Here is a 72,089-nt window from a genome sequence, read left to right as displayed (position 1 = left end):
ATTTGCTATGGAATGAGGGTTCCCTTGGGCACCAGAGACATATGTAAATGGGAAGGGGTACACAGGAGTATGAGTCAGAAAAAAGGAACCAGACTCATATATATGAGATTCAGTAAAGGGGATAGACGGCTGCAGATATTTACATTTTGGACAGTGACAAAGCATGACATGAATATGAATTATTAAGTGGACTGTAGTAGGTAGCAAGTCTTTATATATCCATATATATTCATATCCACATATCCATATATATATGTAATTTATGAACTTACATCTTCTTTTTCACATTTTTCTTTCTTTACCTCTTAATATTCATTTTGATTCTATTTTTCCCAGTGCTTTGGGAGTGTTCTAAACTATGCTATGCACTTTTCAGTCAAACACATCATTGTCATAGGAGTAACCTGCCTTTTTGTTACTCCTTTTAGGTTACACCTAGAAGGTAGGAGTAACCTATCTTTTCCTAGTCTTTTGTGGCCCACGGAATCTAAAATCTTAGGATTAATGCCGGTAAAAAGAACTAGTGATGCCCATTTCAAAGGTAGGCTCGGAAGATGGTATTAAAACCCATAATCTCAGAAGAATTAGGAACTGGGGAAATCTTTTGTTCAGATTACCTATAGAATCAAAGTGTTGTGTTAAATTTGATTTAATCTACTCAGAAGACCTTTGATTAGTAAATCAAAGAAAGAGATTTACCACAACTATCACTATTTTATAAGCTAAAATACTACTTTAGGAAAACACTGTGCAAACACTACTGGATAATTTGAAAAAGATGGCAGATAATTAAAATACAGTGTGGGACAAAAATATATTTATAGTTGTATGTGAAACACAGAATATATTCTTTTATTATTATCTATTAGTTATTGTATTTTTCCATATGAACCACTATAAACCTACTGTTGTCCCACCCTGTACATTTTATTTTATTTTTTGAAAGGTTTTATATATTTATTTTTAGAGAGCAGGGAAGAGAGGGAAAAAGAGAGGGAGAGAAACATCAGCGTGTGGTTGCATCTCGTGTACCCTTACTGGCGACCTGGCCCCCAACCCAGGCGCGTGCTCTGCCTGGGAAGTGAACCAGCGACCCTTCAGTTTACAGGCCAGCGCTCAATCCACTGAGCTAAACCAGCCAGCGCCACCCAGTATATTTTGTCAACCAAGTAGATGTTTTATCTGCATCTGTTCAAACTTTTAAAAATTTAATTCTGTGTGAAATAGTTTTTAAGTTTGATTAATCAGCTCATTTATTTTTACAGGCTTTTAAATAAAACCTCTGGCAGTGTCATCAGTTAACTGTTTCAGTTCTATAGAACAAACAAAAATATTACTCTAAACATTCTGTATTAATTGTGGGTTTGGTAGCCAGGATCTTAAGGAAATACCTTTTTATTGATTAAGTAAATTGCCTTTTCAGTCTGTAATTTATTCTTTCATGTGTGGTCTTAACTTTCAGGAATTAGCACATTTTTTGAGGAGCTGCTCACCAGCTTGATTCATTTTGTTACAATTTGCAGAAATACTGTGACAACCTGGGAAAGAGGGCTTTGGTGGAGGCAAACCCTGGGGTGTGTTTCATTTAGTGTCTATAGCTAGAGACACAGAAGTGCCGTGGGACCTGGAAGCGATCATTTAAAGCCGGGCGCAGGCCACAGGGCGGCACACAGAGGGCGCATCAACGGGAAAAGCCCTGAACCAATGTGACTGAAGGCCTGTGCTCGCGGCCAAACAAGTACTTTCCAAGACACACAAAAAATTCTCCTCTATCGATTTCCCTAAAAGAAATGGTTTTATAAAATGGAATAAAAAGTCCATTAATCTTTACTTGCCTTTTAAAATTAAATAAGCAGTTTAGGAATGTGCATATCTAGAATGACACTAATTGTATTAAAGTCTAATTTGAAGATTGCTGCAGAATTGCCGGTTAAGTGATTTTCTTACACAGTATGAAAAATCTGAAGGTGAGGTGGGCCATATTTGAGCCTTAATGTGCATCATGCTGTTTTAATGATGCCTTGAAAGCACTGCATAATACTGATGTAAGTAAGGATAATTTTTCTTTAAATTCATTACTATAAAGCATATTCTTTTCTCATCTAGACAATTGTGGATAATATCACATATAGCAACCCCAAGTAGTTATTCAAATCTAAATTGCCAATTAATTTATAAAGTTGATTTAAAATATTCCACCAAACAAAATTCAAAATTCCAATTTTTATAAGAAGTTCTACTTCCAAATATATTTTCTTGCCAAGAAAACCAAGTGAAATTGAACCCTTCCTTTCTGAAAGATTTGTAATTCATCTGAAACATCAAATTTTATGAAATTTTTAAATGAGAATTGCAAGAGGGGGGAGAGAGAGGAGAGAGAGAGAGAGAGGGAGAGGTACAGATGTTATTGTGAAGAAAAAATTAAAAAAATTTTTCTGACTGTTGTTTTTTTTACTTGACTTGGTTTTATGAGTATTGGAAGTATTGGCTAATTTGTCTTTTAATGTTTAACCACCATGCTATATGTATCCAGAAGCTCTTCTTAAAGACTTGCTTGTTAACTATATAAAGATCAAGCAAAACCAATCTAAATTTCTGGGCTATTTCCACAGTGCTTTATGTAGCGCCTTAGTAATACAATTCGGTAGTCAGTCACGCTATATTATGTACTGAATTGCCTCATGAGGCCTGAGATTTAAAAACATGAAACATTAATGACGTTAAAGTGATGGCATTGATAAAGTAATGTTTTCTTCATCTTAAGTCAAACAAGAAATGACAGGTAGCAAATTAAATATTAAAGATTTAAAACTTTTTGGTTAAATTTGATTGTTTCATTCTTCGATTTTGTTTTGAAGGACCACTTTATAATCTTGGACTATCATCAAAGTTACAAAATCCTATTCATTGCACTTTGTTATATTTTCCTGTCCATGTTAATTTTCACCAACTTGGAACAACTTATTGGTAATTAGATGTGCCACTGTGTGGTCCTTCACATTTAAGAAACTCATTGACCAAAAAAAAAATTACCTTCGTCAAAGACTAGTATAAACTCCAAAGTGCCATGCCCCCTTAGTGATTTCTCCAGTGATGTGTTGTAGTCATACATCATTTCTGAGAGCTGTCCCTTTCATGATGTATTAATATAATACATCATCAGGCTGAGGCAGAATAAAGATGAATTGCCTAAAATATGGTGTCTTTGATGGAATAAAAGACTTTTGGAGAAGATTAATTTTAATTATAAAAGAAAGGGAATCGAATTCTAAGTAAATATGTAAACTTTTCAGTTGGTATCTTCATGTTTTTAAATTTAAAGATGCTGTTTAATATGCTTCTTTTATTTTAAAACAAAAAAATGACATACTGCTTCTTCTCATTGACACTAAGATTTGAAATAAAGGGTTTGGTCACTTTTTAATTATAATATCTATGTACACTCTTCTCAACTAAAGTATTTTAAAAGATTTTTACTAGATAGTATTTAAAATTGCATGCTATGTTTAAAGACTCTTCTTCCTGTAAGATAAATTATAAAACTCCATGCTATGTGAAACTTACCTACACAACAATGTTCTATGTATGGTTGATTATCATGATAGAAAGCCCATTGATTTTGGAACAAAATGCTTGCCCATGGATGTTTAATTTTGTCCTGGGATTCTGGCATAATTTTGTCATCCCTGTGAACTCATTTCATCCCTTGAAACCTCAGTTTCTTCATCTATAAAAGAAATTCTTAATACTAGGTAATTTCTAGGTTCATTTAGAGTTCACATAATCTGTATATATCCTTGATTGTATGCCTGCATAAGCTACTGCTATAGAATAAATGTTTGTGCCCCCCCAATTTTATATGTCAAAACCAAACCCTCAATGTACTGTTTGAAGGTGGGGACATTGGGAAGTGATTAGCTTCTGAGAGCAGAGCTCTCGTGAATGAAATTTGTGTCCTTATAAATGAGATGCCAGAGAACTCTACCCCCTTCTGCTATGTGAGGACACAATGAAAAGACAACTACGTTTTGGATTGGCCGAAAAGTCTGTATGGTTATTTCCATAAAATAAAATATTTTTCATTTTCACTAATAACTCTATTGATTTGGATATTTTGAATATTACAGCTATCTCCTGCATGGTATAACACTGATTGTTCTCAATTAATGTATCAGTTTGATCACTATCAGTTTCAACTAGATCTACCCGACCATGGGGCGTGGTGCAGTGAGAAATCTCTTGGATGAATCTTCACGAACCAGTTTTGACATGTTTGATCAGTCTCAGCACCTTCTCCATACACTGCATGCATCTTTTTTTTTTCATTTCAGTTTCATTTTACCTTTCTTGAAATAATAAAAGATAATATAGCAAAAATGTTGTGTAGTTTCTTCCACTTTCAATATTAAAATAGTTACACAAACATTCACCAATTTTGATACTTTTTTTAAATGCACACTGAAATGACAGCAGTCACAATACAATCTAACAAAATTGTTTCAAATACAGTTAGACAACTAAGTGCTACCAGAGCCATTTTATGGAAAAAACTAAATGAACTTTTTGGCCAACTCAATACCTGGAAGCAAGACTTACCAGATATCATACTTGCTGGCACCTTGATCTTGGATTTTGTAGCTTCCAGAATTATGAAAAACAAATTTCTGTTGTTTGTCAACTACCTAGTCCATGGTCTCCTATTATTGCAATCTGAGCAGACTATAATAGCTACTATGCTAATATTTTAGTTAAAACTTTTTTTTAAGTTTTGATCCATCTGGAGTCCCTTCTCTACCATACTCCATCTAATTTTGTTACCTTCATATTTCTTGGTTCTTCTTTCATTCCTTGGAACAATTTTTGTCCTTTACATCTTCTTAACTCAGTCATTCAGAAACCTTGATGATTCTACCTCTGGCCTCTTTTATTCATTCTTTCCTTAACAGGTAATATTTCATTTCTGACTTTAATATCCTTTCTTTCAAGTCTCCAAAATACTTTTCAAGTGAGACTCATTCCAAGTAAACAAGCAATCAGGTGAACTGAGATCAGATTCTTACTTTACCAATCTGTAACTTTTGAGACTTTATAAGTCACTGGTCATTGCATAACCATGTTTGAAAGTTGTTTAGAACACTGACTGATACTAACCACACACATACCTTATGGAGAACTAAGAATGTATCGTTCTGCCAAATGCATACTGCCAAAAACTGCCCAAAATCATTATTTTAAATCTAATTCACTAGTAAGATCAAACTTATTATCTCAATAGAATGTTTCTAAAATTAACTATTAAACTAAGAATCAATTTTCTCTGAAAATGTCACCATTTCTCTCAACATTAAGTATATATTTTCTTTTCCCTAATTGTTTAATTTTATAAACTATAAACTTCTTAAATAGTACTCAAATTTAAATAATTTCAGTTCTAACCTGAATTTCTATACATTATCAAATTGTGTGCCCTGTAAAGTATATAAATGACAGGATTCTTTAACTTAAAAAAACCCCAGAAAGTGAAATAGTGCATTGCTGGGTTCACAGCACTGTAAAGTTTTTAAAGATAATTTGAAAGGTGAGAAAATTAAACAACTCTACTTTTTATAAAATAGTACATAGGAAAGCAAACACAATTATAGTGATTTCATCATAACAGACTACATAGAAGTCAGAATTTGAAAATATTGATGTACTGTTTAATATATTATGAAGACTACTTATGAATTCAGTAGCATTTTGAAGGATATGAAAGTCAAAGCTTTACCCACATGAAGGATTAACATTAGACACAAAAATAAACTAAAAAGTAATTGGAGATGCTACTAATGAATTAAAGTTGCTGAAAAAGGTTATGAAACGTTATTTGCTGAAAATAGGAGGATGTGCTATCTGAGGTGAACTGGTTGATGTTCTGCCAAAACCAACAGTGGGTAAGGATAAAGCATGCTTCCCCTTCAAATGTCTTTGGATACTAACTGCAATGATTTTAATTTCTACATATTAAAATGTATTAGTAAAAGAGATGGATATAGTGAACAAATATTCTGACATATGAAACTTAGAAGTTTTCACTTCCATCCTTATAAAAAAAGAAGCTAAACTAATTATAATCTGTACCTTTTTATAAATGCATCAGAGAACTGAGGTCTCAGGACAAACCAACATCTCAAAATGTAGAGAACCAAGTAAACGTAGAGAATCACAGTCCAGATTATCTTACCTGGCAAAAACTAGTATTGGTAGAAACATTTCATTAGTTTTGATAAGTTATTGATGTCTGAGTGGAGACCGGTGATGAATCCAAAACCCCTGGGAGCCCACATTTTTCTACTTAATTTGCATTTTTTACATTCAGTATTACTTTGTATTAGTTTCAGGTATACAGCACAGTGGTTAGACAATCATATATGATACAAAGTGCTCCCCCTGACATTTATGATACCCATCTGGTACCACATAGAGTTATTACAATATTTTTTACTATATTGCCTATTTTAGTTTAGGTCCCTGTGACTATTTTGTAACTACCAATTTGTGTCTCTTAATCTCTTCACCTTTTTTATCCCGCCTGCCACCCACATCTGCTCTGACAAGCATCATTCCCTTTCCTGTTTCTGGTTTGCTTATTTGTTTATATTGTTCATTAGATACCACATATAAGGGGAATAATGTGATATTTATCATTCTCTGATATTTTATTTACTGTAATATCCTCTAGGTCCATTCACGATGTTGCAAATGGGAAGATTTTCTTTTTTTGTGACTAACATTCCCTTGCATTGTGCCCCACAACTTTTTTAGCCACTTGTTCGAAGGGCACTTGGGTTGTTTCCAGATCTTGGCTGCTGTAAACACTGCTGCAACGAGCATAGGGGTGTGTGTATTCTTTTGAATTAGTTTTTTTGGATTTCAGAAAGTCTGAGCCACTAAATACAACCAACAAAATTGAAACAGCAATAAAAAAAAACTTTCAACAGACAAAAGTTCTGGAACAGATTGCTTCACAAGTGAATTTTACCATTCAAAAAATAAAAACCTATAAAACTAAAACCAATCCTTCTCAAACTACTCCAAAACATTCAAGAGGAAGGAAGCCTTTCCAGCTCATTTTATGAAGCCAGCATTATCCTGATTTCAAAACCAGATAAAGGCCCTGAAAATAAAGAAAATTATAGGTCAATATCCCCGATAAACATCGACGCCAAAATCTTCAGCCAAAAATTAGCAAACCAAATTCAGGAATACATTTAAAAGATTATACACCATGATCAAGGGGGACTTATTCCTGGGATGCGAGGGTGCTTTGAATGAATGAATGTGATTTGCCACATAAATATATTAAGGATAAAAATCATAGATCATATCAATAGGTACAGAAAGAGCAGCTGACAAAACCCACCACCCATTTATGATAAAATCTAGCAATGTGTGGATAGAGGGAACATGCTTCCACATAATAAAGTCCATATATGAGAAACCCACAGCCGACATCATACTCAACAGGAAAAACTGAACATGTTTCCCTTAAGATCAGGAACAATATAGGGATATCTACTTTTACCACTCTTATTCAGCATATCACTGGAAGTCCTAGCCACAAGAATAAGACAAAAAGAAGGAATAAAAGGCATACAATTTGGAAAAGAAGAAGTAAACCTGTTATTATTTGCCTATGACATGATACTGTATACAAAGAACCCTAAAGATTCCATCAAAAAAACTACTAGAACTGATAAATGAAATCAGTAAAGTAGCAGGGAACAAAATAAATATTCAGAAATCAGTTGAATTTTTGTATTTTCAGAAATCCAGTTGCATTATGGAATGCACTATCAGAAAGAAAAATAAAACTACTTACAATTGCATAAAAATACCTAGTAATAAATTTAACCAAGGAGGTAAAAGACCTCTACTCAAAAAATTATAATACATTAAACTAAGAAATTGAAGAAGATACAAATAAGTGGAAGCATATACTGTGCTCATAGGTAGGAAGAATTTACATCATTAAAATGTCTGTACTACACGAAGCAATCTATAGATACAACACAATTACTATCAAGATATCAACGGCATAATTCAGAGAACTAAAACAAATATTCCAAAAATTTATATGGACTCACAAAAGGCCCCAAATAGCCACAGTGACTTTGAGAACAAAGAACGGAGTTGGAGGAATCATGCTACCTGGGAGCCCGGGCTTGAAAGGACATTCGCGCTTTTGTAAATTTTGCCTCCAGAAACTCTGTCAGATTTTCACAAATATCAGAAACAAATCCCATATGAATTCTGGCCATGGAAAGAAAAGTAACTTCTTTGAAATATACTCAGAATGCTCTCCATAATAAATCCTGCCCTCTAAGGAAAACCACTTTAACGAAGTACTCTGACTTCTGGGGAGGGCAATTAGCCAACTCAAGCCCTTTCTAGACTTTCTGGCTCAGGTAAAGGTAAGGAAAATAACTGGCTAAGAAATGACTGAAGATCACAGACCTGGTATTCAACATCACTTAAAAAGCTAAAATTTAAACATTAGATTAGAGAACACTTTCTCTCCCCCAAACCCACCACCACAGTAGATTAGAATAAAGCAACCTGCAAGGCACTGGCTCTATTTAAGAAAGAGATTTTAGGATAACCTGAGAAAACAGAGGAGAAAAAAAATTAGAAGAAACCAAAGCCTTCAACATCTTCAGCGCTGTAAACATTAAACTCAATTCAACTGATGGAAAGATTAACATAAATTTCTGTAAGACAGAGCTACTTGTGTCACTTTCTATCACCCGATGCTTAATGTATAGCTTTCAAGAAATAAAAACACAGGCTAAAAGGCAAGAAAAAAATGAACTGAAAAGATAAAGCAAATATTAGGACCAGATTCAGATGACAAAATATTTGGAATTATCAGAAAAAGGATTTAAAATAAATCTGATTAATGTTCTAAAAACGTTAATGGGGGGAGCATAAAACATAAAAGAACAGAGAGGTAATGTGAGCATATAGATAGAAACTCTAAGAAAGATTCAAATATATTGTGCAAAGTAAGGAAAGCTTTAGCATCCATCAACACTACACTGGGTATGACTGAGAAAGTCAGTGAGCTTAAAGATATGTTAGTAGAAACTTCCCAAACTTAAAAGCAAAGAAAAACAACAAATGATAAAGCAAGGAAAATTTAGTAGTTTGTGATAATGGTAAAAGATGTAACATATTCATAAAACTGCAACAGTAGAAACAGAAGAAAGGAATAGAAAAAAATTATAAATAATGGATAAGAATTTTCTAAAATTTATGACAGGCATCAATCCACAACCCAAGAGCATAGTAAACACCCAAGAAGAAAAAATACCAATAAATTTACACCTAGGCATATTAAATTCAAACTAAAGAAAACCAAAGACAAAGAGAACATCTTTAGAGAAGGGGAAAGGTCCAACTTAACTCGAGAGCTGTAAGTATATGGAATTCATTAGACTTCCTGTCAGAAAAAAAGTAAAAAAGGAGAGAATTGAGTAAATATTTAAATATCTGAAAAGAAAACGTACAATGTGGAATTATTGTCAACTAGCAGTTGATAACAGAAAGCTATATGGAAAAAGCCAAAACAATTGGAGATTAAGTAACACATTTCTAAATAACCTATTGCTTAAAGAGGAATTGTCAAATAAAAATGTGTTTTGACTACATGCAATTAAAAATATGACTTATCAACATGTGTGGGATGTGGAAAAAGCAGTACTGACATAGAATTTTACCATGGAATGCATATATTAGAAAATGAGAAAGATGTAAAATCGATAATCTAAGCTTCCACTTTTGAAAAGTAGGAAACATAGTACAACATAAGCCTAAAGTAAAGAAAATAAAAGAAGTAATTAAAATTAGAACAAAAATCAATATAATTATAACTAAAAAAATAGAGAAAATCAACAAAATGAAAGTTTGTTTCTTACATAAGAACAATAAAACTGTTAAAGTTCTAGCTAGACTAACCAGGTAAAAAGATAAAACACAAATTACTAGTATCAGAAATATCATATTAGGAGGATTGGTCATTACTGTAATTCCCATGGACATTATAAAGATAATAAAAGAATATTATAAGTAACCCTAAGCCCACAAAATTGATATAAGGTGAAAATGACAAATTCCTTGAAAAATACAAACTACAAAAATCACAGAAGCTAAAATAGTTAATTTGAATAGCTTTATATCTATTAAAGAACTTAAATCAATAATTAATTATCTTCCAAAAAATGAGCCAAGATCAAATTATTTCACTGGTTATTTCTACCAAGTATCTAAGAAAGATATGATACCAGTTTTCTACAATTTTTACAGAAAAAGAGAAGCATAGGGAATGCTTTTTCACTTATGTTGCTAGAATTACCCTAATATCAAAATCAAACATTATAAGAAAAAAATACAGAATGTTATTTTTCATGAACATAGAGGCACATTATTCAATTAAACACTAAGCAAATTAATTCAAACAATGTATAAAAGAGTACATGCTATTACCAAGTAGAATTTATTTCAGGTATGCAAGGCTGATTCAATATTTGAAAATCAGTTAATATAATCCATCAACAAAAAAAGTAAAATTATATAAATTTTATATGTTATACATTTTATATAACTTATATAAAAGAAGTATAATTATAACAATAGATGTAGAAAAAGCATTTAACAAAATCCAAAATCCACTCATTATAAAAATGTCCAGCAAGGTAGGAACAGACTGTAACTATGTCAACTTGATAAAGAACATTTATAAAAAATGTATAGCTAATACCATATGTAATGGCGAGATTTCAGATTATTTTCTCCTAAGATCAGTAGCAAAGAAAAGATGTTTCCTATACCACTTTTCTTCAGTATCATACTGGATATCATTCATAATGTAATAAACAAAAAGTGAAATAAATTTATACATAATTAAGGAAAAAATAAAACTGTGTTTGCTCACTGATGATATGGTTATCTGTATAAAGAACTCCAAAGCAACAGGGAAACAAACATAGAGAACAATAATAAAAGACTCCTGGAAGTAAAAAAAAAAAAAAAAAGTTATTGCTTTTCTAAATATCAGCAGTGAACAATTAAAATTTGAAATTAAAAATACAATACCATTGACATTAACACACTCACCCCCTAAAAAACCTTAGCTGTAGGTCTAATACAATATGTAAATAAAATATATATAAAGAAAAACTAAAAGCAAACAAAAAAAACTCTAATGAAAGAATCCAAAATACAAAGAAGCAAAGTAATATTCTATGTTCATGGACAGGAAAACTCAATACTGTCAATTCTTGAATCTATAGATTAAAACAACTCCAATTGTAGTCTCAGAAAGTCATTTAATGAATATTGGCAAACTGATTCTAATGTTTATAAGGAAAAGCAAAGGTTCTGAAGAGCCAACAAAATACTGCAGAGGAAGAACAGTGTCTCAGGACTGACACTATCCAACGTCAAAATTTATACCGTAGTATTAAAGACAATGTGGTATTAGTGAAAGACGGACAAATAGATGAATGCAACTGAGAGCCAAGAAGTATACCCTTATAAATATAGTCAACTTGTTACAGAACAGCCAGTGCTGCTGCCAAACAGACAGTGGAGTTCTACTGCTCAATTTTATCAGCTCCTCAGTGCCTTTGACCCTTTTTTGGCCACCGTTTTACAGAAGGGGCAGAAGTTTCCCAGCCACACACAGGCACACGAAGGTATCAACCCAAGGTGGGACCTCCCACCCTGACAGCTCACACAGGCTCTGTATAAGCTCCTTCTGGCTGGGTCATTAGCTCGCCAGTTGTTCACCCTCCCTGGAAGAAGGAAGCCTATTTCCCAGGCTGCAGCTTCTGTGATCTCTTTCAGGAAAACTACATGCACACTGTGCCTCTGTCTGTACCTACGCATGGGCACGGCATGGGCACATCACCAGACTGATGTCAGCATATGGGTCCCCACAAATGAGATAGTTCTTAAAGGAGTTAATTATCCTAAAATGATATTCTCATGCTTGATTGCAATTATCTCAATTTTTTAAGTCATGTATACAAATGACTTTAACTACAAATATAATTGTCATGTTGAAAGCAAGCTGTAGGAGGGGAGATAATAAAAATAATAAAGGAACTATTGGATGATTTGTTTTCTAGGACAAGGTACTGCATCAACACAAAATAATGAAGTGGTGTATGAACAAGTAAAACAGCTTTTTAATTTAATTTTAAATACTGTTTCCCCTCTGGATTATAAATATTTCTCCATTAGTTACTAACATATATGAATTAAAATTTATATCAACAGTCTTAGTCACAAAAGAAAAAAATAAGTAGAAAACTATGTAATTGTGTCTGAGAAATAAAATACTCAGAAATGTTGATTAGTGTGGGAGGGATAAATTATTAAATCTACCCACCATATCCATTTTTTTAATATCTACCATTCAATTTTGTATCCTTAAGTGTTCTCATACAATCGTTAGTAAAGCACTAATTAGTATTTAAGAACGGATTCATTTATGTTTGACCTTTAGGTAATTTCTGTTTTTAAATTCTATTTCTAGCAAAACTAATTTATTTTAGTTCTGAAAATCCAACATTTAATTAAAATAGTCTTGTCATTTTTTCCTGTGCTTAGTAAAGCCATACTTCTCATAACATTGAGTGTCATCATTAATTATTTTTGGAGGAAGAAGAATTGCTTTTTAACAATTATTTATTTAAAAATTATTGATTGATTTTTGTGTGTGAGAGAGAGAGAGGAAGAAAGAGTGAGAAAGAGAGATAGAAATATCAAGCTGTTGTTCCACTTATTTATGCATTCATCAGTTGATTATTTTATGTGCCCTGACCAAGGATCAAACCCACAACCTTGGCATATTGGGACAATTTTCTAACCAACTGAGCTATCCCGCCAGGCACCAATGACTTAGTTTTATTATTATTTCCTCTGAAAAGTTTCTTGCAGAATTGACAAAAATTTTAAAGTTGTAATTATGTCTATTTTTTCATCATAATCAGGAAGTAGAGAGTATTATGATTATACAGATGAGGAAATTAAGACAGATAATTAAAATAATTTTTACAATTAATTAAAAATGAAAATGGAAAAAAGGTTAATATATCATGTACCTCACTTACCTTTATTCAATAAGCTATAGCACAGGAATCATTTACTATCTTCCTAAGAGTGTTACAAAAATGTAAAGTTCACATTTGTCCTTACTTTCTACTCATGTCTTAACTTTAAGCAAGCAGTATCTATCTGCTTTATATGTAGGTTCCATTCAGGCTATGCATTTGGTTTGAGTTCATTCCTTGAGAGAGTGTAGAACAAACTATCTCAATGTGAAAAACATCTGTTTAAAACTTGAAGACTACACAGCAGAAAGAAAGAAGGAGCTCCTATCCTTTATGACAGCATGGATGGAACCAGAGAGCATTATGCTAAGTGAAATAAGCCAGGCCACAACAACTAAAAGGACACATGGACAAAACCAAGAGGGCGTGGAATCAGGGGAAGGAGGTGGGGAGGGCTGGGGTAGGGGTGGGGGTATATTTCTTGGGGTATAGTTGTTTGCAATGTTTTTTTTTCTTCTCTTTCATTTCTGATTTTATTTGGGTCCTCTTTCTTTTTTTCTTGATGAGTCTGGTTAAAGGTTTATTGTTCTTGATTATCTATTGAGAGAACTGGCTCCTGGTTTAATTGACATTTTGTATATTTTTAAGACTATTTTGTTTATTTCTGCTCTGATATTTATTATCTCCTCCCTTTCACTTTCTTTGGCTTCATTTGTTGATGTTTTCTCATTCCGTTAGGTCTAAGGTAAAATCATTTATTTGAGATTTTTCTTGATTCTCGAGGTAGGTCTGTAGCAATCAAACAGATAATCAAACACAAGCTCAGTACTTGCTAAGGTGATACAGTGACAGTCTGCTTTGTAGTCTGTTCGACTGCATTCTACACCCATTCATTCTCTGCTTCAAGCTGCCTTTTGATGTATGAGATGTCTTAGCAGTAAGATTCTTATGTTAGAAAGAATTTTTATCTGAAATCATACTAGTTTTAGAAAATACAAGATTTATAACTGGGAAACTAGAATTGATCCAATGAAATTTCAGAAATGGACCCAGCCTGTGTGGCTCATTTGGTTGAGCACTGTCTTGCAAACCAAAAGGTCACTGGTTCTATTCTCAGTCAGGGCACATTCCTGGGTTGCAGGTTCAGTCTCCCATCAGGGCACATATAGAAGTCAGTCAATTGATGTTTCTCCCTCACATCAATGTTTCTACCCCTCTCATTCTCCCTCCCATCCTCTCTCTAAAATCAAAAATATTTTTTTAAGGAAAGTTAAGAAATGAACCAACGGAAGCAGAGACTCCAAAGCTGGAGAGGCCTAGAGAGAGCTTACCACCTGCATATCCTCTTTGAATTTCATATCCCTTATTCTTTCTTAGAGCTATTTTCAGTCTCTGAAACTGACATGCATTGTAGGCATATAATTATGAATCTCTAACCAAAGAGGACTTAAAAAAATCCCAAAGAAACATTCTGAATGCTTAGCAAACATTGACCCAGAATGGAAGAACATGATAACACAGCATCACCTACTAATGTAACTTTTGAGTAGGGTTCAAGAGACTATAGTATTGGAAGCCCCCACATTGCTGGAGTGGGGAGAAGCCACTTCCCCAAATAAAATGAGGTCTCATTACCAGGAGAAAGAGTAATAAATGTGTACAGATTAAAGTAACATATATGCATTGCCACAGTTGTCAAAATGTAATATTCTAAGATATTTTTAGAGATCCCTGGAGCAAAATATATTAAGGAAGTTTAATTTAAAAAATGTATTCACAGCTATCTGCTTCTGGAATAAATCGAACTGCTTCCAATCAAGAGAAAGATTTAAAAGGATTACCTTATTCATTGTTTCTCAAATCCTGTCTTTATATGAAAGCCCAGGGGGAACTGGAATAACTCCCAGTGTGAACAACACGTTGAGTCATTCTACTTTTAAATCCAAATATTACTTTGGAAACAGACCTCAATAAATTTCCATTGTCCTCCATTGGAACAACCCTAACAGTGTAATTATAATACCTCCTGAGGCTGCCAGGAACCAATCATTTAAGTAGTTGCTTGAGCACCTAGTTCTTTCTCATTTCTTTCTAATGGAAAATAATTGGTTAGCTGGGCAGCTGTAATACAACTTTCCCAATACTCAGGTTCTCATTTTTAGAGCCAATCTTTTCCACTAATAACTATGTCTGAAGGAAATTGTTTCAAATATAATATGTTCATCTTAGGTCCATATTTTTAAGTGATCTGTGTTTATTAATTTAGTTTATGGAATTACAAAGATAATTCAGTTAACATAAGAAAAGTAAATGGCATTTTTTCATCTGCTTCCTTTTTTTTTTCAAATGACATGATTGTTTATATAGAAATCCTTAAAGACTCCACTGAAAAACTATTAGAAACAATAAACAAATACAGTAATGTCACAGGACACAAAAATCAATGTATAAAAATCCACTGTATTTATATATACTAGCAATGAAATTTCAGAAAGAGTAAAGAAAAAAACAATTTCTTTTGCAATTGCAAAAGTTAAGAATAAAATACCTAGGGGTAAACTTTAAAAGGAGGTGAAGGACCTATATAATGAAAACTCTGAAGTATTATTAAGAGAAATTCAAAAAGATACAATGAAATGGAAAGATATTTATTGTTCTGATGTTTAATACCATTGTTTTTACTTTCACTACAGGAATAGACATGACAGGCTCATTTTGTTTTCTAAAATTGCTGACATTTTCTAATTTGAAATAAACGGATGTGGGTACATGGCAGAGAGACCTGCAAAGAGGCTGCTGTGAAATCACTGCAGGAAGTAATAATCATCAATAACAGGGTATAGGCCCATGGAAATGTAAAGGAAGATATAGTTTAATCCTTTATTAAATGATATGGATATTTCTATACTGACAAAAACATGTCATAAAACACATATTGATATGAAAAAAGGGATTTAAAAGCTACTGAGTTTCTAAAGTGGAGGATATTCAAAAGTAAAATTTTAATAACTACAAAATACATTGTTAGAGAGAATATCTACCTTACCCATGAATGTGAAGTAACAGAATCTTTCACTGAAAAACATGAATGGATGACCGAGAGCAATGAGCGAAGAGGAAAACAACACACAAGGAAACATGAACCAGGTGAACAAAAGAACAGAGGACTCAGAGGTTAGCGAATAATTAAGTTTAAGAGCAAGCAGACTTCATTTGGACATGCAAGAACTCATGTTATGTCAGTCACAGGTCTTTTCCTTTATGTTCCCTCGGGAGGTATTACAGCTGTTATCGAGAGCTCTAGATATCCCAGAAACCGAGCCTACTTCAGGAGGCAAAAAATATAAGGGCCATTCATTCTAAGAGGAGGACAGTGAAACTGGCCTAGAAAGTAATTGGTACAAATTAAAATAAAAATTTTGGCGGCTTCCAGAAAAGTACCTTAAATAAATGGGTTCTTTATAACAGATAATGATTAAGTAGCTGGGGGTCCTTAGGCATATACAAAAACACAAATGAGCAAGTAGTTATATTAATTTTAAAAATACAGAAAATATATAAATCCAATAAGCATTCTTCCTCTCTCTCCTTTCTTTTTAAAGGCAACATACTCTCTAAAAATATTTGAGCAAAGAAATAAACATTTGTGTGTTATAAACTGATATAAAGTTAATAGAATAAAAATAAAAATAAATATGTATATATGTTGTTAACAAAGATTTAGAAATGTAGATGGAAAAGGTAAAACTGTAATAAGTGTCAATTTTTATGGAAGTACAGATCATGTTCAATATTGACAAATTAATAAATATATGTGTGAATATAATATTTACAGTTATTGAGATAATGATCTAAATTCTGAAAAACTGACTATTCAAAAGTGCCTCTGAATGGAGAGGAGTAGATTTTCATTTTTAGGTTATATCCTTCAGTACTGACTGGATTTTACTATCTAGCAAGTGGACTAATCTTATAATATTGATAAAGCAGCTTAAAAATAGAAAAATGAAGCTATATCCATAAAATCATTGAAAATATTATTACTAAACTGGAAGGATGATTACTAACAAATGATTACTTTTTACTATTGCTCACACTAATTGCTATCAGTGCTAATGGCCTCATATTTGTACATCGTCATCAACCATCAACACCCATTGCTCTGCTAATGCAGAACGCCACTCTTTTAGCCCTTAAACACCTTTTTTTGGTGATGCTGTGGTACAATCTCCCAGCCAGTAGGCTTTCATAAACAGTAATGAACTATGTGAAGCAAGCAGTGACCTCGAGATGACAGATATCATTATATTTCTTTTTGCATTAAAACTTTCATAGCGAAGAGGATACCCCTCTTCTGGTGAATGTAAACCAGTGTTGGGATATTATAGATTGCAGTAAAATAAATACACTGGGTATACTTAGAACCAGAGAAACTCATGGCAGCCTCCAGGGAGAGGTTTCACTATCATTCTTACTCCATCCTTTAAGACATTTTTTTCTCTGTGATAAAAGCTAGGACTAGGCTAAATCAGCCAGCTTCTTTTCCCAGGAGATAAAAGGAAGAAGGAATAAACTGCAGCTGGACTGTTACCTTCATCAAAGACAGTATGGGGAGACCTCTTAAAGAATTTTGTTATGGTATCTCTTCTTGGGAAACAAGAAGTAAGACATGAGAAACCCAAGAACTTGGTTTGTAAAACTCATTCTTCAGAATGAAAATGTAGTTGAAATTTTATACATATTACTACTTATTTCCTTTTGCTATTTGAGGGTTCCACACTTGACTTCACAAAACAGCACATAAAATTTTTATGCTTGTAATGAAAAGTACTAAGAAATAGTAAAACAATTATAAATGCTGATACAAGAACCATAAGGAGATGGATTCCTGTACACTGACTGCCACTGTGGCAATGACCTTAAGTGAAGTCCATTGTATGATTAGAGCCTTGGTAGCAGTCTGAGACTGTGCTGCATACATTCTGTTTATTTAATCAATGCTGACTTCAGACCCCACGTGCTGATTTCTCCTCTTAACAGAGATATTGCAGTAACTCTTCAGTGGGTAAACCAGGTTTCAAGGGAAGTTACTACCTACCCTCATTCATCCTAAGCAAGCACCTTGGACTGTTAAAGTGTATGATGTCATGTGTTTCTAAATGGGGAGTTTTTGTTTGTTCATTTGTAAGGGAGGGTTGAAGCAGTGAAAGATTCACTATTTTCTGTAAAATAGTTCACAGTTCTCTTCTTCTCTTCCACTCCTGAATCAGATACTAATCTCACTGAATAAGTCAGAGGTATTCTAGAGGTGGTAATTAAAGGCAAAATATTTTTAAACTCTATGAATTCATACAGGGCTTATATGAATTTCTATGCATGAATCTCATTAAGGAAGTTGAGACTATCTAGCAGCCATTAACTACTATGTACAAACAACACATGCTTAAATAGTAATTGTTATATACTTATTTCCTTTTATGCCAGAGCTTTTAACAAATAACTTCTATGCTTAATCACATTATAATGCAAATATTATTTGCCCAATATACAGGAGGAAAAAGCTACGCTCAGCAAATATAAGTATGTGCTTAAGGTCACGTAGATAATAAGCACCTAATCTAAAACTCAAGCCAGACTATCCGATCATCACTCTCTTTCTTCTCACTGTTTTGTTCTGGATTTCAAATAATATTGTTTTGACAATTGTCTTTCACCTGCAACGGCCTTTTCTGCAGCTTGGACCATGAACCAGTCTGGCCCATAGAAAGTTAGGATGTGAAGTACCTGGGAGTCATCAGATTTTGAGATTTAAGTGCAAGCAGCCCATGAATGTTGGCTCAAGATGATAGAAACCACAGCTCAGGGTTCTGATGCCAGAAAAATAAAACCCCATAACTTCTGGCTATAAAATCCCTGGGGGTTGTGCCTGAGTGAGATGGAGGTAAAGAGGGAATCTTAAAGGCAGCAAGAGAAAAGTAGTTACCTACAAGGGAGCACCCATCAGACTGTCAGCTGATTTCTCAATAGACACTTTGTGGGGCAGAAGGGATTGGAAAAAAATATTCAAAGTGATACAAAAGCAAGGACCTCCAACCAAGACTACTCTACCCAGCAAGGCTATCATTTAGAACTGAAGGACAGATAAAGATTTTCCCAAACAAGAAAAAGCTAATGGAGTTCATCACCACCAAACCAGGATTATAAGAAATATTAAAGGGTCTTCTTTAAGAAGAAGAAAAAGAAAAAAAAGAGATAAAAAGTATGAATAATAACGTGTCAATAAATACTTCTCTACTAACAAATATTTTAGATGCAAATAGATTAAATGGTCCGATCAAAAGATTATATAGTGACTGAATAAGTAAAATAAACCCCTGCATATGTTGTCTACAGGAGACTCACTTCAGATCAAGACAAACACAGACTGAAAGTAAAAGGATGGAAGAAATTTCATGAAAATGGAAACAAAGAAGTTGGGGCACCAATGCTAATGACAGACAAAATAGACTTCAAAACAAAAGAGACAAAGAAGGGCTCAGCAACTCCACTTCAGGGTATTTATCTGAAGAAACTCAACACTAAATCAAAAAGACATTTACATCCATATGTTCATTTCAGCATTGTTAACAATAGCTAAGATATGGAAGCAACCTAAGTGTCCATCAAGAGATGAATGGATGAAGAAATGGTGCCTTTACATGATGGAGTATGACTCAGTCATAAAAAAGAATAGAATCTTGCCATCTGCAACAACAGGGAAGGATGTAGAGGGTATTGTGTTGAGTGCAATAAGTCAGACAGAGAAAGACAAATACCAGATACAAATACCAGATTATTTCACTTATATGTGGAATCTAAAAAACAAACAAAAGCACAGAGCAGAAATAGACTAATAGATACAGAGAGCAGTTTGATGGTTACCGGAAGGGAGAAGGGTTGAGGAGGTGGGTGAAAACATTGAGAGATTAAGACGTTCATATTGGTAGTTACAGAAGTCATGGGGATATAAAATGCAACATAGGAAATATAGTCAATAATATTATAATGATTACATATGGTGTCAGATGGATACTAAATTTTGGGGGGTGATCACTTTGTAAGTTATATAAATATCTAATCATGGAGTTACACCTGAAACTAATATAATACAAGGTCCAGCAGAACTAACAACTGCTTGAGTGTGGTTGGTAGGGTAATAACATGGGTGTAGTAATTTATAGTTTTAATTTGAACATTTCACCTAAAATGTCATAGGGTGTGCTTGAGTGTGATATTGTTATGTTACAGAATTACATGCTTATGATTTTGTAATAAAAAGGGGCATTATTTGTGCCAGACCCTGTATACACTCTAACTTAATAATAAAAAGATACAATTTTAGTAAATGCTAATAGATTTATATGCAACCAAATTTAATAAAATGATTGTTAGTATGTATAATGTAACATAAACATGCTTTCATTTTCATTATGTATAAAGACTGCTTTGTCAAAATAAGAAAACACTAAAATTATGAAAACAATTTTTTTTAGATTGTAGACATTATTTATTTATTTTTTGTTGTTGTTCAATTACAGTTATCCCCATCTCCCCCCATTACTCTCCCCCACCTACCCACCCTCACCTCCCACATTCAGTCCTCCCCCCACCTCATTGTCTTTGTCCATGGTTCCTTTATACATGTTTCCTGATGACCCTTCCCCTTCTTTCCCCAGTTATCCCCCTCCCCCCTCTCCTCTAGTCACTGTCAGTTTGTTCTTTATTTCCATGTCTCTGGTTCTATTTTGCTCACTTGTTTATTTTGTTGATTATGTTCCAGTTAAAGGTGAGATCATATGGTATTTGTCCCTCACTGCCTGGCTTATTTCACTTAGCATAATGCTCTCCAGTTCCATCCATGCTGTTGTGAAGGGTAGGAGCTCCTTCTTTCTCTCTGCTGCGTAGTATTCCATTGTGTAAATGTGCCAGAGTTTTTTGATCCAACAATTTCAATAAAATATTTCTTTCTTTCTTAGAAGTTCAAACAGGCAATGCTTCCTCATATGTAGTTTTAAAACATGCAACCATATAATTTCATGATGAATTATTGCTGAAAATGTATTTCATCATCTAAACATTTAATTGATGACAATTACAAGGAAGTGGGATACTACATAAATGACCCAGGGTTATTGGAAAGCTCTCAGTAATTGAAAATAATAAAAATTTTTGTGCAAATTATGAGTTAAGTTTTCAGATATGTGTAAATTCTTAATAAGGAAACCACTATCTTAAGTGATTTTAAGTGTGACTTCTGTTTTTATGAGGTTTTGGCTCAGAAAATCAAACTGCCACTTAATTTGGCTCTGGTAAGCCCATTGTCTTCCCTTCGTGTCCTTCTTGGGATACATTTTTCTCTTTATTCTTGAAGATTTATTCATGAACTCCCATTGACATTTATAGGGGTGGTATAACTCTATCCCCTACACAGCAAGTGGTAAATGAAATCCCCTTGGCACAATTTTCTGGCATTTAATGAGTCTTAGGCTTTATAAAATACAATTACGGTTTAATGTTACTAATGTAAATACCAAAAAGATATGGGAAAGGGAATTAAAGATGCCCTTTATAATGACACATGAGAAGCCACACTTTCTCAAATTGAAAGACACAATTGAGGGGAGTTTTCACATTATCCTTCTGATTACCACTAGTTTGGGGAATAGTGCTGTCTCTTGTGGAGTTAATAAATATTAGATCCAAAATCTAACTTAAACGTGAGATCACACAGTTTTTTGTTTTTAGGTTTTCTTTTTGATATGGGAAACAATATCAAAGTTGTTTTATTGCTAGTGCTTGACTTTTTAAATGGTAGATATAGTATTTATAGCTCACCTTGCTTGCAAAAGACTGTAATCATTTACAGATTTGTTTCATTTGAGTAGCCTCAATGTTAGGAGAGTTATAAAATTTCTAGTGGGAAGGTCACAAATAATGATAAACAAGTAATCTGGGAATAAGGAAGATGCAATTCATAGTGCTAAAAAATGCCATGCTCTTAAAGATTTCAAGACTGAAAACCCCTGCTAGCACAAAATATAAAAATCAAGTCTGGTTTGCCCCTTGAAAGTCAGTACACTATACATTACAGGTAAAATACAGATATATCAGGAATTTGCACCTCTCACAAAATTTACCCTTATCTTATGTCACAGTTTCTTTAATCCCACTCTTAGTAATTTGCCTTTGTGTATTTCAAAGGAATTTTGAAAACTATCTTCTGGAGCCCATTTATAAAAGTGAGTCCAGAAGAAATCTACTGGTCCTTATGAATCAGGAAGGAACAACATGATGTCATTAACAGCCCAGTGGACCTTTCTTTTCTAGCCAGCAAGCCAGCTGAGAATCTGTATTTGTTTGAATTGAACAAGTTGCAAACTGGAAGAAATGGGACCATAGAATCACAGGAATAGGGAACATGTAATAAGGGGTAGAGGGGACATTTTTGACCATGTCATAATGAGCAAGAAGCCAGTTCGGCTCACCATGGTAGCTGGAGACTAAGATTACAACCCAGTCTCATGATTCATTCAGTTCAATGGTTGCTTTATAGTACGGGGTTGTGCAGTAGACAGAACTGGATTAATGTCCTTCATTTTTACATACATAAATAAACAAAATAAACAAACAAGCAGAACAGAGACAAAATCACAGATACAGAGAACATTTTGATGATTGCCAGTTGGGAAAGGTGTCAGCAGGTGACACCTTTGCTGAAGGAATTAAAAACTGGTGAAGGGATTAAAAAGTACAAATTGGTAGTTACAGAATAGCTATGGGGATGTAAAATGCAGCATAAGAAATAGAATAACCAAAGGACGTGTATGCATGACCCATGGACATGGACAATGATATGGGGATTGTCTGAAGGAGTGAGGGGGTCTGGTTGGAGGGGAGGAAAGATGGGGACAAGTGTAATCACATGATCAATAAAATACAACTTGAAAAATATAAATAAATTAAACTTCTTTAACCTTATTTTCCTAATCTGATAATCCAAAATAGTTTTTAGCATTGAAGAAGATGATGGGTAAGGTGACGACTAGGTTATTTGGCAAGTGGGAATGCTCCCTTTGTGTGAAGGCAGGGGACTCCTGGATGGTAGTTGCCGTGACCAGCAGTGAGATCTTGCTCTTCATGTGGAACTACAAGTTCTAACAGAAAGGTCGTCATAATCAGGTCACCCACCACATTTGAACACCTGTTACTTAAACTCAGTTTCAGCTCATGAATAATTTTAAATGATTTCACTTTGCATAGATTTTGGAATTTAATGGAAAACTTGAGTTGCTGTGGCATTCTTTCCATATGTGCTGCTTTACCCTGGGATGGTTATCACTGTGGTTTTTTATATGTAACAGCTCTCCGAGATCATACTATTTTGCAATGCAGTTTGGTCGCAGCCATCAGAAGTACCATCAATGCTCTGCAGGCCCAGAGTGGCGTGGAAAGTGTGCACGAAGTGATACACAGAATGATACCATGTAATGTGTTTGTAGTCGAGTAAATTTGATTATATTTCAGATGGAAGATCCTGAATTTCTGCCACATTTATGGTCTCGTGTTTATTTTCTGCACTCTACTATTCTGAAACCATCGTGTGTGAAGAAAGCTAATCTTTTGACTTTTAGAGGATGAATAGGAGAGTGGAGATATGTTTCCATAAATCGGTATTAAATTCTTATTGTTTTTCAGATTAAATACAAGCTCTTTGTGTGCATTTAGCAAGTAACGTTTATGTTGTTTTTTATAGTCCCTTGCTTCTAAAGAACATTCCCTGGCTCCCACAGGTAACATGTGGAAGAACTAAAATATGATCAATGTTCTATTAGGCTGCTTTCTAGAATTATGTTAACTTGCTGAGTCCATTTGCAGGTGAGAAGGAAAGCGCACACACACAAATACAGAAACATTTACTAACACACATCAGAACCTTGGTCACTCAGAATCTGGCTCTTTGGGCTGGCACAGTTTGACCAGTCACATTAAACAGTTGCAACATGCCCGCACAATGTAAGAAAACGTAACTCTGTCTCTTGCCAGGATCCTCAAACAAAGTCAGACTTCTTCTTGATAGCATGGACGTTTGCAGGTTTGCTGCCTATACCTCATAGACATATTGAAAGAATTTAAAAGCATGAGTGCTTATAAAAGAAAAGTCAAATAACCTTGTCAAATCCTTCATTTCAGTAATAGGATTGCAATAAATGCCCCCATTTACTATTTTTAAGTCTTTGTGTATTAATTTGTGGTTATGGAAATGCTCATGAGGTTATCTGGTATTTCATCAATTGCACATTTGACTTATTTAATATTGGCAAATCAAATTAGTCTTAAATTAGTAGGCATGTAATTCTAGACCATGAGTCAACAAACTGTGACTCCACAGGCAAAATCTGGCCTGTTGTGTGTTTCTGGAAATAGTTTCCTACGGTACCACAGCTGTATTCATTCATTTAGGTGCTGTGTATGCTACTTTCAGGCTACACTGACAGAGTCCAGTAGTTGTAAAGCAGCTGTATAGTTCATAGACATAAAATATTTACTATCTGGTGCTTTATAGAAAAAGTTTGAGAACTCCTGAAGGTACATGCAGTGTCACTAATTTTTCTATTGGCAAATAGATACACACGTAATGGTAAAACCATAGAAAGTTTAATCTTTCTAAAATATTTAAATATAATTTTAATCTTAATAATTCAATTTTGCAGAAATAAAGTATTTAAATTTTTATTTTTCTCAAATATAATTTTATATTGTCTATTAAATTCAATGAAAATTTCAATTAGTTTGGAAAGAAATATTTTAAAAATGAAGAATAATTTTATTTTTAAATTTTAAATTAGCTATATTATTATTTCTATTAAAATATATTCAAATTTTACCCTTTGAACACAATTACATTTATGTTTAATCTTTTAAATCACTAAGAATGAATAAAAGTACAAAAATTAGAGAGGAATAAAAACAAAGTGGAGCTCAGGAAAGAGTAAAGGGTGATGACAAAAACAGAAATTTTGAAATTGGGGCAATATATTTCATCAAGGTAGGAGGTAGAGTAAAATTATTAAGTAGTTTTTCAGCTTAATTTATAACTTTGTTTACTTATATTTTTGCTTACTTAGGCCTATAGCATGTGGGTCTCCATTTGTCCTTTTATCCCAGGCCCTGCAAATGTCGGGATCAGTTCCAGCCTAGGCAGCAGGACGCTGCTTCGGAGAAGCTCTATCTGAATAAATCAGCCTAAATGTCATCAGCTTGTCTGTCTACTGGAGAGTGAACCAGCCCTCATCCTGGCAGGCTTGTTGATCAAAAGGAGCCTCTCAGCATCCTGTTGACAGTCACACTTGGCATTTGGAGCTAGCACCCAAGTCAGGATTGATTATAACATTTCATAGTTTCCTTGTTTTTTCCTTAATTGGGCACCTGCTATTTGGGTAAAGACAATGTTATTTTTAGTTGCTAAGATTTATACAGCTTTTGTGACTATAATTTTAACTTGTAATTGAAAATTCACTTTTTCTAAGATAATGTACAATTACTACAGTATAGATTTAAATTAGTTTATCTAGTTGCTTAGGTATACTGTAAAAACATACACAACAATTTTCTTCAATAAACGAAGTGAAGTTTGCCTAGTTATTTCAGCATCAGGAGAAATGACTGCATCTGTTTAACCAAATATATGTGATCAAATTAAAATACAGGCTGTGGTTATTTGCAAAATTTTCTCAGTTGAGCAAGGTAGGCAATGAAAAGCACATCAGTGAGACAGGCAGTCATGCTTCCAAAGAACAACTGAGGAAATAGAGGGCCGTGTGATTCTTCTGTGCAGAGGTATGCCTTGTGTATAGGACAGTGTGAACAAAGAAAAAAACAGGAATTGCAATGGCAGAGGCTAACTTTCAAAACTGAACTTGCAAATGAGCTTCCTCGGGTAGTCTAACCCAGGGTGGGGCAGCAAGGTTTATTTACCTAACAACAATGAATGTTTCTTCCAAGCAATAGTCTTATAACAACTAATCTGAAAGAAATCTAAAAATACATGCTTCCAACAGAAACATTTTAGAGCTGCATCTGCACACATCCTCTGGCATACTGAAACTGTAAGATTTCCTCAAAGATGTTCGGAAACACTCTCCGTTGGATAATTTTTCTGCTGTAACTTCTATCTGGGCTCCGAAGCTTCGTATTGATTTCACGCACTGAATCAAAGCGCAGAGGCCTTTCGGGATAGAAGTGTGTTCCCCTCCCTGAGTGCTTCCAGGTTGGCCCAAGTGCTCATTAAAGCTATTTGTCTCCCCAGGAAAAGGTACACCGTGAACGTAATTCAGAAGCTAAAACATTAGAGATTTCCCTGCTTGTTTCAATGAACTTTTTTGACCAACCACAAAAAGGACCAATGAAGTCTCATCTATTTCACCTTTTGCCTGACATCTCTGAAGCTCAAAAATATTTAAAATGAACTTGTCAGTCCCTTCTTATTTTACTCCTGATCTCTATATGTAATCCGTCTTTTTACTAGTCTCTGCAATCAATATAGTCCAGCAAAATTTTATTGCTCGGTGAAATCTCTTTTTCCATCTTTCTTTCTCTACTGCCTTCAACCTTCTTAGCCAAAGTCAGCACTGTCTGTGGCACCTGGCTCCTCACAATGGCACCTGACTCCTGATTAGTGGCTGGCTTCTGTTTTCACTCCCATTCAGCTGATTTTCCACATGGCAGTCAAACTGGTTTTTAAAGATTACCTGCTAGCCCTCCTCGCCTTTCAGTGTCTTCCCGTTAACTTCCAAATGCTACTCTTTAACATCAAGGTAGACTCTTTAACATTGTCTACCGGGTGGGCCTCACTGCTCCAGATCCTGCATCTTCCACTTCATCTCAGATATTCTTTCCTTTTGGAATTATGCTCCAGCTGAACTGGCTTTTTTCACATGGAATGTTTCTGTTTCCTATCACACGAGCATGGAATGGCCTATCTTTCCCAATCTAAAGTGGGTCTCCCTTGTGCCTTTTTGTCTCTCTCACCCTGTTCTTCATTATAGTGCTTATTACATTAACTCAAAATATATTTTTATACTTTTTATTAATTGCATTATGACCTTTCTACTCTATTATATTCTGAGCTCCAAGAAGGTAGAGACATCCTCTCTTTTGTTTGACACTAGATTTTTGTTAGAGCTTATATAGTGTCTATCCTATAGTCACAATAAATAATTAGTGAATGCATAATTGATAGATTGACTATATTAATTAATCAATAAGTTATGTGTGGGAGAGCAGATAAGGAAACCTTTAATACTGCTTTGAAGGAAGGTTTTTCTCCCCAGGAAAAAGAGCTTAAAATACAGGTAATATTCACCAATAGATGAAGATTAGCAAATATTAATACTCCTATATCTATGATGTACAACATACTTAAAAAATGAAAATGTACCTATGTTATAAGTTGAGAGAGACAAATTAATAGCTATATGTATATATACAATAAAGGGTATGTTGAGACTGAGTTTGAAGGTGCTAAAGTATTTGAAATTTTAGCTTATAGTGTAATGAGGAATCAATGAGGGTCATTTATTTATTTATTTTTAAGTAGCAGACGGATATGGTCATGTCTATATTTTATTAAAATGACCTCAATGTGTGTGTGTGTGTGTGTGTGTGAATGTTTGAGAGAGAAAGGGGTGGCAGCAAGGCAGATTTGAAGAAGGCAACTGAATTATAGTAGAAGAGACAATTTATTTCCCAGAACATTAAAATAGTTTAGAAAGAGACCACAAGAGATCCTGTCAAAGAACAGCATGAAGTGGAATTTACATCACAATAATGTAGGAAGAAAGAGTGTATCAAGAATGAATGCAGATTTAAGTTGGATATATCTGAAGCCTTTGAATATTTGTATTCAGATGTGAACTAAGATTATCCTTATCAATCCAGACATTATGATTTTTTCAAGGAGACATCTACAGAATAATCAGAAATTAAATTGGGCCTGAAACAACCAACCCATAACTTATATTATCAAGTCACTGATGTTTCAGGTAGCATCCTCATTTAGAAAGGTAGCAATGATGATTGTTAATGCTCATTTATTATTTTTATAGAGATTTCAAACATGTTCTTAACATAGCAATGTCCCTATTTTCCTTTATTCTTGTTTTAATTAATTTAATTATTATTTTTACAAACTGTTTTAGATATGATGATTTACCCAAAGATGATTCTGTAAAGCTCCGTGGAGTATTTAAGATCTCCATTTGATTCAAAAACCTTTGTCTTCTCTCTTTCTCTTTTTTCCAGTGTGTGTGGGAGGGAGGACTGACCATTTCCTTAAATATTGATGCAGTTGAGAATTTCCAGAGCTCATCTGGAAAATAAACATACAGTAAGTTATGGCTGCTCTGAACCTTATTCCTTCCCACCCCCGCAAGGACCTTCCTCAATGAGTTCCTCCCTCACCTACATCTTTCACGTGTTCCTGAGAATTCATGCCCTTTCTCTTACTAAACCCATGCCTTTCCCAAACCTTTCTGCCACCTTACCTCTTTGCTTCCCTTGATTACCAAACTTCTTAAAATTATGGTCTCCATCTTGGCTATAATGCATTTCTTAACCCCCATATTTTAAATGGCCTCCTCCTCATCTTCTAATGGCCTTTTCTTATGCCCCATTCCCACCCATCTCCTTTCCTGCGGAATTCGACATCGTTACACTTCAATTTTTTCAGCCCTTCTTTAGAAACTCACCTTCTAATTGGGTCTGGCTATTACTTCTTCACTCCCTTCACTGGCTCCCTTGTCTTTCTCTTATTTACCAAAAGGGACAATCTACCTGGCTCCATCCTTGGGCTTCCTTTATACTCTTTATTCTCTCCCCTCAAGTAGAGTTGAATATACACAAATAACTCTCAGGTTGTATCTCCTGCCCAACCTCTCCTAAATATTAATATTGTAAACTCACCTAAATATTCTCATCTGTCTATGCTGGAGCATGTCAGATTCAACCTGTTCAAAATCAAAGTCGGCTTTGCAGGTGGTTTCTCTGCCTATTGAAATCACACTTGAATTATCAGCCTGTCTCAAAAGCTATCTCATCCATTTTTCTAAATCCTAATCATCTCAGAACCTCCAAAACAGTTTATTCAAGTTTTTCACGGATGGTAATTATCTTAGGCTGAGTGGACTTACAGTTTTCTGAATACATTTGTAACTTTTATGCCTCAATTGTCTTACCTGGAAAATGGAGTTTTCATTGTAGGGTAGTCATGAGAATTAAATAAATTAACAGTGTTTAAAACAATGCCTGGAGCAAAATGAGGCACTCCACAGATCTAGTTGTTGTTATCTCTATACTACTACGAACTCGGTGAAAGTGGGGACTTGTTTTTGTTCATCTCCAAATCTCTTGTAACACTGGGCACTGCAATTGGCAATCAGAGATGAGTAAAATATTGAAGACATGGATAATAGGGAAGATTTATGTATTCAGAATTTTTTAAAATATAGAGCTCAACAGTTCAGGCTTTATTAGAAAGAGAAAATACTGGGGTAAAAAACACAATTTCCTTGGGATTTCACACCACTTTTATATCTAGGCTGGTATGGCAAAAATTGATATTCACAATGGTCTCCCTAATCATGGCTATTATTTTAAATTAATTATTTCTAATATATTCATAAAGAGCTAAGCATAGTGTCTAGCTCAGTGATGCTATATTATTGCTTGGAGATTTCATTTTAAAAGCCTTAAAATAACTGGCTTAATAGAATTTATTGAATAATAAATCAAGTACCTAAATTACATATAATAATTAGTCAATTGGCTAAATCTATTTAATATAATAACCAATTGGGGAATTAAAGGAAAAATTAAAAACAAGGTAAATTTTGGTGAAAAGGACAAAAAATGCAATTCATATAGTAAGAAAACTCCATAATGGCAGGAGAAAGTGCTCCTGGTTTAGCAGTATTCTTCCTGAAGGAGATTAAAGATTGTACCATAAACTGGGCAGTCAAGTGGGTTCGTACAGGTAAGCTAACAGCATATAACAGAGTCCCTGAAGAAAGCTCCTTTTATTCTGTTGGAAACATATTTTGTGGTGGTGAACATATGCGTGTTCTATCTGAGATAGTTTTTTTTAATATAGTTATTTATCACAATAAGCTTCCCTTAGTGCTGTTTTTGCTGCACCCTATAAATTTTGGAAATTTGTATTTTTGTTTTCATTTGTCTTGAGGTATATTTTAAATTCCCTTTTGATTTCCTCCATGACCCAGTGATTGTTCAAGAGTGCATTATTTAGTTTCCACATATTTATGAATTTTCCCATTTTCTTGCTTTTACTCATTACTTATTTCATTCCATTGAGGTCAGAAACGATACATGTTATAATTTCTATTTCTTTAAATGTGATAAGACTTGTCTTGAGATCTGTCATGTGATCTATCATGGAGACTGTTCCAATGTGTGCTTACAAAGACTTTCCATTCTTCTGTTGGGTGAAAACTTCAGTATATGTGCTTTAGGTGTGTTTGGTCTATAGGTTTGTTCAAGTCCTTTATACATCTTTCTGTCTGTACATTCTACACATTATTGAATGTGGGGTGTTGAAGTCTCCCACTGTTATTGTATTGCTGTCTGTTCCTCCTTTCATATCTGTCAATATTTATTTTATATATTTAGGTGCTTGTTGTGGAATGCATATATATTTACAATTGTATCGTCGTGTTAAATTGACCCATTTATCATTATGTAATGACCTTCTTTCCTTCTAAAGACAATTTTTAACTTAAAGTCTACTTTATCAACAAGTTTCATATTTATAGTCTCATATTGCTATCGCTTCTCGGCCTTTGGCTAAGATCAGGTGTACAGTCTCACATTGCTGTTTAGAGTTCTTTCCTTTCTACCCGAAACACTCTTTTTGTCATAGTAGGTAGTGACCAAAGACAGATAATTTCAGCAGAATCACTTTTTAAAAACTGTAGTGCAGTATAAAAATAATTCAATTTACTCATTGAAGAAAATGTGGCCAGTCAAATTAGTTTTGAATGTATTGAATGTATTGAACTGAAGAAAAATTAAAAATAAAAAGTCATACCGAGGAGCTTGTGGACAATGCACATATAAAGCCCGAATTAGAGAAGCAGATTGGAGTCTGAAGGAAAGTGACCCTTCTGTCAAACTCGGCTAAGTTTGTTTACTCCCCCTATTAAACCATTGCCACTTTGGCCAACACCAAGACCTAGTGGTGCCTTTTTTGAATTGCCCACCTGCTTCTCTACACTCAGAAGACAGTGCTAAATTTTGGGTGCTCAGAGATGTACTCAAAAGGGACAATGTGGCAATTACTAGAACTCTGCAGCAGTAAAGCAAAGCCCACCACTTAGCTACTCTAAAGTGCATTCAACTAAGGGAAGTGCTTCCCCACTACTTCTCAGCAGTAATTGCTTATAGTGGAGAAAGAGATCTGGGCTCTTCACGAGAAGAAAGTCTTCACAGTACTATAAAGGCCACTATGAGGCCTGGGATGCTATGAGGGGTCACGTTGCATCCTCCCAAAAAGGGTTGAATTTAAGTCCCAAATCCCAGTATCTCAGAATGTGAGCTTATTTGAAAATAGAATCTACTACAAAGGCAATCAAGTTAAAGTGAGGTCATTATGTTACAGAACAGGTCGGGGGGTGGTTCATGATATATTATTACAGGAAGGATCCCCCCTTTTTCTCCGGGGGTCCCCCCCATACCTACTAGGTTTGCAATGCTCGCCATCAGAGGAAAGACGTCTCTCAATGCCAGAGACTGGTGAAAAGGAAAGAAATTATTTATTTAAAAGTTGCACAGACTCACAGTAATGACTTAATGTCTTCATTAAAATACTAAAGTCCTCTAGAATACCCACAGATGCACAGTGCTTCCCTCTCCCTGTGCCCAGTCCGGGGTACCATATCTCAGGAAAAGAAATAGAAGTCTGTGATTCAGTCTCCCGGCACTATCAGCTGTGTGGCTGTTGCAATCTCCAGTTAATCCAGAGCCATGTGGCACCTTCTCACGGCCCACCAGCAAGAGTCCTTTCTCCCCTTTTCTTCCCGGCAAAGTCTCTCCTGCTGCCTAAGCTGCGTGAAAAAAAGGAGCACCCCAAAACTGCACAGTCCTCTCTCTTCTCCTCAAAACCACATGATCCCCCTTCCTCTCCTCCAAAATTGCATGGACCCCCTCCATGGTTGCCACACCTAGGTTTAAATCCCAGTGCCCGACTTCCTTTGCAGCCCCATTTCTGACTCCTCCTACAATCAGTTACACCTGCCAGCATCCCCGTATTCTTCCAGCTTTACAGGGCTGCCATAGTAAGTCTGGGCAGGTGTGGCCCCATGGCATGGAGCCAATCTTATCCGAGCTCTCATGAAGGCTCTGTAACCAGGGGGAGTTGCTTCCCAGTTACATCTTGGGTGGAAGTCACTCCCATCCCCCTGGCTTAAAGCATGGCCACAGCTATTTAACATATCCAAGAAACCAGTTAAAGGTTATAGATATGTTAAATGATCACACCAGGGGTTAGCTGCAAAGCTGTTGCCATACAAAACAGCTCTGAATAGTTCTGCTCCATGTGCCCCTTTCCCCAGCTCAGGGTTGTGGGGGTGAGGGCATCCAATATATATTTTTCTAATATTTCCTGGACACTTTGAGTTCTGGACCCCATTGCAAATCCTTATTTGGGGCCCTCCTCTTGGCTGCACCCTGTTTCAATTAGGGTGGGCCCTAATCTGATATGACTGGTGTCCTTATAACATGGAGAACTTTGGAAAAAGAGGGATGATGATGTGAAGACACACAGGGAGAAGATGTCCATGTGCCTGGAGTGATGCATCATGGATTTCTGGCAATCCCCCAAACCTAGAAGAGGCAAGGAGGGATTTTCCCCCTGAGCTATCAAAGAGAGCATGGGCCTGACAATACCTTGGTTGCAGACTTGTAGCCTCCAGCACTGTGAGAGAATAAATTTCAGTTGTTTTAAGTCATCCAGGTTTTGGCACTTTGTTAGGGCAACCTAGGAAACTAATATAGGTGGGGAAAGAGCAGAGGATATACTAACTGTCCTACCCACTTCCTTTATTTGTGAAATGATCCAGAGAACATACTACAGCTTTTTCATCTACCAATCCCTTCCTTGCTTATCTCATCCATAAGAAATAAGAATTCTCTGCCATTCACAGCTTTCAGAATAACGTTACTCACTCTGGGACCCTGGGGGTTCTGCCCTTGATCCCCTTCTTATCTGTCTTCTGGGTCCTCACATTACATCTATCCTCTTGAATATCACCTTGACTGATGCTTCCCATAGAAGCAGGGTATTATGTGCTCCATGTTCTATTTGGTAAAATTCTACATCCAGGTCCATCATTTTGTAAGGCTGGAGTTTGCTCAGGAAACTCTCTTTACCACCGTCAGCAAACAGAATTCCTCATTAGATCTTCCTGCTGAGCAGCTGCTTCTGAAAGAATTCTGAACCCATAATCATGAGGTAAATGTTGGAAATGCAGATATTGAGGAAGGTTAATTCTATACAATAAAACCATTTGTTGTTGTTGTTGTTTGTTTTGTTTGTTTGTTTTTGTTTTTGTCTTAAACGTTGGAGACCAGAAAATACACAGGAAAAACACACAGGAAATAAATCCTCAACATGTTTCTGTGAGTCCAGTTTGGAACAAGATAGATTCTTAAGCTAGGCCTGCCTAGCTTAAGTAACTGAAAAAGATGTCTTAGGCTGGTTCTCATCCAATTCTCTGTCCTGTTCATCTTGGCTTCTTAAGAGATTGTAACTGAATGCAGGTCAGGCTGCCTGGCACTTTGAAGACCAATACTCGAGAGGAAGGTGCTGATGTGAAGGAAAGTGTTTTTATTCAGATTCCAGCAACCTGGAAGGTGGTGGACTCTTGACTCAAAGTTGATCTCATCATCTTAGGACAGTGGACTCTTGTCTCAAAGCTAGTCTCAGGTGTCCTGGTTAGTTTATATAGGGGAAACTTGGAAAGAAGAGAACAAAGGAATTTCTGGTTATATGCAGTTTCTCACTCTGTTCTTGGGTGGTTTCCATGGTATCTTCTGTGTGCATTTTCATGTGGTTTCATTGATCCATCACAGTTTTATTGCTGATATCTGGGAACAGGATGTGCCAACAGCATTTTTGTTGGTTTTGATGTTACCGCACCCAACCAGTGTGTGGGGTCCTACCACTCATTCCCTACCAGGCAAAATTCCAAAGACAGAGTTCGGTGGAAAAGAAAGGCATCTTTTATTTAATGATCATATAATTTACAAAAATAACTATTTAAATGATTATCATTACAACTATTACATAGATTCAAGACCTGAAAATAACATGAGAACAAAAATCTGTACTACTGAAGAAGGCACATAAACTTCGGTCCCAGTTAGTTTTTTTCCTCCTCTATTAAACCACTGAAACTAAAAGTTTAGTTTGATGTCCATTCTGGAAGCAGGAAGGCAGCAGATACTGACAGCCCTGTAGGAGGCAGGGCGTGGGTCCTGCTGCTGACAGGGGTGATCCTCCTCTCCTCTCCTCCTGCTGTCTCTAATGTCCGAGGCCCAGGCCGTCCAGCCCCCAATGGCTGAGAAGGTTGGGAGAATTTATTTTTAAAGCATATTTTATTAATTATGCTATTATAGTTTTCCCAATTTCCCCCCTTTATCTCCCCTCCACCCTGCAGCCCCCAACCCTCCATCATCCCCCCCATTTCATGTCCATGGGTTGTACATATAAGTTCTTTGAGTTCTCTGTTTCCTATACCATTTTTGACCTCTCCCATCTATTTAATGCCTACTAATTATGCTTCTTCTTCCCTGTACCTTTCCCCCTATGGCTTCCCTGCCCTTCCCCACTGAAAGCCCTCCATGTGATGTCCATTTCTCTGATTCTGTTCTTGTTTCAGTTGTTTGTTTAGTTTTTGTTTTCATTGTTTTTTCTTCTTTTTTTTAGGTTCATTTGTTGATAGTTGTGAGTTTAGTGTCATTTTACTGTTCATATTTTTGATCTTCCTCTTCTTAGATAAGTCCCTTTAACATTTCATATAATAATGGCTTGGTGATGATGAACTCCTTTAACTTGACCTTATCTGGGAAGCACTTTATCTACTCTTCCATTCTAAATTATAGCTTTGCTGGATAGAGTAATCTTGGATATAGGTCCTTGCCTTTCATGACTTCAAATACTTCTTTCCAGCCCCTTCTTACCTGAAAGGTTTCTTTTGAGAAATCAGCTGATAGCCTCATGGGCGCTCCTTTGTAGGTAACTCTTTCCTTTCCTCTTGCTGCTTTTAGGATTCTCTCTTTGTCTTTAATCTTGGGTAACTTAATGGTGATGTGCCTTGGTGTGTTCCTCTTTGGATGGGAGAATTTTAAAAAGCAGCATGTGTCATCGTGGTTGCCAGGGCAACATATGTATGCTTAGCTTAGTTCTCCCATTCCTGGAGGTGTGGTCCTGATACAATATAAGTCACCCTAGCTTGCCCAATTTCTTGTGGTCAGGGTCATTCTTTGGTTACACAGGAGCTAGAACTATTGATGTCTATAAAATGCTTATAAGGAAACTTTTAAAACATGAATCTTCTATGAGTTTGTTAGTACATTTTATTCTAATTTAATTTCATGGTAAGTCAGAGTAGTATAAAGTTTTTATTCTGTTACAAGATGACTTCTTGGAAGCTCAACTTCACATATATGTCAAATAAAGGAACTATGTAGAAGTGAAGAATATTCTTAAGAAAGTCCAGCTACTTTGCTTGGAAGCAGTATGGACAAGAGGAGGAAGAATGTTTCTCAGATGACAGCTTTAAAGGAGGAGATCAGATTGCCAGAACTAAATTAGCACTTCTGAATTTCCTGGGATGCCAGGCCCTGTGGTTTCCCTGGGAAGCTCTGCAGCAACCCTAGCTTCCTACCTCCTTTAACACCCTGCACCCTTTCCACCCCCCCCTGGGCTGCTGGAGTCTGGGGCCACCCAGGTGTGCAACCCAAATCCTGCCCCACTGTGAAGGGAGAAGTGAGGCCCAGTAAGAAATAGTTGTCCCTTCACAGGGGCAAAGAACCGCTTGGTCTCTGGTGATTCTGGGAAAGGCTCACTCTTCTGCAGTCACTCTCAACCCACGACTGATAAAGGTTGCCTGTATAAAGGCTGGAAACTGAGGTGGGGGGGTGATTTGCTGTTAAGGGACACCTGCATTACATGGCTGGCAATTGTGACACAGCTGCCAACTATTGGCTTTTGCTCAGAATATGGTGATGGTATCCCACTTATCTGTATTGCTCACTGTGCTCCACTTGCTTCTGTTGCTTGTTGTATCTCAGATGTATCCCTATCGTGCCCAGCTGCACCTGTGGGCTCCAAGGTCCTTTTCACATGGCAGCGGTTGTGACTGCTGGCCCAGGCAGCTCCAGCACAGCCTCCATCCCTGTCCTTCTGACCTCCATTCCCCCCCGGAGCCCACTATGCCCTGGCCTTCAGATCAGAATACTCCCCCACTCAAGGCTTTATAGATTTCTGAAGACTTTGAACCTTTCTCATTCTAACATTAAGCCTCAGCTCTGCCTACACAGATCCCTGAGGAAATGGAAACTTTTCCAAACCCTCAGGAAGCCCCAACTCATCAACCAGAAGACCCCGAGGTGGCAGAACCCTCTTCAACCCAGGAGGATTCCTCAACTCAGTCTGCAGTGTCCCTTGAGTTTTTAAATCTTTCATTGTTTATCATGGAATTTTAGATCAGCATCCATCCACCTCTGAAAATGTTTACTCTTCAATTCAGCAGAAGAGCTCAGTGCTACCCCAATTGCCTCTTGCCAGTGTAGAACCTCCTTCAGTCCAGCAGAAGGGTCCAGCTCAGTCTCCAAAATCCTCTATAAATCATGAGGTGACAGTCTTACCTCTAGATTCAGATACAGCATCCAATGTTGCCTAATACAAACATTAAAAATGTGCATGCTTGGGTTTTGATAACACCAAAGCACCCTAAGGAGATTGAACCATCTGCAACTAAGAAGAAGGTCTCAGTTGCAAAATCTGCTGAGGTGGTCAAACCTCCCACCCAGCCAGGTGTCCCTTAAAAGGCCTGTGAGAAGATAGAATTGTCTCCATTCCAGTAGGCAACCATAGCTCAGCCTACTTCAGAGGCTGAGGCTACCGCCCCGCAGCAGATTGCAACTCTACCAAAGCACCCCAAAGTGACATTTCTACATTTAGAGACTGTTGAGTCTCAGCAACTAACCTTGACTGAAGAGACAGTTCCATATTTGGACCTGGAGTTCACCGGGACACCAGAACCTACTGTGGAGGCTGAGCATCCTACAACCCTGCATGCCACTACAGATACTCCAGAGCACCCTGAGGTGACATTTCCATATCCACAACCTGTTCAGGCTCAGCAACAAACTTTCTCTGATGTCACAGTTCCACTTTTGGACCTAGAGCTTACTATAACACCAGAACCTTCTTTAGAGGCTGAATACCCTACTTCCCTGCAGCCCACTAAAGCTCTTCTAAAGCACACTGAGGTGACATTTACACATCCACAGTCTGTTCAGGCTCAGCAAGTAACCTTTCCTGGAGTGACAGTTCCACCTTTGGACCTGGAGCTCATCATAACACCAGAACATACTGTGGAAGCTGAACATCCTACAGCCCTGCAGCCCACTGCTGCTCCTCCAAAGCACCCCAAGGTGACATTTCCACATTCATGGCCTCTTCAGGCTGAAGAACCAACCTTTCCTGGAGTGACAGTTCCACCTTTGAACCTGGAGCTCACCATAACACCAGAACTTACTGTGGAGGCTGAACGTCCTACAGCCCCCAACCCACTACAGTTCCTGTAAAGCACTGTAAGGTGACATTTCTTGTTCAGACTCAGTAGCCCACCTTGGGTGAAGTCACATTTCAAGGGTCAGACCTGGCATTTATCATAATTGAGCAACTAGAAACATCTGAGACAGGTCCTCCAACAACTGAACAGGATGCCATCATGAACACATGCGAGCTCTGTGCCTTCAATGATGAGACAGTGTTGTGTGCTGGTCTCAACCCCAAGTGGAGAATTACAGAGTGCCTGTGCTACACCCCAGCACCTACAATGCCACCTTCACCATCTTAAATTCCCAAAGAAACCTAATTTCTCACCTCGATAAGATACATGGAAGTCATACCATTGGGTCGAGAAACTGAACCTCAGTGAAAATAATTTGAGAGAATCACATGAGGATTCACTGGAAGGCCTGCTCTGCTATCCCGTCAGTATTTAGACTTCCCTCCAGTATTTAGACTTATCCTCGAATAAAATACAACTTGTTGAGGAATACATTTGAATCCTTTTTTTGCAATATATAAATATTCATAATAATTTAATCACAAAAGTGAGATGTGGAACGTTTCAGGCCTGGCATGGATGCAGTTTTTGCACAAGTTAATTCTCCATCACAATCCTCTGACAACTGTTGAAAATTCATATCTTTTTAAATTTGCAGCATTAAAATATTTAGAGATGGGAACAACTCAAGTGTCACTTAAACAGCTGAGAACATCCTCATGATGACCCTCAAAGTGGAAAAATTGGACCTACCTAGCCATGTGGCCTGCTGCCTCTGCCAATTTAAAAATAATGTCGAGGCTGTCAGCAAGACAGTCAAGCTGCTCGGTGACACTGAGTGTCTGACTAACACACACCGTGGCGGAGAACTATATTTAGGAGATGTGGAAGGCTCTTTCACGAAAATCTGCAAGGCCAGACCTAAAAAAACAGCCCAGAGCTGACGTGAGCCAGAGAGGTCATCCTTAGGCGAAAAGGGTGACAGCTTTTCAGCCTTCATGAATCTTCTGATGGAGCTTCTCAGTGAGCAGCAATAAGTAAAGGTTTCCAAGGCAGACTGGGATATGGATCAATGGAAAATGAAAGGACAGAAGCCTAGGGTGAAGAGGAAGAGCAGGAATCATGTGAGCTCACCCAAGAAGTACCAAGCTATGGGTATAAGAACAAACTCATCTTGGCAGTACCCGTGATTGCAATAGCAACAGCTTTTATAGTAATTGTCTGGCTCATTGTGCTTTGTCATAGGACAGCATCAGAGGAAGATAAAGGAGGAAGGGGCTTTTTCTCAATCCTTGGACATAAGAGACATTCAACAGAACATGAGATGGAGGATGGCGATTTCTGGAGAAGGTGGCTGCTTTGGCTTTGGGATATGTATTGGCCTGTCAACACCATGCACAAGAAAAATGTGAAACAGAAGCTGCATGACAATTATATGTCTGATGGGGATGAGGGTTCTGACAAAATGGAGAAGGGTGAAGCCTCCGTGCCAACAGCTAAGGTTGCTACATCAGACTCGGCTGTGAAGAAAGTGAAGCCTGACACCACCACCACGGAGTGAGCCCCCATCCTCAGGCAACCTGAAAATTGTATTTGGAAATGTTGTCTCAGCATTGCTGATTAAATACATTATTTCCTCTTAGTAATATGTGTAGTAAATTCATAACTGACTCTAGCCATGAGGTAAGGAATTAAATATAAATAGTTAAGTATTTATAGACAAACAACGAAGGCCGTGGGCAAGAAAAGCCAGGTTGAGGCTAGAATCCCTGGCCTGGCCAGACCCTCCTGGAGCAGCAGTGTGATCAAACAAGGGTTAAGAGTGGCTACTTGCCCTTATTTCCCCAATGCAGTCAGTCCCTGAGAACTGGGAAATCTATCATCTTCAATGGGTGTAGATTATTAAGTCAAGTAACAACTTATTCTGGTGCTTTGTCCCCTGGCTCACCAGGCACCAACCATTTACAATGTACTTGACCTCCTGTCTATAGAGCATCATCCATTCCTGGCCCCTCGCATCAGGTCTTTGGAGTTGTCAGAATATTTGGATCCCTCAGCCTGCCTTCATGGTGGGACCTGTCTTTTTCCCCAAGCTCTTAAACTCATGCACAAATGAGTGCCCTGTCTTTGTTTAGTGGGTTCTCCACCCTTAAAAGCTAGTGGAAAAGTCACATTAGGTATTCTGGATTTCTTTTTTAATAAAAACAACACAAAACAAAACTCCCAACTGTTGGATAACTAGCAGGGAGGTGCTGGAGAGAGAGAGGGTAAAGAAGAGTGCATGAGAGCAGTAATTGCCCAAGACTTCCCTCCTCAGGCCTTTATTTCATAAAAGCATATTGGTGGGATTACTTCTCCGTTCACTTGGCCTGCCTCAGCTTCTCCTGACCCCACTGAAGGTCAGGTGTGTGCTGCTGGGCTCCAGCCAGCTCAGCCCAGCTCCTAATCTACTCACTTCCTTCCACATCCAGCAGAGACCCCTGGCTGCATCGTTCCAAGTGATAATGCACAGGTTCCTCCCCTTCTTCTGCAAAGAGAGTCATTACTAAATCACATTTAGTAAGTCAGTGAGACAAATGCCTGAGTAACAAAAAGAAATTCTGAACAAACAAGATTTAATAATCGACCCAAATGACCACAGATAAATGTTGCTGATTTAGGAACTTGAGATGAATGATGGTCCCACCGTGCATGGGACAATAACACAGAGTCTCCCAGTGGAGAAGTGGGCCTGGGAAATAGCCCAGCGTGTTTGGTAGTGGGAGAAAGCAGGGAAATGCAGAATTCCTACTTCCCTGTCTGTTTTCTAGGAGGGTGTTTTCTGGAGAAGGCAGCCGCTTTGGCTAAGGGATATTTATAGGTCTTTCAATGATACATGCAAGAAAAACATGACACAGAAGCTACGTGACAAGGATTTGCCTGATGGGGATGAGATTTTCAACAAGGAAAGAGTAAATCATTGGGAACAATTTAGAATTTTTATCTAAAATGGTTAGGAGTGTTCCAGGCAGAGTGAACAGGCCCACCGTTTATGAGTTTGCTGATGCTGTTCTCTCCGTGCCTTCCCAAGTTACCTCCCAAAGTTTCTTACTGAGAATCAAAAAACGAGTGTTTTTCTCTATGCTCACCAGTGAGCAAACATTTGCTGTGTTTATACCACAGCCTGGGAATGGAGATCAGTGAAGTGTTAGGAATCCAGGAGGTAAGGAGAAACAAATGGGATAGTCTTAGAGACTCGTTTCCTGCCCCCTTTCAGCAGCCCAGCAGATAGCTGGCTCAGCAGGTACCAAGGAGCAATAGAAAAATGGAGTCCCTCTTTCTAACAAGATCATTTCATTCATCAAGCAGCTTCCATGTTGGTGGTATAAGATGTTCCCTGCCTCATTTTTCCTATAAACATGATGCATTCCATGCAGGCTCCCTCTCTACAGGAGCTCTAGCCACGGGACACGTGGTTTGACAAGTCTGGCCTAATCTCCTTCTCTGAAAGCTTGGTGACTGAGTAAACTATGTTATTGTTCTGCTTGTAAGCTGCCCCAAACAGCAAAACCCTACTTTATATTTGCACATTTGTTTTCTTTACATGACAGGGGGTCAAGGAATTTTGTGCCCTTGAAAATCCATGGGTTGGTGGCATGACAAATATTATGGTGAAAGGGAAGACTTGGAGCCTGGGGCCTAAGTCCCCTACCATTACAAGGGCCTCTTTCATTCATATACCAGCTCAGAGGGTCTCAAGTCTGTCCAGCTGAACCCCAGTACTACACAGTGTATTGATTATCTGGTGCTATGTAACATCACATGAAAATAGTGGCTTAAAAAAACAATAAATAGTCCTCAAAATTTCTGTGAGCCAAGGATTTAGGAGTGGCTTGGGCAGTTCTGGCTCTGGGTCTCTCAAGAAGCTCTCAGGAAGTTGGCCAAGCTACAGTCAACTGAAGGCTCGAGTAAGGCTGGAGCGTCCATTTCAAGGTGGGTCTCTTGTGTGGCTGCCAAGGTGGCGCCAGTTGTTGTAGGGAGGCCTCAGTCCCTCCCCATATGGACCTGTGTGTGTGAGTGTATAGACCAAGAGATCCTTACACACACACACACACACACACACATAGTTGTTTATGCATAGACTTTGTGAAAGGATACACAAAAACTGGTGATGTTAGGTGTTTTGGGTGAAGGAATTGGATGGCTGTAGGACAGGGGTAAAAGAACGATTTCTGTACTTTTTACATTTTCTTCTCCTTTTTTGGTTTTTGATTGTGGTAAAATGCAGATACCATAAAATCTACCTTCGTAACCATTTTTTTAGTGTACAGTTCTGTTGCATTAAGTACATGCACACTGTTGTGCAACCATCACCCGCATCCATTTCCGGAATGCTTTCTATGTTGCAAAAATGAAACTCCACCCATTCCTGCACCCCTATTCCCAGGCAACCATCACCCTACCTTCTAGTCCTATGACTTGGACCACTCTGGTACCTCACACAGGTGGAGTCATACAGGATTTGCCTTTTTGTCTTTGACTCCTTTCACGTGGCATAGTGTCCTCGAAATTCCTCCATACTGCCGCATGTGGGGCACTGAATGATATTCTACTGTGTGTCCCACAGTTTGTTTGCCCGGGTCTCCCTCACGGACACCTTTGCTTCCCCCACTTTCTTTTTTGTTATTGTGAGGAATGTTGCTGTGAGTACAGGGGTGCAAATATCTCTTTTGAGATCCTTGTATCTTCATATTTTCAAAGTATATTAATATGCTACTTATTTGAAAAAAATAAAAAATTAAAAATCCAAAGGATAAAATATAGAACAAAACTGCCGAAGGAGTTCATTACCACAAAACAAAGAACATATATATATATATATATATATATATATATATATATATATATATACATGACCCATGGACACAGACAACAGTGTGGGAATTGCCTGAGGGATTGAGGTGTTATGTGGAGGTGGGCAAATGGGAAAAAATGTAAGGACAACTGTAATAGCATAAATAATAAAATATAATAAAAAAAGAAACAAAAAAATCCTCTTCTGTATCTGGTAACCATAAAAAAAATAATAGGCACCAAACTAAGCTTGTTATCTTCCTTCCCAAACCAGCTCTTCTGGGCTTTCTGTTCCTAGAAATGGTATTGCATTCTCCTGATCAACCAGTATCAGACAGAGCCGGGACTGAGGTGAGGTATTCGAGCTGCCTAGGGTACAAAGTCAAGGAGGCACTAACTCTCAGGGTCAGCCTTGGTCTTGAAACTCTGTACCTATTACATCACCAGCTTCAGTTCCATCACCCTCCACTCAATCTATCTTAGCCATTCCTCTGTGCACAGTGGGTGCTTGGCAGGTCAGGCTGATATAAAGAATCAGCAAAATAGCTCCTTTCCAGTCTCACTGTAGCTACTTTAGTAGAGCCTAGTCATCTGACACCTGTTTGCTGTTAGTTACATTACAGCTGTGTTTATGCGAATCTCTGAGATCTACAGAATAAAAACCAGAAGCCATTCCTTTCTAGTGTGATCTGAACCCAGCCTTTTAGCCTTACGCTACACAACCATTCCCACCCCAAGCACCTTTAAACCCAATTCAGCTTGTTACTCATTGCAAATGCCATGCACTCCCATGTCCTGGCACCTGAGATCACGTTCTTTCTTCATACTAGTACGACCCTTCTCTATCTGGAAAAAGCCAGATCAGGACCCATTTTCAAAGCTCACCTTGCCTGTTAATCCTATTTCATGGTACCTTTTATTGCGTTAGTGTTTCCACATCGCCACGTCCTGTCCCCCCCCCCCCCCCGCCCATCTTGGCTGTGGGCACAATGTCCAATTGCCCTAGTGGTCTCCGTAAGTGCTTATTAAACCTACACACACAACTGGTCAAAGACAGCTTTTGTAACTATTCCTTTTTTCTCCTGCTCCTTTTATTCCTCACGTTGCTACAACTTTCATCTACTTCTACCCTATCATCCTCGACTTCCGACTCTAACAGTGAAACAAAATGTGCGACTGAACTTGTGACAAAAAGTGAGTTGTTAGAAGACTTACCTTAGTGATGGCAGAAATTGTAGTCTCTCTTATTCACAGACTTATTCTCAGTGCTTGGCACACAGTAGGTGCTAAATAAAGAATTGCCAAAAGAGTTCATAGCAATTATAATTGTTTCATGCCAGTGTTGTGTTATTTATTATTTTAAGAAGTTTATGGAAGGATTTATATCACTTTCAAGTTTTTTTTATTTAAAACTATTTAAAATATCTGCATCAACCACATAGTACAGTATGAAGAGTGTTTTCCATTTTTACTACTCTTTGGTGATTTCTCGTAATAGCCCAAAGCAGTCACATGCCAGGATGGGATTGGACCATATGGTCCTGGAGGAAGGAGTAAAGTGGGCACGTGGTCTCAGCCTTCCCAGCATGTCCTCAGGAGATTTCATCTCTTACAGCTTTTGCATTTTCTGTTAAGACCACAAGAAGAGAGGAGAAGTCTTAGTAACATGTATGTATGCCTTCAGTATCAAGTACACAAGTGCAAATGCCCACAGTCCAAAAGTAAGTCCATTAGGCACTACAGAAAAAGTAATACAGATTGTAATAAAGTTAACATGCTAGTACTTTTTAGTTACCGTACATGTAAATCAGCTCATCAGTCCCACAAAACAAAAGTACTGAGTATTTGTTTTGAATTTATTCATTTACTGAATTAAGTTATACCACAAGTACAGCTGACTTTTTATTTTTACGTTATATGTGTTGGAAAAACACTAAACATAAGTCTATGATCCTATATATTGTTACTAAAGATTTATCCAACCAGCAACCCATGAACATGAAAGTGATTTTCACTATGGGCATCAGTGCATTTGGCAGGAACGGCCTTGCCACAGGAACGTCAGAAGCCATGGACACTGCAGAGAAAAGAACACAGAAGGCAAGACAACTTGGGCTCTCACCATCGTGCACTTTGGGTTTTAGCAATACCAAATTAAAAAACACATCTAATACACTTTTCTTCTACTTTAGTGCTTGACACAAGTGATTCAAATATTCTAGAAGTACAGGAACAGCCTAAAAACAGCTGTTTTGAGATTTGTCTCTAAGATTATGGCACTGGGGGGAGAAACAGTCAATTTGCTGGAACATGCAAGAACAGAACTGTTTCCACTCTAGACATTCCTGTTTGTGTACAGTTCTGGTGTGATATCAGCTTACTCAGTGTGCCTTTTAGCACCTGGGGTTTTAGCCTGAGTCCTACAAGGACAGTATCAGTATAAATTGTTAAAAGTCTAGACTTGGTGCAATAGAATGGGAGAGCTCAACTGCCCTACCACTTCCTACCGCCTAGGTGTTATTAGTAATAATGCTGATATGTTGATTTCTACATTTTTGTTTTCTATGTTTATCAGTTTAGTCCAGACAAGAACAAGAAGAATATGGTATACTTGAACAGTAAGACCTCTAGTTATAAGCAACAGATCTCTAAAAGAAAATGACTTCAAAGAGCTTATCTACTATCTGATTCACTTTCTTTTCCACAAAGAAGAATAAAATCAGCACAGGGGAATTTCTCCAGCAGAGAAATATCTGTGCTGTGCACACATAAAATGTACTGCACTTGTTTTATTTAGTTATTTTAGTTCTAAATCAGAATGAAGTGGAGAAATGCTAACTATTCCATCAATGCAGGTAACAAGCACAGGTCTTGTTTCTAGCTGGTGCTCACTCCCTGGCTTCATTTCGCTTTTCCATTTTTTAAAGAAGTATCAAGTATAAAATTACAAATAAGGACAACGAGCATTTGAGTGACATATTTTACACTACTTTGAATATTTAATTGAGTAATTTGGCTTTAAATGATGTTCTTAATCTCTCCCGAAACTCCGAATGTCCTCACCATCATGGGCATTGATGTGTGAGTTGTTACTAATGAAATTTGTTAGCTCATCTTCCATCACCAGGGGCGAACTCCCTTGAATGTATTTTAGAATTTGCTGTAGTCAATAAAATACTTTCTTTACAAATAACCACAAAGAAGAGATATAGTAAATTGTTCATGTTTGTTTAATTATTTTGGTGTGACATCTAGTATTAGCAAAACATAAACTTGTAATTTATTATTTTTTCTTAGGCTCCCTTAATTCTCCTTTAAGATATATTTTTAATCTTTTACATTAACATAACATTTTGTATTTTTCAAAGGTATTTTAAACACATTTTTTCCCACTGATACTTAGAGTGATGTATTCTCTTTATTTTATTTTTTAAAATAATTTTTAAAAGATTTTACTTATTTACTTTTAGAGAGGGAAAAGAGGGAGAAAGAGAGGGAGAGAAACATCAATATGGGGTTGCCTTTCAAGTGTCCCCCACTGGGAACCTGGCCCACAGCCCAGGCATGTGCCCTGCCTGACTGGGAATCAAACCAATGACCCTTTGATTCTCAGGCTGGCACTCAGTCCACTGAGCTACACCAGCCAGGGCTATTGTCTTTATTTTATGTTGCACACTGAGATAGGAAAAACTAAATGAATTCCTCAAGGGTTATGACTATTACAGGGGCCATGCTAAGAAATTTCTCTGAGCCAGCTTAATGGAATGAGACTTGCCTTATAGCATCCCAGAAATATTGATTAAATTAGTAGAAAATTTAACTATAAAAATCTAATCAATGTTGTTGAATATTTTGAGAGTTGGTCTGACTTTTGAACAGGTTAGTTGATTAGTTGAGGTGAGGTGGAGAGGGAAGCATCTGAGCACATCTGGTGTCAACTAAGAACCCCCACCACACTCTCATTTCCTGCCTGCATGGGGAGTGGCTGCCTTCTGCTTGACAGCGTAGTTTTGTGCTTCTGCTCTGCTGGTGAAGTCACTGCTAAGAGCCCTGTGGGGGACCCCATCCTGTAGTGTTCCCCGGAGTCACAGATGAAATGAGGTTAGCAATGTAAGATCTACTTGGGGAGAAAAGGCTGGTTAACCTCTCAGAGGAGAGGAGCCCCAAGTCCTTTCTCCTGAGGCTTTAATTGAGAACAATATGTGTGTGGGGGTGGGGTATACAGCCTGCATGCAAAGCTCATCAATCAATGCCTGAAGGCCATAGTTACAGAAAACAGATATTATCTATAAATAACAATTGAGGAAACACACAGATCTGCCTCAGGTCAGGGTCTGTTAGATATGCTGATGCCAGAGGGTTGTTAAGGCATCTCCCTGAGATTAGGAGTTCACTCCTTCTGCTTTGGATTTAAATACCTGAGTCATGGCAATGGGAGGCGGGGGGGGGGGGGGGTGCGGTATACAAAGCAAAGAAGCCTCAAGGGGTATAATGCATTCTTTAGGTTTGATTTCCCACAGGAACCCTCTGTGCCAGTATCAGGTCATGCCTGCCTCCCAGCATTCCCAGTGTTCCGGTCAAGACTTACAGGCCCTTATTCAAGGCCTGGCTTGCACGGGGCTACAATTCCCAATACCACACAAAGTGGTCCCCAATAGAGCCCCTGATGGAAACAGTGTCTATTGACTGACAGAGGAAGAAGGTAGACTAGTGATTTAGGGAGACTTCTAGAATGCTGAAATAAACTCTGTTCCTCATTTCTTCCATTAGTGTTTTCTGACTAGGATCAGGTGGCCAACACTGTGGGGTGGGCCCTTTGCCTTGGGAAATTCTTCTTCCTACTTCTGGGACAAGCTATCATTTTAAAAAACAACACAACAACAACAACAAAAAACTCTTGTGTTTCCCACAAAAGCTGATGTATGTGTATGAGGTATATACATACACATTTAAAGGTAAGAGACATGTCTGAACAACAGGCATTCCTAGTCTAGTGCTTTTTGCTTTATTCTCCAAAAAGGAAAAAAATGCTTGTATGACTACGATACACTTTAAGGTGAAGTTTTTAGCTTAAAAACTTCAATGTCTAATAGGTATAAAGAAAGATAATCCAGGCCATACTCTGAAACTTTAATACACAGAGGAATCACTTAGGGGTCTTATTAAAGTGCACCTTCTGAATGAATAGGTCTGAGCTGGGTCTTGTAAGTCTGTATTTCTAATGAGCTCCCATGTGACAGTAATTCTCTGGTCTTCAAGCTACACTTCATATAACAACAGTCTGTGTTATGACAATAGAAAGATAGCATGAATAAAGAACAAAGCCAGATATTTTACTCTCTATAGTGCGCATACAAGTAAATTTTGCTTTCTCATTTTAGGTATGATTTCTTGGTTTTGTTTTGTTTTTTTTTGAAGTCTTAAAAAGATATTTATATACCTGAAGTCAAACTTCACAGTTGTTTTTTTTTCTGCCTGAACACAATACAATTAAAAAAATACTGTATATAAGTAATGTTTAAGTTAACATTTATTTAGTAACTGGCTTAAAAATATTTACATTGTACTAAACATTTATTATTTGGACCGTGGAATAAAATTTTGTGTTTTGTAAATGCAGCTGGAACCCAGAGTTCTTTAGTACCATAATTAGGCGTTAAATCACAGTGGTCCCAGCAGGAAAATGGGGATACGCGTTTATGGTAGACGGGGATGTATGCTGCAGCGTTTAGCCAGCCGTCCACAGAGTCTCAGTCACTGTCAGAGGGACAAAGGCAACCCGCCTCATGGCCAAGAGAGACGTACAAGAAGACAGGCCATCCCCTCAAAAACCTAGAGCCTGTAAAATATAGCAGGTTCTCCACACATTTTTGATGCTTCAATGTTAAATTGAAAAACACCTCTACGATGAGTCTGGTGAGAAGCCTTTCTCCTTAGCTCTGCAACATTATTCGGTAAAGTGTTTAGTACTCAGGACACCTCATTCATGTATTTAGCAAATGTATTTTAAGTGCATATTTGCTAGGAGACACAAAGACAGAAAGAAGTCTCAAACCTCAAGTGCTACAGTCAGGGTTGCTGGCATGCAGGAGCTATCTGTGATGAAATGACCTACTATGTGTAACAGAGTGTGCACGATGCGTTTGTGCAGCAGGGCGCCGAATGAAAGGGATAGATTCGTGACGGTATTAAGCAAAACGTAGCTTTTAAACTGGTGCTTAAAGACCGGGCTTAAAAGGATGAATTGTCCATGTAGACAAATTGAGGTTGGGGGAGAACAGTGGGAGAGGGAAGGAGAACATTTGAAGCAGAGTAAGTAGCCTATTCCTAAGAAAGGGTTACATTAGGGACTTCCATGTGATTCAAAAGTGGTGGGGAGCCCTGGCCAGGTGTCTCATTGGTTGGAGAGTTGTCCTATACACCAGCGGGTTGCCGTACAATTCTGGTCAGAGCACACACCTGGGTTAAGGGTTCCATCCCGGGTTGGTCATGTATGGGAAGCAAGAGAGGCAATCAATCAATGTTTCTCTCTCTCTCTCATAAATATTTTTCAACATATTTGACTTTTTTTACACCTCATACCTGTTCTCTCTGGTCTTCCGGTCTCCTTGCTCTGAGAGTAGAAAGAGCAACGTTTCTACCCGTATTCCCTCATTTTCTTTCCCACCTACTACAGACCTCAAATGTAGTTTTCTGTATCCCTTATTCAAGTGTCACAATTACTTACATATCAGATAACCAACACTATTCTAAGTGCTTGCATCACTTTGTTACAGTTCTAAGATACTATGTGTATGTTATTGTGAGTTAAAGATCAGAGCTACACATTTAACCTTTTACTGCCCCGTAGAGGGGGAGGCCATGGGGGTTTACAGACCTATAACAGTTGTTGGCTGGCAGTGTAGCTTCAGTACAGTTATGTTCTTTAAGCAGGAGGCTATGCTTTTAGAAATCTTGCTCCACTAACCTTTTAAAATGTGTGCATTGGAAAGCTTCTTAAGTTCAAATCAAAAATTAATTACAGAAAGATTTGGGAAAGAAGGTACTTATGTGACAGAATTACTAAAATATTACATGTAGTAGTAATTAAAGTAGCGGTTGTTCTCTTTGTCAACACGCAATGTTGACTATGGGAGCGTCTTTCTAATGGCATGCATTATAGTTAGGAACAGAACCTCATTAAATGTGGTGCTGAATTTAACCCCACATATCGGTGAAATGAGGCTTGGTTGGGCTATCTCTGATGGAAGCTTCTAACTTTATAGTATAGGTAAGCAAAATGCTTAAAGTGCTTACATAAATTTGCCTTTATAAGTATAGTGCATTGTCTGGCTCTCCTCATTTTTCTTAGTAAACAGATGGTTCTTGAATAAGAAAATATCTTTCTAAAGGACTTTCCAGTTTAGTTCAGCTTCATTGTTCATAACTCTAAGAATTCAGAGAAAGGATATGGGGGCACATGTGGCAAACTGAGCATCTAGATAGGAACATAAAGAGTGAACAGCTGGCTCCCTGACATCTGTGTGATGTACAAGCCGACAGAAAAAAATAATAATAACCCTGTCGTATGACCATGAACGTATCTTTAACCTAGAGAGAGCATGACAGAGTTGATTTCTGAAGACTGTTTATTCTTAAGTACGCTCATGCGTACACAACACTTTCTTGATCTAAGATCAGTGACAACAATCACTTAAAGGGTTTGCAGGGAGCACAGGAAATTTCTGGTCCATGTTTTCATCTGGGAAGTGCAAAGAGCACACATTTGCTGCACAAGTTAGAGTTCTGGTTCAGTGCTCATGGTTTAGAATAGAGCAGCCTGCAGAGAATTTTGAGACTTGGATCATTTTTGTTACCAATTCTGACCACAATTTAAAATATAGTTAAATTAGTGACAAAGAACAGTTGTTCTCAACCTCCCTGACTCCCAAAATGGACTGGACAAAAATAACACAGAATCCCTCTGGCTTTACTTACTCTCTCACTTACTCCAGAATCAGTTAATTATAGTCTGTCTTCCAATTAGACCCCACAGCCCCCTGTCCTATTTGAATTTCCCTAGTGATTGTGATTTGTTTACAAAACCTAGACCACTATTACCAAATGACTTCTTTGTTCTTTTTCATACATACAAAAGATGGAGGAGATACAGAAACCGTAAACGCTTTGTGTCATATTGTCATAATGTCAAATTTCCACTGATTCGTTGAGGTTAAACAACCACCTCATTTTTTTTGGTTCTTTCATCCTTTACTATATTTCTCAAAAATAATTTTATAATTTCCACTTTCATCAAGCAGTCCTTCCATTTCTACCAATTTTCAGTAGGTAGCCTAATTTTCTGCTTTATTTGTAATTAACATTAACTGTCAGGTCCATGTTACCTAATTTGAATATATGCTATATTAGGCACAATTGTAATTTAATATTATTACACACGAGGTGACTACATAGAAAAAAGGATATGATGTTAGGAAAATGTTATTTTTAAAAATGTTCTCTCTTATGTACCTTGCCATTCTTTATCTCTGGGTATGAACATTGAGGATTACTGCTCCAGGAAAGGAAGAAGGTAGAACCCCCCAAGAATTAGTCATCCATTGATCATCTTTCAAGCTCAACTCTGATATTCCTGACTGCTTTAACCAGACATTTGTGATATAAAGTCAGGGTAGTTGAGAGAAACAAACATTCCACAAATGTTTTTATTGTTCTCCTTTAGTATATCTAGAAGCACGTCAAAGGAATTTTATTGTAACTATTTTTTTAGTGATGTGTCAGACCTATGAGAAGAACAAGAAAGAAAACCCCCCAATTTTCATAGAAATGACCTGTGGGGATAAGTACATGTTGAACTGCATTTTTTGACTACTTTGTCAGCCTGAGTTTTAGAGAAGAGAATTCTGTTAGGAAGATCCTCAAACTGTCAAAGGCAATAAGTTTTTTTTTAATTTCACCTTCTATTTGGGATTTTAACCAATGTCACCTTTTCATGTGGTTGTACTAAAGCAGATTGCATTGTACAAAGAGCAGATAAGGATATATTTAGCCCTCTTAATCCTACCTTGGCTCACTACTGTTGGAAAATGACCTTTAAATTGCATCATTGTGTGTGTGTGTGTGTGTGTGTGTGAATGGGGCAGCTAATGTGGCTATTAGCCTAGTCTGCTGACTATTGAAAATGTGAGAGGCAGATATTGCAGGAGATTAAATGCTCCTAGAGGTTAGAACTAAAGAGAAATCTGATGCTAAAGAGAAATCAGATCAAATAGAAATATCAGTGAATTCAGTAAGCAGAAGGAGATGGATGATTCAACAGAAGCATAGTCTAAATTGAGGACACAGACCATGTGCTACATTAGCATCAAATTTGAGCAGTCTTTGAGGGGACTCTGCAGAGACTAGCAAGGGTCCCAAGGACACTGAATAGATCTCAGTAGCTCCCTCCCCCTTATATTGTCTATAGTTATACCCCATACATACCAGCCTTTTCTCCAAGTACCTAGATATCATCTTAAGGGAGGTAAGTAAAAGCAGGGATGCTTCTGAAAAGATGTGCATCTCAGAGTCATCCAGGCAGATACCAACTTTCTGAAGAGATCATCCAAATTACTGAATGGGGCTGAGAATACCGGATCAGAATCCATCTTGCTGCCCTCAACCCCGAAGCACCCCTGCCCCTTTCAGACACTCTCCTATGAACTCAGACCAAGGACTGTTTTGTTTTGTTTGTTTGTTTTGTTTCTGTTTGTTTTCTGTTCACTGTCTGTAGCACCAGAGTCTGCTTAGCCACTCATTACACACTTTTGGAATATACACATAAATTAAATAACTCAAAGTTCCATTAAGTCACAGAAATATAGTTACGATTTTAAAAACTAAAATATCTACCACTTGTGATCCACCCATTTCCTTTCCCTTCCTTGGGAGCCCTTGTGTCTCCACCCCTCCCCATGGTCCCAGCACGTCCAATCTCTGTTTCCTTAGGCATTATTCCCTCATATCTACAAAGTGGCAAAAGTTGTCTCCTCTTGAAATAAGGAACAAAACTGAACTTGTCTCAATTATGCCCCTTTGGACAGTCATCCAAATTCTGTCTTTTCCAAACATTTTAATTAAAATTTATAGTACCTGCAGCCATTTCCATACTTCCTCCTCTCTCCCCTTTTCTTCTGTGTCCTCTTTGTCCCTCACCAGCTTCAAAATTCTTGCCTAAGTATTAAGGATTAGTTTGTCATTACAGGACAGGGGACCTGGCCCTGAGTGGGCCTGCCTGGGGTCAGCCGGCAGTGTGTGGGTTCTGGACTTCATGTAGGGAGGGAAGATTTCACAACACGAGTCCAGGTGTCTATGAGGGTAGAGGCGAGTACACTCTGCTGTTTCAGCCTAACTGATCTGATAGAAATGAGACATTTTAAAACTAACAGTTGGGGAATGATAGAAGACTCAAGAGTTGGAAAATTTTAGTAAATAGTTAATAAGCCTCGTAGGTGATACATTATGTTAAAGCTATTATTTCAGAAACTGCAGGTATAGCCCGCCACTCCACAGAGAGACATCTGCCCTCCTGGGGCACAGCTGCAGACAAGTGAGCCATTGTGTTCCAGGGAGGGAGAGACAATGACCGCCCACATCTCCCACCCAACCCAGGGACAGCTAACTGCACAGGGCGAGAATGCTGCAGTTTTTTAATCTAATTTTCCCTGAATTTCAAAACCGCTCACCATGCCTTGTTCTCTGTTATAAAGAGGCTAGCTTGGTGTTAGGGTATAAACCCACCATCTTCTCAGATGGGCCATCTGAATGAAGCACCCATAAAGATTCAATCCCTGTCCTTCTTATTGGGTCTGGTAGGAGAAAGGCAGCATGAACGCTGGGTTTTCCCATTCCATCGCTGGACTTTGATTTCCAAACTGCTTCTCCAGTGGTATAGCTTCCCTCCTCTCCTTAGTAAGACAGGAAGGTTAGAGGGACCTAGAGTGGAAGAAATGTCTTTTTCCCCCAGCCATGATAAAGCTCTGCTCAATGTTTTCCCCTGGAGTCTAATACTTTGACGTGGAGAATGCACTGGGCATATCTCACAGTGATTACTCTTCTCTCCTCTCCAGAGCCAGGAGAGGATCTTTCTGGGATCTTTGCTTTGAGAATTTGAAGACAAAGCCCAAGAACATGGGACTTCACGATGACTGTGGCCCCGGGGAATTCTCAGTGTAAGGCTAATCCCCAGCAATTTGGCAAAATTACCAGTTAGTTTCCTACACTTTATAGGTCCAGCAGTTTCTGCTCTACCCTGTTTCTGTCTCTACCTCTCTCTCTTGTCAAAGAACAGTCATTTGTTCAATTGTTTCCAGCTGTATCTTCTGTATAAAATAGAAGTGATGTGATGTCTGCCAAGCTTTCACCTGTTGGAGTTTAATATGGAAGTCAAATGACTATAAAGTTCTTCAATGCATGTGTCTTAATTAATATGTTTTACCATTTTCAGAATCCCTTTTGAGTTGAAAAACTGTGTTTGAGCCCATGATCCTTTAACTACTACCTTGTATCTTTGCAAGTCACTGAACTTTTCATCACCTTAATTTTTTTTTCAATGTTAAATGGAACAAATTCTAGGGTCCATGTCCAAGGTAAAATAATTGTGCCTTACAGATAATAAACCATTAATAACTGTTCACCATAATAACATATTTTTAGACTTCAGAACTTTTCTTCAATACTATTATCTTGTTTTTATTATTTTAATTTGCATTATAGCAACTATATTGACTTATTTTGTATGTTAGAATATATCCCAATATGTATTGTGGAATATATCATCACTCCTGTGTTGGTTAAATAGATAAAGCATCTTCCTCCAAAGTATAATCTTCGAATCACTCTTTAAGTAGGTGTTTCTTTCTCTCTCTCTCTTTTTTTAATAGATTTTGTTTATTTATCTTTAGAGAGTAAAAGGGAGGAAGAAAGACAGGGAGAGAAACATCAATGTGTGGTTGCCTCTCGAGTGTCCCCTATTGGGGACCTAGCCTGCAACCCAGGCATGTGCCCTGACTGGGAATCAAACCAGCAAACCTTTGGTTTGCAGGCTGGCACGCAATCCACTGAGCCACACCAGCCAGGTGTTTCTTTGTCAAATATTGTCATCCTTGTTTGCCATGTCTTATTTTTACTTCATTTGATTTATTTGTTGTGTTGTTTTTAGTGCCCAATTTTTAAAAATATTTTATTCATTTTTAGAGAGTGGGGAAGGGACAGAGGAAGAGAGGGAGAAAAACACTGATGTGTGACACATACATTAATTGGTGACTCTCATATACACTCCAAGTGGGGACCAGGCCAGAAACACAAACATTTGGCCAGACCCGGAACTGAACCAGCCACCTCTTCTCTTTGTGTGCGGGAGGACATCCAACCAACTGAGCCACATTGCTCAGGGTGTTGGTACCTGATTTAAATTACTACACTGAATTGTTTTTTTAATTTATCATTTCTCTATATTGATTTAGCAGATTTATATTCTACTTTTGTTCTTCTAGTGGTTATCTTTAAGGACTTTATCATCCAAATTTAATATAGCAAGTCTAAACTTAATATATTTTACTTCCAGTTCTATAAAACAGGGTCATTAAAATGCTTTAACTCAAATATTCTTTTTATGCTCTTATTTTCTTTATTTTTTATTCCTTTATATTTTGAATCCCTTCTAATCTTAGTCTGTCCTCTCTTTAATAAACATATTTATATTTTAATAACGATACATCCTTTTTGTAGCTCTGCATTTCACTTTTCTTTTGCTTTATTCTCAAGCACATTTTTTTGGAAGGTTTTTTTGCTGAAAGACTAAGACAGATAAGCTCAATCTTTGTCTAATTCTTTTTCACCTTCATTCTTGATTGATGGATAAATTGGGACTGAAATCTTATATTTATTGCATTTTTCCATAGAACTGCTAGGAAATTATTTAAATTTCAGGTGTCTGCTGTTGCTCACAAAAAGTCTGGTGAAAGTCTAGTTGTAATATATTTACAGTTTATTTAACTGTTGGTGCTGGTGTCTTGCAATTGTTCCTTAATACATCTATGGGTTCTTATTTATTCTGAACAATATTCTGTTTATTCCAGCTAAATACTCATGGATTTAATCACTTTGGGAGACTTCTCTTCTGAGTCATTATTTTTTTAGGACTACTTGTCTCCTATTCACTATTTGGTCTGTTCTTTTTTTTTTTTTTAATTCAACTTCAGCATATATTGGACCTCCTCATTCCATTTTCTGTCTCTTTTGTCTTCTCTTGAATGGGGTTATCTCTTTATGTCTCTGTATTTCTGTATATATTCTATGTGATTTATTTCCTATACCTGTTTCCAATCTACTTCCCAGTTCACTCAGCTATTTACTTATATATAATCTGCTCTTTATCATATTCTGTGAGATTTTAATTTCAATGGCCTTAAATTTCATTTTCAGAAGTTCTTATAACTTGGATTTACCTAAAATATACTTGTTTTTTTATGCCACCTTATTGTTTCAGGATTGCATCTATTATATTTTCATATTATTTTAATCCTTAACACATTTAAAAATAATTATTTATTGAGATTGTTTTGTTACCTATAATCCTAAGGTTGTAATAGTCTCAAATGTATTGTTAGTGATCTGCAGTGTTTCATTACTACGTCATTATTGCCTAGGCTGTTATTTTGGTAGGACACCTCTGCCCCTGGACTACGAATGTCTCACCACATAGCAATTTTGTATTTGCTGCTTTATGAGGCCCTAGGAACTTCTATGGTGCTACTCTGGTTATATGTCAATTTCTCTGTGGCTGATCCCATGCGATGGAGGTAGTGTACGTTTTTACCTCATATCCTCACATGGCACAGTCTTTGTTTTAATGGCCACAACTTCTCTACTGATGTTGGAGGAACTAATTCTTCAACAGTATTTGTATGCCTGTTTGTGTGTGCCTTTATTCTACTTTCTCCAAATGTTGAAAATGTTTTTGCCACTACCTTCCTAACTTTTACATAAAGCCCCCTGAAGTAACAACATTGTCAATTCCTTTCTTTCCACAGGAGATATTCAAAATGTCCAATATGTACATGTGATTACACTTTAAAGTTAATATTTGCAGTACATTTTTATATTATAATAAATATTAATTAGATAAAATTAAAATATCTCAAGTATAGTTTAATTAAGTAGACAGAACCTACATAAGATTTGCTTAATAAAGAATAATTTTTCTTTGCTATAAATTCTAGACCTTAATAACCTTGACAATACTGGTTAAGCCCAAATTATGTTCTTGTTTTATAAATGCAGAAACTGCATATAATTGTAGTAGTACATCCCAAATGAATGCATAAAATCTGTTATTCCATAACCTATTTGGTGAAAATGTATATAAAACATGTATCTCTCTATATAGAAAATTTTGATTCTTATTTTAAAGAAATATTATAAAATTTAAATTTTATTTTTAAATATCAAAGAAAGAGCAAAAATATATCATTCATAATCTTTGCTAAAAATACATCCATTTTATGCATGCAAAAAACTCAAAATGCTGTGTTTATACTAAATGATAAAAACTATCTGAATTTTCTGACAGTTTGGAGCATGATGAGCCATCATTAATATTTTGCAAAGTTATTAGACTTCTGTTTTAGAGACATCTTATAGAGAAAACGTACTCTTTCATAGGTTCAAGCTTCTGAAAAGATTTAAGTGTATGTCTTTGGAGGTATCATATTAGTAATTGGAGCAATTACTCTATTAGACTAACTTCTTTTTGTGTTTTCCTCGGTGCTGTGCATTTATTTAAAGAGGGATTGAAGGGAGGCGGTCTCTATTTTGGATTTGCTGTAGACGGGCTTAAAAGACTATCCACAGGCTTTTAGCACGCGTATATTTTAGCATCTCCACGTCATTTAACTTATAATGTAATTAGTTATATTTGAATAATCTAGTTAAAACCTTTTAGAAATATCAGGTCCATTTTGTGAACATATATTTGTAAAAGTAATTATTCCAGTTTTCAAATGTTCCCTTGTATAATGTTTTTTCTGTGACTCAATATCAATTTATTTCTACTATAATTTAACATTTTGGTTTTAATTATCATGTACCAAAAAGTAAGAGGCTTTAACTAATGTAATTAATAAAGTTAGTTTTATAAATTTTGTATTTTGGAATTAATTTTGCAGATAATATTGCAATTCCTTGAAAACCTATTTGAATCATTAGCTATGAATATGCTATCCTAGTATTCATGGCCCTAAAATAGTCTCGAACATTATGTTGTTTTATGATGCATTGCTATAGCATTTCATTACACATAGCAATACTTTTTGAAATATTAAAGCATCTCACAATAAATGTTTTTTAAATATTGAGAATTAAAATAAAAAAATTTGCTTTTATGAAAACACAGAAATATTCCTCTTACTCTAAATTTCATAAGCAAAATGTTTATTTGAAAGCAAACATTGTAATAAATTCACAATTCTTTGGTGGAATTAACAGATGTATACTGGATTTCTATTATATTTCAAATCATTTAAAATAATATGTAATTGCAATTGATGTGACACTAGAAAATATTCTTATACATATCATTACAAACTTGGTTTTCCATACACTTGTATAATCAAAACTTCTCAAACCCTCACTATTCTGTGGGTACAGATGGCCTTATATTAACTAACATGTTGCTAACATCCAGAATATCAACAGAGAATATGCTTTAAAGATGAAATGGATTGTTATTTTTTGGTTGTCTTAAGCATTTGTATTCTATGGTAAATAAGATGAAACGATGTTTTTTAATAAGCTTACTTACTATAGTTCTTATTATTCATGTGATACGAAGAATCACTTCTTATATTGTGGCCCTTTCAGTCTCTTCCTCTAGCTGCTCTGGGGGTACCAGTCGCAGGTAGGCATTCGCATTATTAGGCATTTTGAGATTAGATTACTATTCTCTCCATAATTTAATATACCCATAATTATAAGTGATTTGTCTCACAGGAATGTCAGTAAATATTCTGACATTAACAAGTGAAATCTCTATATTAAATGTGTTTTAACAAGAGCATATGACAATTTATTACTCTTATGTTAGTATTTCATATATATATACAATTTCAATTTGGGCATCAATGCTAGCTAGCAGTTTTCTCTGTAGACAGAATATTTCATATGAACCATAAACCAAAACAAACTTCAACACACACATGTGGCACTTTCAAGGTGAAAATAATAACAGGTTTTAACAAGATGAATCTTTCTCCAAAGACCCTTGTGTTGCAAGTGTTCAATTTTTTTCATTTGTCGTAAAACAAAATATACCATGGCTGACATGCTTTATGTCTTCTCGTATCTTGAGGCACACCGGCTGACGAATGTATCATTCTCTCCTGAAGAAGAGGAGCCTGGGTGGTGTGTGCAGTCATTTCGCCCAGGCTGGACCTGACAGCTGCTGCCGTTCGGTTTTTCCCACCGTCTTAACTGCTGAGGAAGTAATGCGTGAGGTCCACACTAGAACGCCTGCTTCACAGTGCGGCTTTATCCTTTCTCTAAAGATTCACTGTCCTACCTTAAATATGCCCATAAATATCTCTGTAACTCTGTGATACTTTTCTGTTACCTCTACAGTTTACACATTGTATTCAACTTGGAATTTATTCAACTTACTACAGTCATATGGCAGGTTTACGGGATGTTGTAAATGGAGAAAAGTAAGGCAATCATTGTTGAGCTTTTTTAAGCTATTTAAGGAAAGGAATTTGCTGCGAATATGGCATTAGGACCAGCTCTACTGGATGCAGATTTACTCTTATTTTTATTTAAACTCTTTTTTAAAAAAGTATTATTCTGACCTTTTAAAGAAATTGACAACAACTTTAAAAACTGGGAGTTTTTCATTACTTTTAAAATAACAACCAAGGGATAGATATATAGGTGACAAAAACAACACAGGTGAATTAAATTTGTTTTTGATCTGATGTAAGTGAACTGAAAGAGATTTTAAAGAAGCTATGTTAACGAAAATCATAACCGAGTATTAGCAAGTTCCCCATCAAATGAAAATGTTTATAGACTGGCTAATTTGAATAGTATTTTTCATCAATTATCTCCATAGCAGTCACTGTAGATATTGAATGGTAGTAGAATATTGCACCCAAAAATATGATTGTAGGAATTCAGGATGTGCCATCTGGAAACCTACCATTTTGATATTTTGATTATCTTGAGCTGTAGGCACTGGACAAACAGCAAATACAGAGAGAGGCATTCTCTGACTTCCCCTTATCCTCTCAAGTACACTCAACTGTTAAAAATCTTCTCCCTTGGAGACCATAAATCAGGCACCATTACCTTTATCAGAGAAGAGAAAGCAGTGGACACCACACACTTTGTCACTACCACACCTCCCAATCATTTTTTTTTAAGTTGTTCTTTTTTTTAGAAATTATTTACTCTCCCCGAGAGGTCGCAGTCCCCTATTCCCTTTCCCTATTAAGAGCCCGTCCAAGTGCACACCTCTACAGCACGTATTCCACCTTCCATTCACCTGCGTGCAGCTGGACCCCAAAGTGCTCAGCCACCTTCCTGCAGGAGGCTGTGAATGCACCTCTCATATGTAGCGTTTGTAGGCAATCTTTTCCTGAGTACAGGGCGGTGAAACCACCACCCCTTAGGGTAAGGGACATAACTCCAATACTAAGCAAATTTTAGAAAAAAAAATTACTGATGATCTAGAAAATCATCCCCCTTTTATTAATTTCAATTTTTCCTGCTTTGAGTCAGTCATAAAAGACATATAACAAATATGAGGAATTTGATGTATTTCTATTTCTGAACCCTATGCACGCAAGGCTGATGACATAGATAAAGATATCATGGACTGCCAAAAAAAAACCCATGCTATCTAATCCTGAATTCTAATGCTACCTCTTTGAAAATTACTTTTCCTGGGTGTGTCCCATGTATACATGAGGTACACATGTTAATAAACTTCTGTTTGTTTTTCTCTTGTTAATCTGTCTTTTACTACCAAGGATCTCGGCCAAGAACTTCGCAGGGTACAAGGAAAATAATGTTCGGTTCCCTATACTGTCGTTACTGAAGAGTCAGGGAGGATCTGCAGAGCCCATACATCTATGTGTTTTTACAACCTGCGAACTGCACAACTGTAATATATGTAAAGAATATGTAAAGACAGACGCAAAGACTACTGATTAATTTTATGAAAAAATAAAATTATGAACTTTGAAAATGCTATAGTATAATGGTAAAGAATCAGGCATTCACATGAGGATACCTGTGTTCAAACTTTAGTTCTGCCACCTGCTTTGTCACTGAAATGAGGATCTAATGAGGCCAAAATATAGCCTAGTGCACCGCCTTAATGAAAATGCTATACAAAGTCTTGTTATCAGTCTTCAATTCATTGTGTCCAGGAGACTAATGCTAACACTTAATTATGGATGATGGCGTGCACTGGTCTAGGGCCCATTGTTTTTCTAGATTCTGAAGATCTTTTTCTTTTCCACAGGAGGGCATTTTTTAAATGGATTCAGAATCATTAATAAGGAAGTAATACTATTTGCTTACAGATATTTAAATACCAAGATTGTATCATTTAATTCTACAAGAGGCTTGCTTTTACTCCAATATTTCCAGAAAAAGTATCTGCCTGGTCTTTCTCAGGTTTTTCTGTTGACCCTCATACTGCTCAAATTCTAAAGGTAAGGAAGGTTTAGGTCCACCACTTCTATTTCTTAAAAAGCACATGAAATCTATAAATAGAGCTTTAGCTTATCATGTCATGCTTCAGAAAAATATATATATATACCTAGAAGTGTATATTCAGTAAATAGTTGCTTAATGACTGAATGACTGAGGAATGAGGACTGAAACTGTTTGCTTATCCATGTATAGTTAATGGTTCTCTACAGCAGGTACATTCTCTCCAAAAGGTGAACATTTCCCTTTCTGCAAGCTATGGTTGTATATGTTACTGCAAATACATTGTGAAGTGTTATTTTTTTTTCTTACAGGTCAAAATAAAAACAGATTCCTCTTCTTTGCAGGATTAAGCCATGACTAGCTCTATGAACACCCTTCTACCCTCCCTCATGGGGAATGGTTACTTCTCATAACACTGTTATTTATCAATTCATTGCAATAGTTACCCAAGTACCAATAGTACTGACAGTGCCATGGAGACTGCACAATGGGATCCACGGCTGGTGCTCAGCAGTCCCTGTCTCCAAGCCTGACTACCTGTGTGCACAAAGGCACACCCAGGGATAAGCACCCACGCATTTCTACTCACCCTTATGAAATGAATGTTTACATTGGCAAATTACTCAGTTACTGAGCAATTATGTAGTTAATTAGCACAACTCACCGGCTCAAGAATAAGATTTTTTTTATTTAAATAATATTGGCAGTGAAAAATAGCACTCACTTTTCTTTTAAATTTATTATAAAACATTGAAAAGTAAACATTCCAGACAATAAATTAATTATATTGATGTAACCGTATATTCTAATCTAGCTACATGGACTATAGAAGAGGTTTGTGCATAGTGAACAATTTTTTATTGATTCGTATTTTTTATGATTGCTGCATGCTTTAGTCCATCATGCAACACTTCCCCTCATATTGCTTCCTCTCCTCTTCAGAAACCCAAATAAATACACAAATAAATAATCAATAAACTATTTCAAAAAATTTCTCTGAATATTTTTGAAGGGGACCAAAACCCTAAAGCTGTCTTTTGGGATATTGATTTTTATCTAGTTATTAAGAAACAAAAACTCAGAGGGAACCTTTGACCCTCCCTCTTTCCCACCTAAGAGTTTCAGACGGAAAGGTGAGCTCCAGGAAGGTGATCTCAGGATGTTCACCTTAGTCTGATTTGAACTGAGTATGGGGGATGCATTAATGCTGTGTCTCATTGAAGCAAGAATTTCCTGCCATGTGTGTGTCCCTCTTCCTCAAGTACCTGTGAGTGATCCATTCTCATGTTTGAAATCTAAGATCCTTCCCACGTTTTTCCCTTTGTCAGAAAGGTCATATATACCAAATTTTGCACCAGTGTCTGTGAATTTTTATGTTTATGTGAATTCTCCAAGCACATGTGTTAAAATTTGATTTTCTCCTGTTAATCTGTGTTGATTGGATTATTATTCCAGTGATAAGAACTTAGTAGGTGAGAGATAAAGTAATTTTTTAGCCCCATTTCCACTTAGAGTTAATATTTATTCATCTCTTTCTCTGACAAGAGTTTGAGATTTTCAAGAATTGGTATTATCTTCCATCAATTATTTCTAGAGCCAACATAATGCCTGCAAAATAGTTATTACATAATGGATGCTTATAGGATAAATAACACCTGAGGATGAGTCTTATCTCACTCAAAATTGTAAACTGAACAATTAAGACAAGAACAAAGCCACTTGTCTTTTCTGATTGTTCTCTAATTTGGGCATTATCCAGAGGACATCCAACTTTCCTGAATGTGATATGGATCTTATTTGATTATCTGCCAGGTTAAGACCTTCTCCTCTGAGCCTAGATCTAAGAGGTTGCATTTATTGATCACTTAATGCCAGTGACTTCAAGTCAACATTTGATTCCTCACCCCTTACTTATGATGCTAGTGGCATAGTGGACTTTTCCAATATACCTGTACATAGCTCTGCCTTCCAATGTGTCTGACTTTCCACCTTGAAAACAAAATTTCTACTGAATTATTCTATTTACCACTAATTCATCATAAAACCTGTGATTACAAATTTTGAATTATTTGTTCTTTCATTTCCATTCCTGTTATGTTTCCCTGGACTAGTTTTTATATTTAAAATATTGTATGACTTCTAATGTTTTTTTCTTTTCTTTTCTTTTTTAATTTTTGCATGGTTCATTGTTGTGAAAATCCTACTTTCCACAAGTTCCTCATTATTATCCCAAAGTGATATAACATTACTTTCCAGAAATCGTTTAAGTTCCTTAGATTGCTCAGCAAAGCTGTCATTGATTTAGCCACACTTATTTATCCAAACATCTCCTGCCTCTTTCCAACCCTTGCTCTTGTCAGGATCAAGTCCTTACTAATGGATGAATGGACCTTGTTCATTTCCATGCCTACATTTTGGTGAGGTATCTCTGCTACTGACTCATCCTCTCATTTCTCTTCCCATGTCCATCAACTATCTTCATTGCGTCTTGTTTGTTTTCCTGGTAGAGCATTCCACAATTATTTTAGTCTGTGTTAGTTCCGGGCCTGAACTTCTCAGTGTTCAAAATAATTGATTCAGTGCTTGATAACTTCTGGGACACTGTGAAGAACTGGTGTATAAATGTAAACATACTATGCGACATTTGCCTCTAGTATTAAACTTTACTAACCATGACACCTGTCCAAAGGTAAGAATAAACAGAGTGTCATGGCAGCAAGGAGGCGGGAAGCAACTGTCTGTACCATTTTACTTCCAGGGTAGGTTTGTGTAGGTTTAAGTTTCTGGAAGGATGGAAAACTACACTACTTATCTTCTTTTGTTTTTTTATAGCACCTGGCATACTGTAGTAACAAAGTTTCAAAGAAGTGTGTTGATTTGAATATTGTTTGATGCTTATTTTAATTACCAATCTTAAAAATCACATTGTAAATAATGATCAGGATGTTAATATATTTTCAACCCTTTTGAAATGTATTTCAACAGGGAAATTCTAAAAATGTGTAGATTTGCCCTAGAAGTGAAATTTCATGCTTATCCTGAGCATGGGAATGTCTTACAAATGAAACAATGTAACACCTGCACAGGCTAAAGGGAGTTGAAACCCTGCTTGGTCTCCTTTCTCATTCCTACCCTTTTGCTCTCTTTCCCAACCCTCAACTGGCTCAGTCATCGTAGTTATATCAAACTTTGCCTGAAGCAGCAATGTTGAGAAAGTATTTTTAAGTATATTTTATTGATTATGCTATTACAGTTGTCCCAATTTTTCCTCCTTTATCATCTTCTACCTTATGCCCCCCACCCTTCAGCACCCCTTCCCCCTTAGTTCATGTCCATGGATTGTACATATAAGGTCTTTGACTTCTCCATTTCTTATACTGTTCTTAACCTCCCCCTGTATATGTTGTGCCTACAAATTATGCTTCTTATTCCCTATAACTTTTCCTCCCATTCTACTTCTCCCCCTTCCCACTCATAACCCTCCATGTGATCTCCATTTCTGTGCTTCTGTTCCTGTTCTAGTTGTTTGCTTAGCTTTTGTTTTTTAGGGTCAGTTGTTGATATTTGTGATTTTGTTGCCATTTTACTGTTCATAGTTTTTGATCTTCTTCTATTTCATAGATAAATACCTTTAACATTTCATATAATAAGGGTTTGGTGATGATGAACTCCTTTAACTTGAACTTATCTGGGAAGCACTTTACCTGCCCTTCCATTCTAAATGATAGCTTTGCTGGATTGAGTAATCTTGGATGTAGGTCCTTCCTTGCCTTTCATGACTTTGAATACTTCTTTCCAGCCCCTTTTTGCCTGCAAGGTTTCTTTTGAGAAATCAGCTGATAGTCTTATGGGAACTCCTTTGTGGGTAACTCTCTTCTCCTCTTGCTGCTTTTAAGATTCACTCCTTATCTTTAATCTTGGGTAACTTAATTATGATGTGTCTTGGAGTGTTTCTTCTTGAGACAATTTTAATAGTTCAAAGAACTTCTTTTTCAGGTGCAAGAATTTAATAGCAAGAAGTATCAGATTAAAAAATAAATGCAGAAATATGTTCAGTTACTTAAGGATGTCAAAAATAATTAAATTGAAAACTGTAAGTTACATTTTGATAGACAGAATCAACAGAATTACTTATACCCCTGCTAATTTTTTGTGTTATAGAAGACCATAGGAATCTTGAGTAAACTATCTGAACAATTCATACACTGATATTAAATTACATTATACTGCCCTGGCTGGTGTGGCTAAGTGGATTGAGTGCTGGCTTGAGAACCAAAGGGTTGCTGGTTCCATTGCCAGTCAGGGCACATGCCTGGGTTGCCGGCCAGGTCAGATCCCCAGTAGGGGTGCATGTGAGAGGCAACCACACATTGATGTTTCTTTCTCTCTCTCCCTCCCTCCCTCTCTGTCTAAAATAAATAAAATCTTTTTAAAAAGAAAGGTATTTAAAAAATAAATAAATTATGTTATATCGACACTGTATTTTTTTTTACTAGAATTAGCTTTTTGAGGCAGGTATTTCTTCTAATTGACTGTTTTATATCCAATGTCTAAAACATTCATGGCAAAAAATACTCAGTAAATGTTTCTGAAATGGATTAGTGAATGTTTTGTATGGTTTTCTAAAGAAAAAAGTGATGTTGTAAAGGAGTAAATGAGGACTTATTTTGCGTAGTAATTAAATATGGTGAAAATCAGAGTTGTTTTAGATTTAGCTAGCTTGTTTGCTGTTTTTCAAGTGTTTTGCATTAGCAAAAACTTTAATGAGTTTGGCCTCAAGAAGTTTTTCTCCAATCCATATGCTTCTGATTCTCATAGAGTGAGCTCTTACCAAAACTATTTTAATTATTTGTGTTCCAAGGAGCATTTTTGAAAGGTTTCATTAAACAGCTCTTCATGTCTGTCTTTTAAGAACTGAAAGTCTCATTTTTCTCAATACTTTTTATACTATATCTGCAAAAATTTTTAGTCACTCTGAGATTCCTTATTTTTATGTTGGTCCCCACTTCTATTTCTAATGTCATTGGGGCAAAATAATGTTATTTTATTAGTTAAATGAACAGATAAACTCTCTGTAACACTTATCTTCTGCATTTCTAATGTGGATTCCGCAATTTGTAATAGCTTACTGTCTCACAATTTAGACACAACATTCATCTTATAAATGACATATATTCTCCCTGAGTTACTGTATGGAGAAGTTCTAAGTTTGCCTTAGAAGTGGATTTCAAGTTTACGTATGTGAGCATCGAAGAGAAATAAGGGAAAAAGAAATCCATGATAACAGAGCTATTCTCACTCCCAGCCACGTTTAAATTTACCATGTCAGTAGCAAGTGCGCTTTTTGTTTTAATGACAATGTTTAAAATTCAGAGAATAGCTTCTTGGTTCTTATTTTTGGTAAAATGAAGATACTTAATTTAATACAATTAAGGATAAATTTAATTATATTAATATGCACAATGCTTCATTAGATAATTCAACTACCAACATTTTATTTATGTATTCAATTTGTAAATATTCATCATATTCATGTGTTGTGGTGGAGATGAGAGGACATATGCTTTAATTTTCAGTGAATTCAAAAAATTGCTCCGATGTGTTGTGAATGCTTTATAATTTGGTATATTTAATCAATACCTATGATTAGCCTAAAGCTAAAAAAGAAGTACTTTGCTTATTTTCATGTCTTTTGCATATTTTCATGGCTTGAGTACTTTATAAAATATTCTTCCCTATGATATTAGATATTTTCAAGTAAAAAATATTACTCTGAGATTGCTTATGTATTTGAATATAACAAAATCTCTCTATGCAAGCTAATTGATTCTTATATCTCTATATTCTAATGCAACACTTTATATAAAATGTTAACTATTAAATATGTTAAATAGATGCTTTATTAAGCTAAAATGAAATGATGAAAGACAACCTACTGCAGTCATGTAACAATATGAAGAAACTTCTATTTTGATGTATTTCCTTATGAAATAAAATAATCTCTGAAATGTAAAAACCTTTACTATATTATCTACCTTTTAATGATTTTGGTGAAAACATATAGACAAATCTACTTAATGTTCATAAATATTATATTTTATTAAAATACATTGAATAACTACAAACAAAATAGACAAAAGCATAAGTCTCTATGCCTTAGAATTTTATTTGAGATTTTAATTTGTTTATTGATATGTCTCCCAGAATGTAGAAACATTTTCTAATGCACAGTATCAAAAATTATAACCTAATGCTTAGATTCAGTGTGAGAGCTCATTTTATGAATAAATGCATTTTTAATATGATGGGTTTTCTGAAGCTTAAGAACATAAAATAAATTGTCAGTGTATAATTAAAATGGTGAGGGAGCTGAGGTTCTTGCATAGAGGCAGAGCTGTTTCTTTGTTGTTTCAGTCCTGAAAATGCTGTATCTGTAACATTATCAAAAATAAAGACAGCAAGGAAAAGACAAAGTAGTGTTTTAATATGTGATGTCAAGGTACACGTTTTTAAAGAATGCTGTACTTTTCACTTACCTAAGAATTAATTCACAAACATAGGTAACATGATGTTTTCCTTTCTTAGGAAAAGTGAAGAACAATATTATGCAATTTATTTTGGCATACTACCTTGAATTTAGCTATGATGTAAGTCATAAATTATACCTCAAATTGCAGTGGAGGTAGAACAAAATGCTTTGGAAACACTAGTATGGATTTTACATGCCTTGAAGTCTAGTATGACAGTGGTCTCATTTTCCATAGGCATCTTATCAATGTTAGTGATGATTTAAACATGTTTTAATTACTTTATACAGAAGCAGTTGGGCCAAAATTATAATCATTTAATATATAAAAAAGGTTCATATTCAGTGACTTTGAATCCCTAAATGTTTGGCTTATAAGCAGGTGACTAAATTATGGTTTAGTATTAGAAAATAAGATTCGGTAATTTTTAATCAATCAGTTATTTAATTATTTATTTTCATTTATTTTTAATTATAATTGACATTTAATGTTATTTTACATTAGTTTCAGATATACAGCATAGTGGTTAGACATTTATATAATTTACTACATAATCAGTAATTATTAGATGGCATTCCTATGTTCTTTGTTCCCATGCCACGTTAAATCTCTGAGTTCTGTTCTGGGGATATATTTTAAAGTCATACAGTTAGCACATTTTCTAATGGGTAGAGATCTTAGATAGTTTAGTCTAATTTCATTTTATCTATGACAATAGGCTCATCTTAACTATTTAATATACTTTTTTAAAACTTGAAGCTCTTAAATCTTTACCAATTACTCAGGGTTTTTATTGGCTTACACTTTATGAAAATACTGATTAACTTAGGTTTTAATTTAACAGATCTCATCATTAGAAAAAATTAAAAGGTTTAAAAAATGGAAAAAATTGGAGAGATTGCTGGCACTCAACTAATATTCCAGGAAAATAAATGGCATGGTTTTAAAAGAAAAAAGTATTATATAAAAAAACACATATGCTTAGTTAAATAAAAGGGACTATTTTTAGGAGGCTGCTGAATGGCTCAAGAAAGAAATAACCAGCCAGACTGTTCTCAGTAAAGTTATTTTGAGGGAGAAAAACCTAGCAGGGTCGATGCAATGACTATGACGACCATCTGCTTGTCCTCACAGATGTACGAGACTGTCAAGGTTTAGCCAAACCATGAGTTTTTCCCCCCCAAAGAGATATTCGTAATTACATCTCTGAAAGAGTCATTTTTGTTAATAATTAAAACAACCCTGTGAGGGAGATACTGCTATTTTTGTGTGTGTGCTTTATTCAGCCTGTAGTTGAGAAAGATCTTAAGCTCTCAGTCTTAATTATAGCACTAAATAAAAATCAGATGCAAGAGGGCTCTTGCTAAGTTTCAACAAGTTCATATGAAACTCTTGTTTTTACAGTTAAATCCTGTTGCCCTTCAGATTTTAAGAGACTGGTAGCACTATAGATACATTTTATTTTATTTTTTTCTTCTGAGGCTAATGTCTTCCTAGTTGAGTTCTGATAAGAGTTGTAACTTCTGACCAAAGAATGGTGTCTGAGTTGATGCAAGCTGTTATAACAAACTCCTAAAGACTGAGTGTCCTATAAATAACACAGATTTATTTCTATTTCATAGTCCAAGATCAAGGCACCAGCATTGTTGCCTTTTTGTAAGGGTCCTCTTCCTGCTTCACAGCTGCCACCTTCTCACTCTGTGCTCCCGTGAGAGATGGGACTAGGATTCTCTCTGGACCATATTTAATAAGGTAGTAACCCCATTCATAATACCACACTCATAACTTAAGTACCTCCCCCAGACTATACCAACACCTTTGAGGGTCAGCATTTTAACATGAATTTTAGGAGGACACAAACATTTAGACCATAGCAAATGGGGAGTTTATTTTTCTTTTTATTTGATAGTTATTTTCTTATTTTAAACTACATTCATATTTATTACTGATGATTGGAAAATGCAAAATGTTTAAAAAGAGAAGTTAAAAATTATCCAGTGTTAAAGAGTTCCATTTCTGTTTATCTGAAAAAAATTATTTTTAACAATATACATGTATTTAGCGCAGGCCTTGGAGACAGGTTTGAGGGGTTAGAGGATAATTCCTAATTCAGAAGTTTCAAACTGGAGGTCTTGGACCCAACAGAGATCTACAGATGTGTTTGCTTAGGTGTACACAGTATTTAAAAATGGTGCTAAGTAGGTTGAAAATACTTAAAGATTGGAATAATTTATACAAGCATCTGTATTTTTAGTTTCTCTTGAAAAACAATGACAATATCTGATGATTTTGAGCCCATGTTACACATGGCAATGAGCTGAGTGACAGAGTCCCTCCCTTTTCTGAAAGACGTCAGATGCCTTTCTGAAGGCACATGGATTCCTACAAACACTATCTGTTTTTCTCACACTTATTTGTGGGCATCTTATTCCTACCTGCTGTCAGACTCTGCAATATCTGGGGCAAAGCCTTATGCATAGGAAAATCTTAGTAAATGCCCTGTGCTTTTAAATTTATTTGGAATAATTAACCAATAAAAAATAAGTTAGTATATTACTAAATATATTTGGATTTGAATGAAAGGGAGCTTCCAAAAAATAATAACAAACTTGAAACATACTGAAAACATTTATTTAGAAAAAAGTTTCTATAAAACCATGTAATTTATTTTAAAATTTGAAGAAGTGCAATAAAACAAGGCATGCCTCTATCATATTTATTTATTTTAAACTTTTAAATTAAATGCCCACATTTTTTGAAGATGATAGTGTGGTTCACTGGTTTTGAAATTCCATTTTCCCTTAGCAGAGGAACTCATCGTCCAAAGGGAAACAACCGTGGACACCAGATACACACTGAGCAGCTCCCCTAGAAGAACTAGGTAGGGACAGCTCTAAGCCCCTCAACTATCCATGCTTCTTGGCCTTAATGCACTTGCAAAACATAACCTAAGTTCTGTGGTCAGTTTGGAAACCACTAATTCTGTTAAGTTTCCCTACTTTGAGAAAAGAGTGAATTAATATTTAGTGAGCCTAATGGCTCTGCCCATTGCAAGCTGACTTGGGATGCCTGGTTACAAAGCTCTCTTCTGAAATGGATGGGAATGGAAAAAGGGCCATGAACTTAAATGTATCAACCCTTGAAGCCAGATACCTAGGTTCAAATATCAGTTGTTATTTATCTTACTAAATAAATAAATATGGGCATATTACATAATTTTTATGACTAAGATGGGAATAGTCATTGTCTTGCTGTGAGGATTAAATGAGTTAATATAGATAATTACTCCAACTGTAACAAATGGAGGAGTGATGGAATTAGAAAATTATCACTTGTCAACCATCACTAATGAAATTTATCTCTGACCACTGCAATGAACCAAATATTGCCATAAGTTAGTAACACAATTCTTTTTGGTCCCTCAGTGTATATAAAAGTTGTGTTTACATTACACTGTAGTCTATTGTATGCGATAGTATAGTGCCTAAAAATGTACACACCTTAATTAAAAAATACTTCACTGCTAAACAAATGTTGACCATCATTCAGCCTGTTAGAAAAATAGCACCAACAAAGTTGCCACAAAACTTCAATTTGTGAAAAAAAGCAATGTTTGTGAAGTCTAATAAAACAAGGTATGCCTATATCATACTTATTTATTTTGAACTTTAAACTAAACATCTATATTTTTAGAAGAATTTATTATTTTTACATTTTGAAAATACCAAATTCATTTTTAGGCACACCACCCTGAGTGTGATGGATCTTGTCTGAAAAATGCCACACTCCATGTACAAGTATAAGGGGGACAATGAAAAATGTAGCTTTTTCCTTTAGCAAGAGATGAGCCAAGATTACTTGGAGGTTGGGGTCGCCCACACAATTTCATAATAAATGCCTTCAGCTATGACTTGACACAAACACTATTTTTAAAAAATTAGTCATCCAGAGAATTTTGGAGATCTTAT

This window comes from Desmodus rotundus, chromosome 2 (genome assembly GCF_022682495.2).
Source record: "Desmodus rotundus isolate HL8 chromosome 2, HLdesRot8A.1, whole genome shotgun sequence".
NCBI classification, from domain to species: Eukaryota; Metazoa; Chordata; class Mammalia; order Chiroptera; family Phyllostomidae; genus Desmodus; species Desmodus rotundus.
This window is presented reverse-complemented; position numbering follows the sequence as displayed.